The 60,948-nt window shown below is 34.2% G+C and overlaps 6 protein-coding genes across 6 annotated transcripts in view; 3 read left to right on the top strand and 3 right to left on the bottom strand.

Moving 5' to 3' along the window:
* Positions 1-731: 731 nt before the first annotated feature.
* Positions 732-5,684, bottom strand: LOC123655469 (exportin-1). Its single transcript, XM_045591254.1, has 3 exons — positions 2,718-5,684; positions 2,059-2,202; positions 732-1,701 (listed from the first exon to the last, which is right to left on the bottom strand). The coding sequence occupies exons 1-3, from the start codon at positions 5,607-5,609 to the stop codon at positions 1,555-1,557; spliced, it is 3,183 nt and encodes a 1,060-aa protein (XP_045447210.1). The 5' UTR covers positions 5,610-5,684; the 3' UTR covers positions 732-1,554.
* A 7,690-nt stretch (positions 5,685-13,374) lies between these two features.
* LOC123655628 (uncharacterized protein KIAA1143 homolog) lies at positions 13,375-14,325 on the top strand. Its single transcript, XM_045591389.1, has one exon. The coding sequence runs from the start codon at positions 13,833-13,835 to the stop codon at positions 14,238-14,240; it is 408 nt and encodes a 135-aa protein (XP_045447345.1). The 5' UTR covers positions 13,375-13,832; the 3' UTR covers positions 14,241-14,325.
* A 3,266-nt stretch (positions 14,326-17,591) lies between these two features.
* Positions 17,592-18,397, bottom strand: LOC123656093 (transforming growth factor beta regulator 1). The gene is made up of 2 exons (XM_045591817.1): positions 18,110-18,397; positions 17,592-18,030 (listed from the first exon to the last, which is right to left on the bottom strand). The coding sequence occupies exons 1-2, from the start codon at positions 18,194-18,196 to the stop codon at positions 17,812-17,814; spliced, it is 306 nt and encodes a 101-aa protein (XP_045447773.1). The 5' UTR covers positions 18,197-18,397; the 3' UTR covers positions 17,592-17,811.
* Positions 18,398-21,432: 3,035 nt separating this feature from the next.
* Positions 21,433-30,161, top strand: LOC123655777 (menin). The gene is made up of 5 exons (XM_045591530.1): positions 21,433-22,098; positions 22,262-22,487; positions 28,614-28,923; positions 29,055-29,204; positions 29,615-30,161. Exons 1-5 carry the CDS (start codon positions 21,541-21,543, stop codon positions 30,105-30,107), a joined length of 1,737 nt encoding a protein of 578 aa, XP_045447486.1. The 5' UTR covers positions 21,433-21,540; the 3' UTR covers positions 30,108-30,161.
* Positions 30,162-47,208: 17,047 nt separating this feature from the next.
* Positions 47,209-52,233, top strand: LOC123655901. Its single transcript, XM_045591647.1, has 4 exons — positions 47,209-47,383; positions 47,464-47,663; positions 48,074-49,319; positions 51,869-52,233. The coding sequence occupies exons 1-4, from the start codon at positions 47,310-47,312 to the stop codon at positions 52,038-52,040; spliced, it is 1,692 nt and encodes a 563-aa protein (XP_045447603.1). The 5' UTR covers positions 47,209-47,309; the 3' UTR covers positions 52,041-52,233.
* Positions 52,234-59,818: 7,585 nt separating this feature from the next.
* The window catches only part of LOC123655757 (loricrin-like), a 3,106-nt gene continuing 1,976 nt past the window's right edge, over positions 59,819-60,948 (bottom strand). The window contains exon 4 of the mRNA XM_045591510.1: positions 59,819-60,100. Coding sequence (XP_045447466.1) covers positions 59,862-60,100 — 239 coding nt within the window. The 3' untranslated portion in view covers positions 59,819-59,861. The remainder of the gene's footprint in view (positions 60,101-60,948) is intronic.

The raw sequence follows: 60,948 nt of genomic DNA, 5'->3' as shown, positions 1-60,948 counted from the left end.
TTATTAGATATAACTCGAAAAGTAGTTGTTAGATCTCAAATAAATTTAAATCGGACCAATTGACACACACCACCTTTCGATTAAAAAAAAATTTGTCGAAATCGGTCCACACGGTCAAAAGTTCTGATGTAACATACATTAAAAAAAAAATACTGTCGAATTGAGAACCTCCTCCTTTTTTTGGAAGTCGGTTAAAAAATACGAATACGAACCGAATACTTCAGTAATCTCGCTGCCGTTACTCTTGTTTTTCACTCAAATTGGTTAAGAAATTTAGTTATTTTATTCAAATTATTCATGGAGCTGCGTGCCGCAAGAAAGCACCGACCGCGGACCGTATCTGAATCCAAGGTTGTATAGTAAGGCGGCCAGAGCTTCTGAGCAGGTTCGAGGAGTAGGAGTAGGGTCGGCATCGCACTTACGATAACATCTGGTGTTCCAAGCATCCATAGGCTACGGTAACCGGTTACCATCCTGCTTTGCCCTACCCTCAATGCAATTATTTATTATATTGTCTTCTATTCTTGAATTTTATTAACAGTAAAAAATCAATACAACAAAATTACAAACCAGATAAGTTACTATACCTCGACCATTCATGTTACATTTCGTGCTTAGCTTTTTATTACTGTTGGACAGGAATAGTCTAAAATGTCTTGAATAGTGTGTAAAAAGGGATTTCGTTTTAACGTTGAATTCGAAATGGAATTACGTAAGACAAACACTTGAAATACAATTATCTGTTTATTTCAAACACAAATTGAAAGATTTCGACAATTAATCGGGCCCAAAACGCGTTCGGAAATCTCGAATGTTTGATTCCCAAACCATTATGAAGTTAGTTTCGACAACATTAAACAAAAAATTATAAAACGTTAACTAACAGCAATTCACTTATTTTTCCTAGAATCTACTCATAATACTCAGATTCTATATCGCACGTGTTGTACATCCGACACTGGAGCCATCACAGAGATTTCATTACCTACAATCCCATGTTATATTGGAAACAGAAATACATATTTCTGGAATTATTCTCTAGCAATGTAGATTGTTGCATGATTTTACCTATAAATAGAAAAGGCCATGTACTGTGTCTTATGCTCGTAAAATGTATCCTTTTTGAGGTTTTTGATGTAACCTTGCAACTTACATTCATCATCTTCCATTGTTTCAGGCGATCCTTTGTACACACTGACATAGCAAGGTATCATTTTAACAAGCACAAGATTTTTTGCCTTAATGATAACAGTCCACGCTAATGTGACAGCATTACGATTATAAATGCAAGGAGTGGACAGCAAAAAAAGCAATTTTTCTATTTTCAACAAACAGATATATATCTAATGAAATTAATTATTTAAAGTTAATTAAAATATAATATTTCTTATGTTACCTTAAATTTCAGTTATTATTAAAATTTTTGGTACACAATTGATTGAATTGATAATTTATGTTTGACTGTTGATTAAAGTTGCCTTAAGACATACATTCATTATTTCATATTTAGTGAACTGTTATCATTTTCAACCTTCCTTACTTAAACTATAATTATTAATCTTGCATTTCTTCGGGCAATTCGTGCGGATTAATAATGCCCGGCACGGATAGCTGTACCCTTCTCTTCTCTTCCTGAGCTTGACGAAGTGCGAATAATCGTTCTTCAAGATATAGATCACTATCATCTTCACCAGTATATTCCTATTAGGCGGAGATAAAAGTTTTAAAACATGATTAATTTTGCCAATGATGGGTTTTTTGTGACTTTAATATGTAAAAAATTTTTTTGTGAATTATTATTGTATTTTATATATTATATTATTATCAGATGTAAATATATTTTTTATATTAACATAAATGACTAAAGTAATTTTTTATTTTAATAATACTATTTTTGATGTATAACTTAATTGATATTTAATGATATATAAAATTAGTTACTATATATCGTAATATGTATATCGTAATGAACAAATCTATTTAATTTGCATGTTGAATAAGATATATAACATGCACTCTAATCAATTTTTTTACTAGTATTTTGTAAGGATAACTTACTCTTATTTGGACTAAGAAATCTCGTAGATGATCTTTGAAGGCAGGTATGTCTTGGTCCAAATTGAACAATCCTTGAACAGTAATCTTAACTTGATTATCTGTCAAATGTGGGAATGCTGTTTTTAGAAGATTTGCCACATATTCCTGAAAAGACAAAGTTTACATGTATATTCAACTGAGGTAATGCACAGCAGGAATTTCCTGCTCAAAATATGGAGCAGCCCAACTGGGGTACTACCTCGACATTACAGACAATCACATCTAAATAGTACTGTTTTCAAGCAGTATTGTGTTCCTGTTGGTGAGTAAGGTGACCAGAGCTCCTGGGGGAGGGGGCGGGTTGAGTCGGCAACGCGCTTGCGATGCTTCTGGTGTTGCAGGCGTATATAAGCTACAGTAATTTCTTACCATTAGGTATGCTTGTTTGCCGACCTTTTGATATACAAAAAAAAATCTTGTTTCAAGCCTGATTAATATAGGTTAGACACAAATTACAATATAACTCTTCCATTTTAAAATGCATATTAACAAAATTAGCACTATAATTAAAAACATATTTAAAAAAAATTAGCATCTTCATTAAAATGATTACAGTAAATGCATAAACACACTAAAGTGTGTTTATGCATTTACTGTATAAATAAGGATGGATTACTTACTTGGATATAAAGAACATTGTCTGGAGTACGTCCGAGAGGCACAGAAACTCGGCCAGTTTCTACCAAAGAGAATATATATGCTAAAATTGTAGCATGCATTGTAAGACCTGCACCGTGAGAGGTGTCTGTTACAACACTAAACACATGCTCCAATATGTCACATAAGTAAGTCTGGTAGAAACTTTGAGCAGCTTGAGGGTGTTGTTCTACATTTTGTAGTAATCTATACAAAATCTGTAGTCCCGTGTCTGCCACATTTCGCATTGTATGCTTAAATGCCCAAATTATGGAATCCAGCACTAATTTAAACTGTGCAGGAGGTATACTTAGGAATGCTTTAAAACAATGTGTATTAACTGCCTGTAGTAACAAGAAAAATTCAGTCCGGTGCTCTGGATATTCTTCAAAGTCTTTGTTAATCATTTCCAAAGTACATTCAAAAACTGCATCAAAAACTTTTGGAACTTCAGAAGTAATATGGCCTCCAAGTTTATTTACGATGGCTGCCATACAAGATAAAACTTCTGGTTCTCTCGCATCTGGGACTGCAGTTCTTTGATAGTCCAAAAGAACAGCATCAAGTAATGGAGGAATAAAGTTTTCCAAGACCATACTATTGTCAGTAGAGCGAGATACCCAACTTGCTATTAATTTTAAGGTCTCTTTTTTGATAATCCTCATATTCTTAATCAGTGGTTGTTTTGTGACAACCACCCCATTCAAAGCTATAGCTTGACTAATATTTTCTGACATTACCTTGTATACATTCAACATATCCAAATAAATTCTTCCCAGCTGCACAACATATGGATGACCCAATGCTCGACAAGCTCGACCATTCGTTTTAAGTATACTTACAAGTTGTTTGACAGCTTCAGGGTCTTTAAGGATATCAACATTATGAGAAGCTTGTGAAATAATGTCATCCCAGACCTGATTAGGAAGTAACATATATTTCTCAATCAGTTGCTCCTGTGCTACTTGATCAACTTGGGCACTAATCATATACCCAACAGCCTCATAAAAAGTGTGTACTTGTAGTGTTTGCAAATCACAAATAATGGAACTGATTGTACTCAGAATTTCTTCTATAAATGGACAAGCTTCACAAACTTGTGTGGTAACAAAGTGTCGTCGACACTTCAAGGCAATTTTTATAAATGTATCACAGGCCATATCTTGAACACCATCATGAGTTTCGTGCATGAATTCAAAAAGTTTATTTACAACTGTTTTCAAAAATTTCCAATGAGCTCTAAGAAAACGAGGGTACTGCCCAACAACATACATAATATTACTGGCAATAATAGCTTTATTGTCTTTGCCTTTTTTTTGTTCACACAAGCCCAAAAGATCCTTGATAACAATTACCAAAAAACGTTTTTCATCTTCTTCCATCATTGCTCCTGATATAGACCCAATAGCCCAACACAGTGTGTTAAGGTTTTTCCATGACCATTCTGTGCCATTAACTTGATTTTGAAGTTTCTCTGTCATTATTCTCTCAGTATCTTGATAATCCAAATGTGTCAAGTAAACTAGTGTCTCTCTCATATTCTTATACAAGTTGATAGAGTCAGTATCTTTCATAAATTCTCTTACGACTTCACCGTTTTCATTTTCAACAACCAAAACTTCTTCAGGTTTTGCCATTCGAGATATCATAATATAACGAACTGAACTAAGTACATCAGCGTACAGAGCTTTACGTCCAACACTTTTACCTAAGCTATATAATCCTGCGGAGTGTGCACACGGTGCAATCTTGTACAAATCAGCAGCAAGAGCATTCCAAAATTCTAAACAAATTTTAAAAATTTCTACCTCCTCTACTTCTGATATTAATACAAGGTATCGAAGGGCATTCATCAATGTGTTTGTAAGACCTCTTCTTTCAATTAATTGTCCATGTTCTTTTAGATATGTGCATAAAAATAATGCAAGGTTCTGAATGAAAACCTGTTCTTGATCTCGACCAGCAGCATAGGCTTCACGTATATTGGTAGTGAGAGGGAGCATGGCCTCCAATTGCTCCATAGTTTGCACAAGGAGTGCTACAAACTGTTCTTCATAATTACTTACTGTCACACCGGCTATTTCAGTTAAACAACTTAGTGTTACATTACGGAACATCGGGACATTTAAAAACTTAAATATAAGGGTACTTATCAATTTCATTTCAAATATATAACCCAATGGAATCCAATTTAAGAATCTTAATAGTGTATGCAAAGTGGCATCCACTAGAGGTGCATTTTGAGAATTTTCAAGAACAAATTGACAAAGTGTGAAAATTTGACTGAACTCAGAACACATAGTGTCCTTAAGATGCTTAGCTTTTGTTTGTGTGAGCTGGCCTGTACTGAAAACAAAAACTTCCTCACTAAGGAGCTTCAAGATGACCATGTTATTTTGGCAAAGGCTCTCATTGGTCTTAGATGCCCCAACAATGTCACCAATAAAAGTTTCCCAATTATGAGGCCACTCTCTCTTCAACACTTGTATAAGTATCATATTTAGTTTTTTTAAGTAAACTTTATTATTCTCCATTGTAACAGGATCTGAGGAGTTTTTAATAATAAGGCCAACAATATACTTCTTTATACCTTCACATTGATTCCTTGGTAAGACTTTCCACCGTGTCAGTATTACTTGTTCCAAGATTTGTAAAGCATAGTATTTAGTTTCCTGATTTTGGGAATATTCAAGAATTGTATCAACCCGAGTCCATGCGTCTGGATGTTCTTTCAATGCTGTTAGAATGTCTTGAGCGACACGTTGCTGATCTCCAACAGTTGAATATAGGCATCCAACGATATTATCAAGAAGATTTATGTCCAGTTTCTGGTTAAAATCGAGAAGTTTGGAGGCTTGTTGTTCTAAAGTTGCCATTCTGATTATTTTTTGTCACGTTTTCCCTTAATTAAAAACCAATCAAATGTATCTTATTTTTAATCATTCCTCATCACACGCTACTCTGAAATAAATTAAATCATAATTAGAAAGGTATACGCTCTAACCTCTTTCATAAGCAAACACTACGACACTAAGATAACAACACTTCATTTACAAATACAAATGTAATAAATAAAGTATCGAAATTTTAACATTGAAATTAAACTTACAAACCTCATGTTTAAAGTAAAATAATAAGATTGCACACACCCGTAAGATTAACAATGACATTTTCGCTAAATACAGTTCTACTAAAAATACAAGTACAATTTCATTTCATGTAAGGCATTGGTGAAAATGAACATTTTCCAAATACTTACCCGATTATATTAATTGCGGCGCAATCGGTCAAATGCACTTCCATACACACTAGCCCGTTGTTTTCGTCGTTTTCGTGATGCTTGAAAAAGCTAGTGTACATGTCGTTATGTCTATGCCAAAGAGTATACAATAACTTCGTAGTCTATGCTTTATACCTTAAGGTAGGGCTGTTGATATTTTTTAAAATATCGGATTCTCGATATATCGATATTTTTAAATATATCAATTAGAGATGAACGGATATCCAGTAACTATCCGGTATCCGGCCTATCCGGCCTTGTTTTCACTATCCAGCCGGATACCGGATAGTAATTCAGTATCATCATCATTGGCCTTAGTCCGTCTATTGCAGACGATTTAGACAGTGTCAGACGGACACTGTGTCGCCTAGGACACTCTTCGGGAAAACGCAGAGTTGCCTAAGCTCTGCGCTACCCTCTCGACCTCACTGGCTAGGCCCACAGGAACGACGAGTCGATACGTGTGGAGCCTGTTCGGCTGCAGGAGTCTTTCGCATTTTAGAGCTATGCCACGAATGCTTGACGGAGACCCCGTTCCGAGTTTCAAATGAAGTTTTCCTACTGCAGATACCTGATGATTTTGAGCCGGGTATATCCCTCGGTCGCCTTTTACGACCCCCATAGGAAGAAAGACAAATGTGTGTGTGTGTGTGTGTGTGTGTGTGTGTGTGTGTGCAATACCCCGAACAGCTAAGTTCCGCCGGATATTCGGCTATTCAGCCACATGGTTGGCCGAATATCCGGTATCCGGTATCTGGCCAAACTGCTATCCGTTTCATCACTGATATCAATATCGGAGTTTGATATATTGAAAAAAATATCGATATTTTTCAATTGGATTTCATCGGCTTTTTTGTTTTAAAAACAATCGTAAATTGGCTCAAAAATAGTTTACACAGTTAATAATTCAGTATATTTGTAAAACAAATAAAATTATAAGTGTATTAAAATGTAAGATTTTAAATCATTATTGTTTAATTTTAATAAAACAGCAATACGTACCAATATTCAGTAATAGTTTAAAAAATACTCGTTGTTTTATATGTATAATTGTTTGACTATTACGATTATTAGGCACTAAAAGATTGATTATAGAAGCAATTCGTTCAGATGCTATAGGTGTAGCAGAAGAAATCAAATATTTAACAGCTATTTCTGATAGCACAAGAGTGAAATGTTTACTATCAATCCAAAATTTTATCAACTCAGTATTTAATGACCTTGAAATATTCGGTTGATCTAAATACTGCTTCAATTCAGTAGACATTATATTGTGTTAAAAATTGTGACAAAAAATTCATTGCTATTAGACAAATTTTTCAAGAGCATATCTTCATGCTTGTCCCATAATGATGAAGTATTTTCTTTTTCTCTGCGTGGAGAAGTGCCTACGAAAATTATAGTTTTATTTAGGATAATTATTACTAATATTATAAATGTGAATGTATTTGTTTGTTACGCTTTCACGCGGAAACTACTTATCATCATGAAACTTTGTTATATTTTTGGAGGTATAAGAAGTAACATAGGATACTTTTTATTAAAAAATATATATATTTTACAAAAGATAAAATCTCTCTACTTATTTAATGGCTTCAGTTCGAGAGAAGCCACGGGTAAAAGCTAATATGTAAATAAATAAACTAAAAGGGGAAAAAAATAATGTAGTGTAAATAAAGTTCAGTAGATTAAGTTTATGATGTTCTAGTTTAAATAATTGACGAGAAAAAAAAAGTTACTTAAAAATACGAGTAAGCTTTAGACTACACGACGAAAGCGATACGAAACATAAGTCTTTCTCTCTTTCTACTTTCACTAACTTATGTGACACTTTTCGTAACACTCTCATAACGTATTTCCCAGTTTACTTCCCAAGACAAGCTTGCGTAAAAAAGTTTTACTTCAAAATATCGAGTGTCGATATTGAAATTTAAATATCGAATTATCGATATATCGTCCAAAAAAGTATTAGTAATAAATATCGATATTTCTAAATAATAATATCGTTATTTTGATATATCGATATTTTATCAACAGTCCTACTTAAAAGCTATCAAGCAAAGAGTATATAAGCTATCAAGCTAGTATAAAATAATAAGTACCTGAAGTACCTGAAGTACAAAGAAGAAGAAGAGAAAAAAGAAGAAGATTTTTTTGGAGAAGAAGTTTTTGGAAATTTTACTTAAATACGAATTACATACTGAATAAATATGAATAATATTTTTCACTGTCTTTTTACCGTCATAATTAAAAAATATATGAACTGGTTATTATCGAATCAACAGCCTAAAATTAAGAGTCAAGCTTCTTGCTATAAAAATGACGATACTTCCATATAACTTTTCATTCCCACCTTTCAACCCCTTAAACCCCTTTTTCGCATTAAAAGGGCCTATGTCCTTTTTCAGGCTTAAAAATGTCTGTGTACCAAATGTCATTTAAATCGGTTCAGTAGTTTTGGTCTGAAAACGCCACAGACAGATAGAATTGTTCGTTTAAAGGTATTAGATACATGAAGAATTCGATACTTGTCCACCTCTTCCACAAATCTGGAGGACCCGGAGGCGAGTCGGGAACTGGTGGCGGCAATACGGCCTAGCTTACTTGGCTGGGTGGAAATACGGCACGGTGCGGTGTCGTTCCACTTGGCGCAGATGCTGACGGGGCACGGCTGTTTCTGCCACTATCTGTGCCGAGTGCTGGGGCGGGAGCCGACGTCGGGACGTCATCACTGCGACGTCGTCGGCTACGAGGATACGGCAGAGACACGCGCATGGCCTGCCTAGCGTGGAGTGAAGAGTGAGTCATCGGGGCGGATCTCTCATTTCCGGCTTTGATTATAGCCATGTTCAACAGTGAGGAGAACTGGAACTCCGTTTCCTCCTTCTGCAGCGCTGTAATGCTGCGAAAAGAAGCGACGGAGTGGGAGCGGAAACAGGATCTCTTAGAAACTCGCTCCCGACTCGCCACGAAAAGCGAGGTCAGCGGCGCAGGGCCTACCTGGCCAACCTGCTGTCGTAACGCTGGACCAGTGGGCGATAGATTGGGGTATCTATCGCTCGCATTGCACGGTCCTGAGGAGGGAGGTGACCTTAGCATTTAGGGAGCCTTTCGGAGGTCGCTTATGCGACGGGCCTTAGTTTGGTCAAACGCCGGCGGGATCGCAGAAGTTCTCAACGTCCCCGTGATCCCGCCCTAGGTGAGAGGAGGAACACTCCTAGGGTTTTAGTCAATGCTAATCAGACGTAGCCGCGGCTCCCCGGGGCCGTGAGTGGCTGGGCGGGATTTCCTCTGGGTCAACAAAAAAAAGACCCATCATCATTTCTCATTTCAACTGTAACAAGGCAGACCTATGTCTTACGTATAATTTACATTTCTATTTTTCATCATCACTTCAGTCTATCGCAGTCCACCGCTGGACATAGACCTACGCAAATTCGCACCAAAAATGGTGTGAACTCATGTGTTGCCCATAGTCACCACGCTGGTATGCTTGTTGTTGTGGGTGGCTTTGTATTTTTATATATCATTAAAATGTGGTTCCGGTAGCAATTGTTGTATAAAAATAACATTTTAAAAAAATGAAAAAAAAGTGTGTGTATATTCTATTTTTTTGGAAGAGTCCTAAATAGTAAACAAATATGGCGTACTTCCGACCACAGATAATAGAGTAATATTGTAAATATAGTAAAGTGACATAAAGAGCAACTGAATGAACACTATTAATAAGCCATAGACGAAAGTAAAATTCATTTTATGTTCAAATATTTAACGCTACCATATTGCTAAAATTGTTTCAAAACCTAATAATATATTGAATATTTTTTCTAAGAATTAGTAGAGGTACAAAATTACGAAAAAAAAAATATTAATCGATCGATCATATCATCATCATCGAGCATAAAAGGCAACAAATTTATATTTCGTTTATGTAAAATGGTTGGTAAAAAAAACGTCAAAAATAATATTTATAACAAAATAGGGCCACCTGTGTCTGGAAAAAAAGTCGACCCTATTAGTGTTATTGTCACATTATTTGTATTCATAATAAATATAAAGCCTTGCGCCAGCGGCACACTCTATAAACATTTAAACAAAAGGATTGATAACACTGTTGCTCACGTAGCTCTCATTGAGTAATCCTAAGTCTCATACTAAAGTCCTACAAAATTTTCCTGTGAACTACAATAAACTTTTATGCCAATGCTATGTGCTTTTATATTATATGGGATAGCGTTAAAAATTTTCAGAGTGAAATTGATATTAAGAAACATTCATAATATAAAATAAAACCCTTACAATAAACACTTTACTATAAAATATTGACATTTATAATATTTTGTCAGCATTTTTTACGCTCAACACAAATAAAAAAAAAACAATATCTAAAACATAATAACAAATCGCTTCACGGTAACATTGTTTTATAACTTACTATCAAATTATGATTCGTGAAAATTTAAAATATAAGTAAAAAACAGGGCCCATTTTATCGCTCATGCCGTTCAATCTCTTATACTCATTCACCTCTAAAAATATTATGACCACATCCCTATTTGCGTCACAAAAAAAGATATTAAAATGTCATTTTCGAAAATATTAATTATCTGTACGCTCGAAATCGTATTTTAATAATTTTTATGTGTTTAAAATGATAAATTGATATTTGTTTTTAGTGAAATAAATAGTAAATGGAGTTTTACAAGTGTCCGTAAGCTAATATGTTGTGAAAGTGAGTGATAAATGCGGAAAAAACGTGAATTACGATTGACAGGGGTTTGTTTACCAAATAAGACTCTTCCAAAAAAACGGAATATACTTATGTACGCACGTAAGAAGCTATACTTCATTGGCTAGCTAACTCCACGTTGCTAACTTCTTCTTCGTTGACTAGCTAGTTAACTTCAGGCTATCGGTTTTTTTTTCGTAGCAGTGTGCGCGCGCATCGTGATAATTTACTCTCATAATAATTTACACTAAAAGAAGTATAACTTCAAAAAAAATCGGAACTAGGAAAAAACTCGCTACCGATATTAGCACTATTAATTATATACCAATATTACGACTATTTTACAACTATTGACGACCACTCTGGAGTAATGGTGTGTGTACCGAGTCGGCTGCGCCTAAACACCGAAGGGTTCAATTCCCGCTTGTAGTGGATATTTGTTTTATACAAATATTTATTCTCGGTTTGGTTGTTACTCCTTGTCCCTTCACCGAAAGAGCACGCTAAGTTGTCGGTCCCGGTTGTTATCATGTACACATGATAGCGATCGTTACTCATAGTAGGGAATATATCCGCCAACTCGCATTGGAGTAGCGTGGTGGATTAAGTTCTGATCCTTCTTCTACATGGGGAATAAGGCCTATGCTCAGCTGTGGGATATTACAGACTTTAAGTCATCACAACCAGTGTAGATATATTTTTTTATATAAAACTATTGTGATTTTGGCAGGATTTTTTTACATTTGACAGTCATTCGAAGATATTTCGTTGAAGGTCCAAAAAATCAACACTCTGAAGAAGTAACATATTATCCAAACACCAATTTTGAATGCAGCACAATATGGCGCTCGCTACTGTCAACCAATCTATATCTGTGGTCCTTTGTATGCTTTGTATGGTCCGAGTCTGTGGTCGAAATTTGGTCGAAATCTGATGTTTGTGACACTTAGGGATGGGCAAATGAAAAAAATATATCGATATATATCGTATCGATATTTTTAAAAAGTATCGATATATACTGAATAAAAAATATCGATATTTCGATATATCGATATTTTTACTACAAATTGAAAATTAATACATATTTGGCAAGTATATTAATTTTATTACATATTATTACAATGAAGACTTAAGTATTATGATAATAATGACGAATATATATATATTATTGTATCGGACGTAATCTAATAGTATAGGGATTTGCCATGTCTTTGGAAAACTAACCACGATCATTATCAAACAACACCCTATATAACAAAGATATGCGGTCGCAGGCTATGTCGCTTTTACATGAAAAATATAAAACTTTTTTACACCAGTGCTTCCTTTTTTTCTTTTGAACGCTACAAGTACTCAATACAGTCAAACCCAATGCTATTTTTTGGTGTTTGAATAATGTAGGAGCCATTTATAAAAACTGACGAATTTAGGCAAGGACAAAGAGAACACAAGTGAACGCGACAACGTATGCCGCGTAAATGATTTGCAGTGCTTTGTGGAGCAACATCCTCTGCGGCAGTAACTGCAAGCAGGCCCTGCTTGCAGTGCCACTGCCGATCGTATTGTATGTATGCATGCAGGGCCGATATTTTAATTGTTCACCCTGTCGCAGGGCCGCAGTGTCGTTCTGCCAGCCCGACACACGATCTCCCCACTCCGTAAACTGCAATCAGGGACATGTGTAGCTCGGTCGGGCCGATTTAGACCACCATTTTGTTTACGTCGGTACATTGCGACGTTTGTCTACTCTATTTGACCTGGGGTTTGTCTTGTCAGTGGTTGTCATTTAGCAATTAATCAGTTAGTTGGTGGTTAGTTGGTTTGGTTTTATTATATTATTTGTTTGGCTCTGTTTTCTTCAAGAAAAATGAGCCAGCGAGAAAAAGACGTGTGGAGGGACGTAATCTAATTGTATAGGGATTTGCCATGTCTTTGGAAAACTAACCACGATCATTATCATAATAAAGAAATGCGGTCGCAGGCTATGTCGCTTTTACATGAAAAATATAAAACTTTTTTACACCAGTGCTTCCTTTTTTTCTTTTGAACGCTACAAGTACTCAATAAGCCAAACCCAATGCTATTTTTTGGTGTTTGAATAATGTAGGAGCCATTTATAAAAACTGACGAATTTAGGCAAGGACAAAGAGAACACAAGTGAACACGACAACGTATGCCGCGTAAATGATTTGCAGTGCTTTGTGGAGCAACATCCTCTGCGGCAGTAACTGCAAGCAGGCCCTGCAGGCAGTGCTTTGAGTAGGCCCCTTTAAAGAAACTACCCATAGACATGTTTTTTGGTTGCGTTCACAAACTACAGAGGGATATAGACAGCACTAATACCAAAACTCGCAAATTCTCGCGCGCTGTTACAGTTATTCATTTACAGATAAAACGGACTATATGTTGAAATAAAAGTAGAATACATAATTCATTTAAAATATAATATAATTAAAAAAAAATATTTTCGCTTTTAAATAAAATATTTAAAAGCGAAAATATTGAATAATTTAAAAAATATATCGACTTCGATAGTCAAAAATAAATATCGATTATCGATATTTTGAAATTAAAAATATCGCCGATATTTATCGATATTTTTTTGAAAAAATATCGATATTTTGATATATCGATGTTTGGTGCCCTTCCCTAGTGACATTTCGTGATTGTGACAATAAAATACTATTACGTTCTACCTTTATAATTACTAAGAACTAATTAAGATTAAACACTCTGACTGGCAATTCCTATGGGAGTCCAATTATAAAAGAAGAAGAAGAAAACAACAACTAAAAGCCATTAAGCAAAGAACTGAACTGAACTATATTTACATACTCTTTGTTCATGACCGTGTGTTCATGCAAAACTGACAAAAGTGTTTTGATCAAACAGATTGTATTGAAACTACGATATACTTATTAAACAATATTGAAATGCTTGAACTTTAATTAATTTGTAAATACTTAATCGCGGTTATAGCTTATCATTCATTTTGAACAGCTTAAACATCATGAAATAAAAATTAAATTTTAAAATAATGTTTGTAAACACTTAATTAAAAATCATATTGTATTAAATATAGAGAACAAAATGAACAGAAAAAGAAATATCAGCTATATTAAACCAGAAGACCCACATTTTTTGAAAGTTCTCAAAAAGCAAGCAGGCTATGACGACGTTAATCACAAATTTGATAAACTTGAAAATTCCGAAGAAGATTTCGTAGAAGATGAAGAAAGTGAGTCACCACAAGTAGTGGTACTGAATAAAGGTGATCTTACTGCTCAGGAAGCAGAGGCTGAGAAAGAAAGAATTAAAAAAATCGAAGCCGAAACAAAAGCAGATCTCAGTCAAAGAGTAATTTTTAAGAAAAAATCAAAAACAAAAGAGAATGATAAAAGCAAACATTATGCTTCGAGTAATAAACTACCATCAAAAGCTAATAATCTAAAACTTTTGTCCTTTGGAGATGATAATTTAGAGGATGAAGATGAATAATAAATTGTGATCTACACTTACCGTTTAATTAAAGTAGGTACTTGTAAATATCCATAATTAATAAAAATAAATAAAATTTAACACATTCTGGTCTATAATTTCTTATAATAAGAACATATTTGATATTACTTTACTTTCATAATATATTAGGGACCAGTGCCGGATTAGCCACGTAGCAAGAGTAGAGTAGAGAGAATGCTACGGGCCCCGCGAATTGGGGGGCCCCGCGCTCCAATGCCTGTCTGACCCTAATTAAAAAAATATCAATTTAGATAGGAGCGTAAAATATCTCGCATGCCTTAAACGCGAAGCGTTTATGCTATGCTTTACTTCCAAGTCCAGTCGACAAGTTCAAAATGGTCGAAAATAGAGATAGTGCTTTTAAAATTATGCTCATTGAATCCGGAATAACGTCTAGAAAAATGTTCTAAAAGCGTGTATTAGCACAACAAAATTCAAAAGTTATAACCATTAAAAGAAGGAAAAATGGCCTTTCGTTTTTTTGCCAATATTTCATAAACTATTAAAATTTAAGAAATTTCAAAAAAGATTCTGAAAGAAGAGGAAATTTTTAATAAAAAATGATATGCTGATGAATGATGACGCTTAATGATGGCTTACATGCCGATAGCAGCGCCACCTACCGGGCCAATTGAGATAAAAACTACCATATCTTCCAAGTCAGACAAAATTACAGATGCTTACAAAACTTGATGTAAATTGGTTCAGTAGTTCTTTAAATTTGCCCATATTAAATCCAGAAAAGTTTATTTGTAACAGTTTTGTTTTATTTAATACCCTAAAATTGAGAACCTAAAGCATACCAAGGGCCCCTTGACAGTATTTGCTACAGGCCCCGCGCTGGCTTAATCCGGCACTGTTGGGGACTGATGCAACTTGCAACTTTTCTTAACTTATGTACTATTTGGCAGACAATCACAACAATTTCTAAATTTTTTACTATGTTCCCTAAAATATTTCATGGGAAAAAAATTTTGGTCAAATATTTTGATTAATATACAAAATTATTGATTATTCGTCCTGTAAAATCTCATAGCTGGGCTTCTTTCTCTATTTCGGAGATTTGGAGTTTAATCAACCAGCACCTTGCTGCTTCACTGTGGGTTGATGAATAATTTACATAATACGAGTAACAATCTCTACCAACAACACAGTCTGTGACTTAAACTGGGGCCAACAGCTTTACATGATCTCTGAGACTCGGTGGGGAGATCTACGTGATTCATATATTCTTCCTGATAATGGCGTCTTAAAATTATTAGTACGAATTCCATATAAAGTATTTTTTTCAGCTTTTATTTCTAACAAGTCTAGAGAAATTAAATTAATGTTATTTAATGATGTATATCTTCTACTATTAGCCTGTCCCGCTTTGGCACGGATATTTAACAAAAATTGGACCGATTTCAACAAATTTTGTTTTAATCGAAAGGTGGTGTGTGCCAATTGGTCCCATTTAAATTTATTTGAGATCTAACAACTACTTTTCGAGTTATATCTAATAATGCGTTTCTACTTGACGCTTTTTTCGTCGACCTACGTTGTATTATACCGCATAACTTTCTACTAGATGTACCGATTTTGATAATTATTTTTTTGTTGGAAAGAAGATATCCCTAGTTTGGTACCATGATAAGGAAACCAGGATCTGATGATAGGATCCCAGAGAAATCGAGGGAAACTCTCGAAAATACGCAATAACTTTTTACTGGGTATACCGATTTTGATAATTTTTGATTTAATCGAAAGCTGATGTTTATCATGTGGTCACATATAAATTTTATCGAGATCTGATAACTATTTTTTTGAGTAATCTTTGATAACGCGTAGTTACTTGACTATTTTCTCGTCGATCTACGTTGTATTACTCGTCGATGTAATTGAAGTCGGTTTTTTTTTTCGTTTGCGAGCAAACACAATTATCGTAAATAATGATGTATTGTGGAAAGTCATAGTACATTATTTTCTTCTAACATCAATAGTTTTGAAACTCTTCAGCCTGTAATATCCCACTACTGGGCATAGACCTCTTTCCCCATGTAGGAGAAGGATAAGAGCTTGATCCACCACGCTGCTCCAATGCGGGTTGGCGGATATATTCCCTACTAATGATCCGAATCGAGTAACGATCGCTATCAGCCGGCCTAGCATGCATACAACGAGATATCTCTTGACGAGAGAGAGAGATAATGTCTACATCGAGTATTTTCTCGATTACCCTAACATGCGCACTACGAGAGACAAAATTCTCTTCCGAAGACTTCGCCTTGTCGAGTAGAGAAACATTATCAACCATAATCACAACTGAATATCATTCTTATTTCTTATGTCGTAAAGTTGAATTTACAAGGTTATTGACCAATCGTGCCAAACCGGGATGAGCCAACGTTTGTATAATTTCAAACGAGTGACACATGTTTTATTTAACAATGTTCTCGGCCTTTTGGCTAAGATAAAAAGTGTATATCTAATTTAAAAAATCTAATATGGATAATAAAACGGCGTAAGTAAATGAATTTAATTATATATGTAAAACAATATGCTCGTGTTGTGCTTTATATCTTGTCGCACATTAGATATTTGTAATTCTATCACGCATTGTTTTTTTTTAATTTTTAAAATTTTTTGATTTTTTGAATTTTTTTTTTTTTGATTATTGATTTTACTTTTATTCTATTTAATTTTATTTTTACTTATTGATTTTTTTAATATAATTTTGTTTTGTTTTTTATTCTGAATGTTGTCTTGTCTTGTTGTACTAACCCAATATGGACTTATACTTTGGTCTGAAATAAAGTATTATTATTATTATTATTTAGAATAAGAAGCAACAGGACGCAAATACGTTTTTTGTGTCATTATATGGCACACTTCACTCGACTTTTCGCGTTTCCCGCTCTTCGTATACCGAAATTATATAATTATAATAGGGAAACGCCATGGTATACAAAAAATAGGCACCCGGTTTTATTTATTTTTTATTTATCGTCTTTCTCGTCGATAATATTGAAAACGAGAAGTTTCTCTTCCTAAAACGACAAAATTCGACAAAATTACGATGTCATGTTAGCTTCCGTAGAGATAAATATCACAGATCACTAAAATTTAATGATTATCTCTTCTATTGACGTAACGAGAAGAGTATCGCGTGCACGCATGTTAGCTACTGTAGACATAGAGAGATAATACGAAAAAAGGGGTAGACAAAATTTTGTCGTGGCGCGCATGCTAGGCCTGTCTAATAACAGTTGAATTGAGAACCACCTCTTCTTTACACATCAGGTAAAAATTATTGTTTTAAATGTGTTAGTTGCTAAGAAATTAAAGATATTTTCATATAAAAACAGATATAATACTATTATAGATACATCACTGAGCATCATTTATCTAAAATTGTTAGCTACTTCTATACATTTTCATTTTGAAAAGTTTACTTTTTTTCAGCATTATCTTTGTATTTTTATTCTCAATACAATGTTGCAATGTTGGTAATCACTTAGTAACAAATTATTTAAAGGTTTTAGATATATCTGTGCATTAGAAGAAAATATTACATATTCTTATTATTATCTTCCAGACTATTTCGTTTCTTTGCTTTTGTTTTTGAACCATTCGATACAGGCAGGGACTCGTAGGCGTAGAAAGAATGTCTTATATCCGTATCATTTTCATATTCGAGAAGTTTTCGAAGTAAAAATTTTCTTTCATCCTTAACAATTTGTATATTTTCTTGAATTTTAGCAACTTCATCGCATAACGCAGCATTCTCCTGTAATACAATTACGATTGAGATTAAAACTTATGGTTTCATAAATTAACATAACATACCAACAAATTAAAGGGCTTACTATAATTAAACTTTTAACTTGTAATTTCATAAAATGATATTTTTTACGATATTTTTTAGTTTGCTTTTCATTTTGACAATTGTTCATTACTATTCACAAAAGTATATACGCTTAATTTCAAGCAACAAAACTTGGTTTATCGTATATGTGCAAAATTACAATCAATTTAAAAAAACACATAATTTATTGACAAAATTTTGTAACCAAAGAGTTTTTAACAAAGAGTACATTATGGGCACAGACGGGGCACAGAGTACATTGTAATCAGTGTGACCAGGTTTCATTTAACGAATCTACTGCTTGTGGAGGTTAAAAACTACTAAATTCTACCAAAAGAGAACGAGAAAATACTATAAATCTATTACTACATTTCTTTGCTGTTGTGTTACAACGAAGAAACCTAATGTTGTTCTCTTGATTATAACGATAAAACAGTAAAATGAACAAAGAAAACACCATAAATTACATAAATCAATATTTATTGCTTGAAATTAAAATCTACAGAAATATAAGTATTTTTAAATTGTGATCGAGTTATGGTTTTTCTTCTTTATGTTGGGTAACATTGTCATAAAGCTGTTTGAGTCCATTAATTTTCTTTACAACTCATTCTAATTTTTATTGAAATTTTGTGTTTCACTCGGAATTAATAACTGTGGGAAGCCTCTACATTCCAAGGACAATAATATTCATTCATTAATAAAAGGCTCATATAAAATGCCTCTGGGAAGTACCACATATGTACAGTTAAATTAAAGTACAGTTATCTTTAGTATTTGCAGACTCGTTTTCCTTCTAATAAAATCATACATATTGTTGTTAAATTTCTTTATGTGCCTTTTTGTGCCTTCAAATGAGTAGCAATCAGTTACTTCGGATTTAACCGATTGCTACTCATTTGAAGATTTAATGTGTAAAGTCAATATTTTGATGCGTTTTCATAATATTTATAGCACAAAATAATCTTTCCACGGTGGCGCTGTAAGCACAAAATTTCTTCAGCAATTAGCACAATTCACACAAAGGTCTAACATTTGTGAATGCTTGAAATGTTTTAGAATATCCCGAAAATATGTTTTGGAGAATGTTGTACATGGTTAATTTTGTACAAGTTTTGTACATGATTTCCCCGTGTATTAAATATGAATGTCAATCATATAAGACTGGTTGGGTCTCGGGGAATTCCTTCAAATCCCGATAAGAGTAGATCCTGCCATCCTGCTACCATTGTGTATTATTATTTAGTGGTCATCAAAACATATTACATAGTGATAACGCTGAACGCTAATTGAAAAACAGTAAAAGTCTTCTCAATTCACATCAATCTGGCTTTCGTCCAGGCCATAGCACAAATTCGGCTCTTATCGACGTAACTGATGATATTCGCTTAGCCATGGAGAATAAATCGCTTACAATCCTTATACTTATTGATTTTAGTAATGCTTTCAATTCTATCGACTTCGATATCCTTCTTGGCGTACTAAAATCTATCAATACTTCTTTATCCGCGTTAGCGTGGTTTGAATCTTATCTTCGGAATCGTTCACAGCGTGTTCAAGTAAATACATCGTATTCCAACTGGTGTAACCTTACTGTGGGAGTTCCCCAAGGTGGCGTACTTTGCCCTCTTCTTTTTTCAGTTTTTATTGACTCGATCACTAAGGTCATATCTTCCAAATACCACTTATATGCTGATGATCTACAAATTTATCGCCATTGTAAGTTACATGATGTCGCGTCTGCTATTATCTCCATCAATGATGATCTAAGGCGTATTACTGAATGGGCTGATAGTTTCGGTCTTACTGTTAACCCGGGAAAGACTAAAGCATTAATCGTAGGTAGTAAACGCATTCGCTCTCGACTTGATATAGCTGAACTACCCCCTATTACCGTCGACGGCGTTCCTATTACTTTTTCCGACTCGGCTAAGAACTTAGGTGTTGTTTTTGACTCCAATCTTAACTGGGATGCTTATATCAATGAGATCAGTCGTAAGGTATACTTTTCGCTCCATTCTCTAAAAGCACTACAAAATTTTTTACCCTTCAAGACTAAAGTTTCTCTTGTGCAAACTCTCATACATCCGATCATTGATTACGCCGATGTCACTTGCTTAGATACCACCGAAGAATTGCTTAACAGACTTGAGCGACTACAAAATTTATGCTTGCGTTTCATTTTCGGCTTAAAAAAATATGATCATGTAAGTCACTTTCGTAAACAGCTTCAATGGCTACCTATCCGCCATCGTAAAAATTTTAGAATACTTTGTTTCCTTTTTAAGACTCTTTTTAATCCTCGTTCTCCTTCGTATCTACGGGACCGCTTTTCTTTCTCTCACGACGATGATTCTCCGTGCAGATCACTTAAACGTTCTCTTCTTCAGACCCACCGTACCGATTTTTATTCTTACTCCTTTACTGTACATTCCGTTAGACTTTGGAATTCCCTACCATATGAAATTCGCGATTGCAAAACACTATCGCTATTTAAGAAAAGAGTGAGAAAATTCTACCTTAATCAATCCTAGTCTAAAATCAATTTAATTAAGTGTCCTTATGCGTATTGGAATTTATTATCGTATGTATTATATTATGTATCGTATATGTGTATGCGTGTATGTATAAGTATCGTATTATTTGTGTATAAATTATTATGTATTTATATTATATTTTTATTATCTATATGTTTAGATTGTACACGCTAATTTTGCGACTGTTTTATAAGTTTCCTGTAGCAGGACTACTGGAAGAGATTCCATCATGGGATAAGTAGTGCCTTTGTACCAGCATTGTTTATAAGAGCTATTTCCTTTTGCTTTCCTAGTGTACATAAATTGTTAAATAAAATAAATAAATAAATAAAAATTGGGAATGAAACAGAAAACAGGGTTATCAAGGCTAAAACAGTAGGGTTATATCGCTTTTTACACACATTTGCTATATGGCACAAACACTATACAACAAGTTCAAGCCGTGAACAAGCTGTTTGAAAGCAACAATGTTGATCCTACAAAACTTTACAAATATTTGTGTGCATTGATTCAATTTACACTACGTCGTATTTTGAATCCAACTGTGAGAGTCGATATTTTTAGACAAAATAAAGAAAACTATTTGGAACCAAAACCATAGATGGGATATGCCTTTGAAACAAAATTACAGGAATAGCACGTTCAGCCTGAAGTGGAAAATAATTTACGTAAAAGTTGCTTGGATTACACACTGGAACTTGTAACGGAACTGTAAAAGTACTTGAGAACATATCTTTATTTTCGTATAATAATAATAATAATAATAATACTCGTTGGCAACACTACTGTGGACACCGGGCTCCTATGCTGGGCTCTGTGATTAATGTCAACATTTACCGGCATATGCTGATGTTTTTGTTTATTTCTTGAATTAATATTATTGAGAGTAAAAATCATGTCTATTTTATCAGAATACAAACATTTATTTCCTATAGACAGTATCCAAAAAGTTTGTGATCTATTCGAAGAGCAATTGCGTAGTAATAAAGAACCAGATTTGGCGTTGTTTTCAATCATCATTGGGGCCATCGAAAATAACTTAACTAACGTTAAAAATAGTGATAAAGATGCTAATTTAGCATTAAATAAGTTTGTGAAGATGAAATTTCCTACTGTTGAATGGGATGAAGTTAAAACACTTTACGAACGATTTGTATCATTAATGCGTAGTGGCGTTGATACAAAGTTACTTAGTGGAGATTTAGCTACTCGCGATCTCGTAAAAAGAGTCGCCGATGTTGTTTGGAATTCGTTAACACGAAGTTATTATAAGGACAGAGCACATCTCCAATCAATTTATAGTTTTTTAACAGGCAATAAGTTAGACTGCTTTGGAGTTGCTTTTGCTGTCACGGCAGGCTGTCAAGTATTGGGCAAAAATGATGTGCATCTTGCATTATCAGAAGATCATGCCTGGGTAGTATTCGGAAAAGATGGAGTTCACACTGCTGAAGTAAGCTATTACTGATTAAGAAAACATTTAAGAACAACTTTGTGAACATAACAAATATTATATTGGATAGAAGTTTGGTTTATTTGTCAAAATAAATCGTTTTCATTATCTTACAATTATAAAATTAAATATTAATTTTTTAAGTGAGATTTATTTTCATCAGGTAACTTGGCATGGCAAAGGTAACGAGGACAAGAGAGGTAGATCTGTTGGAGATGGAGTACTTGCGCGATCATGGTTATATGTAGCCGGGAAGCCAGTAATATGCACGAGAATAATGGAGCTGGCTGCATTAGTTTCCTCAATAAACCCAACCTTAACACCTACAATTGATGTCCATGAAGTAGCCCTTTTGCAACACAGACTACTTTGGCTACTTTATGAGAAAGGTAAAAAGTCAGTCATATATTTACTACTTAAACGATATATATATATATATATATATATATATATATTCCGTTTTTTTGAAAGAATTATTTGGTAAACAAACCCCTGTCAATCGTAATTCACGTTTTTTCCACTTTTATCACTCACTTTCACAACACATCAGCTTACAGATATTTGTTAAACTCCATTTACTATTTATTTCACTAAAAACAAATATCAATTTAACATTTTAAACACATAAAAACTACTAAAATACGAATTCCGAGATTACAGATAACTAATATATTTGAATATGACATTTCAATATATTTTTTTAAAAGGCAAATAAGGATGTGGTCATAATATTTTTAGAGATGAATGAGTATCAGTGAATAAATAGTATGAGCGATATTCTTTACCTATATTTTAAATTTTTACGAATTATAATTTGTCAAATAAAATGTGTAAAAAAAAAAAATAAAAATAAAAAGTAAAGCGATTTGTTTTTTGTTATTGTTTTTATTTTTTCATGTTGCGCACAAAAAAATGCTTACAAAATATTGCAAATGTCAATCTTTTATGGTAGTATTCATTGTAAAGGTTTTATTTTATATTATGAATATTTCTGAATATCAATTTCACCCTGAACATATTTAACGCTATCCCATATAATATTAAAGTATACCACATACACACACACACACATTTCAACCTATCGCAGTCCACTGCTGGACATTATTATTTATTATTATTATTAAACCTTTATTGCGGATATAGTTAACTATGTTTCTTACAATTCATGTTGATCGACAATATTACAAAAAGGGTACATGCTAACGTATATCTGCGTGTCTTTGGGACACAAAGGCCTCCTCCAACTCCTTCCACTTCTCTCGGGACAATGCAGCCCTCTGCCATAATGGGCCTGCAACCCTTCTGATCTCGTCTGACCATCGCTTCCTTTGTCTTCCTCTCTTTCTTCTGGTGTGAAATCGAGGGGTCCACAGGGACACATCCCTCGTCCATTTATCTCCAGTGTCTCTGAGCATGTGGCCTACCCACCTCCATTTTAGGGTTTTTTAATATGACATCTTCCACCTTTGTTGTTTTTCTTATATCCTCCGCCCCTTTGTGATCTCGTTTAGTGTAACCCATTATGCTTCGTTCCATAGCCCTCTGACAAGTAACGAGTTTTTGGCCTTGTTTTTGTGTTGTTGCCCATGTTTGGCACCCGTATGTGAGTATTGGTAGTATACAGATGTTGTATATTTTTCTTTTTATGGCCATGTTATAATACTGTTTGCCTTTCAACACTTCTTTCAAGGTCCAGAATCCCTTCCATGAGTTGGCAATCCGTCTTTCTATCTCAGAGTCCATTTGGTCGTTAAATGCAATAATTTGGCCCAAGTAAATATAGGAATTTACATATTCTATTTCTTCCTCCTCTATTTTGATGTTTATTCGGGATCTATTTGATATTATTTTGGTCTTTGTTTTATTCATTGTTAGTCCCACCTTTTTACTCTCTTGGGCCAGATCTCGGAGCATGGTCTGCAGATTTTCTGGGTTATCACATATGAGTACTATGTCATCAGCGAATCTTAGGTGGTTCAAGTACGTTCCACTGATGTTAATTCCAAAAAGGTCCCATTCTAGCTTTCTGAAGACCTCCTCTAATACAGACGAGAAAAGCTTTGGTGAGAGTGGGTCTCCCTGTCTCACGCCTCTGCGTATAGGGAACATCTTCCCTTCTGTTTCTAGCTTTATTCTTTCTATACTGTTTGAGTATACGTTTTTTATAAGCCTTATATATTTATTATCAACTCCTTGAGTTTTTAGAGCTTCCCATATGCAATGGTGTTCTACGGAGTCAAATGCCTTGTTATAATCCACAAATGCCATATACAGTGGACTGCTGGACATAGGCCTCCCCAAGTACGCGCCAGACATCCCGGTCTTCCGCAATCCTCATCCAGCCTACACTAGCAATCTTACGTAGATCGTCGGTCCAACGGGCCGGAGGACGGCCCACACTGCGTTTGCCAACACGCGGTCTCCACTCTAGGACGGGTCTAGACGGGTGTCTACTCCAACGGCCATCGGTCCTGCGATACAGATGACTAGCCCACTGCCACTTCAACTTGCCAATTCTATGGGTTATGTCGGTCACTTTCGTTCTCTCGCATATAGAATACGAACAAAGTATTGTGTTTTTAAAATTGGTCGGTTTAACAACGAAATTAGGCACTGCCTAAGAATAACCTGTCAAATTAAATTGTCTTGGATTCGATACCGTTTGTACTAATAATTATAATTTTTGACACGGTCGCGTAATCGCAACATTCCACAGATTAATTTCGTAATAGTAATAATTCGCTTTGAATTTTTCGTTTTTGAGTTCTTGTTATTAGTGAAAATATTAATACGTTAGTGATGAGTAAGTTTACTTGTGAAATATGTAACGGAGATGTATGTTTGATGAAAGTAAATAGTTCATCCAAATTCAACACGTTCGATTTTACTGATAAATTAAAAATATTCAGGTGTATCGATTTAACATATAAATAACAATGACGTTATAATTTTTCATTTATTAATAAATAAACAAGTACTTTCATTAAGCATACAATCGTAACTAATTAATAGTGTTATCAATGATTTCCCAATGATTTTCTATGTTTGACACAAACGAAATTATCAGAGTGCCGGCCTTATGAGGTCACAGTCTATCCAGTAACTGATTTGTTTGATAAATATCAGTTGGTTGCTGTAGGTATGTGTATTTGTATGCCTGCATTATCTATCTATATTTATCTATATCTATCTTCTATAATATATATAAACGCGAAAGGTCATTCATCACGAAATCTCCGAAACTATAACACCTACAAACTTGAAATTTGGCAGGTAGGCTGCTTATACGACGTAGACATCCGCTAAGAACGGATTTTACGAAACTCAACCCCTAAGGGGGTAAAATGGGGGTTGGAAGTTTGTATGAAAGTTCTATGTTTTTGGAGTAAGATGCTTGATATTTAAAATGTATGCTCTATAAATGATGAGAAACTGTTCAAATAATGTATATTTAGAAATCAACCCCCTTTTTAGGTTAAAACGGGGGATGTTAAGTTGACCCACTCATCACGAAATCTCCGAAACTATAACACATAGAAACTTGAAATTTGGCAGGTAGTTTTCTTATAGAGCGTAGACATTCGCTAAGAACGGATTTTACGAAACTCGACCCCTAAAGGGGTAAAACGGGGGTTGGAAGTTTGTATGAAAGTTCTATGTTTTTGAAGTAAGATGCTTGATATTTAAAATGTATGCTCTATAAATGACGAGGAGGTGTTCAAATAATGTATATTTAGAAATCAACTCCCTTTTGGGGTTAAAACGGGGGATGGTAGGTTGACTCACTCATCACGAAATCTCCGAAACTATAACACCTAGAAACTTGAAATTTGGCAGATAGGTTCCTTATAGAGCGTAAACATTCGTTAAGAACGGATTTTACGGAAATCGATCCCTAAAGGGGTAAAAGGGGGGTTGGAAGTTTATATGAAAGTCCTATGTTTTTGAAATCAGAGACTTGAAATTTAAAATGTGTGCTCTAAAGATAGTGAGGAGGTGTTCAAATAACGTATCTTTAGAAATCAACTCCCTTTTGGGGTTAAAACGGGGAATGGTAGGTTGACTCCCTCATTACGAAATCTCCGAAACTATAACAGCTACAAACTTGAAATTTGGCAGATAGGTTCCTTATAGAGCGTAGGCATCCGCTAAGAACGGATTTTACGAAACTCGACCCATAAGGGGGTAAAACGGGGGTTGGAAGTTTGTATGAAAGTTCTATGTTTTTGGAGTAAGATGCTTGATATTTAAAATGTATGCTCTATAAATGATGAGAAACTGTTCAAATAATGTATATTTAGAAATCAACCCCCTTTTTAGGTTAAAACGGGGGATGTTAAGTTGACCCACTCATCACGAAATCTCCGAAACTATAACACATAGAAACTTGAAATTTGGCAGGTAGTTTTCTTATAGAGCGTAGACATTCGCTAAGAACGGATTTTACGAAACTCGACCCCTAAAGGGGTAAAACGGGGGTTGGAAGTTTGTATGAAAGTTCTATGATTTTGAAGTAAGATGCTTGATATTTAAAATGTATGCTCTATAAATGACGAGGAGGTGTTCAAATAATGTATATTTAGAAATCAACTCCCTTTTGGGGTTAAAACGGGGGATGGTAGGTTGACTCACTCATCACAAAATCTCCGAAACTATAACAGCTACAAACTTGAAATTTGGCAAGTAGGTTCCTTATAGGGCGTAAACATCCGTTGAGAACGGATTTTACGAAAATCGACCCTTAAGGGGATAAAACGGGGATTGGGAGTTTGTACGAAAGTACTATGTTATTAAGGTAAGAGATTTGAAATTTAAAATGTATGCTCTATAGATGGTGAGGAAGTGTCCAAAAAATACATCGTAATCTATATATATAAAAGAGAAAGGTCACTGACTCACTCATCACGAGAACTCAAAAACCGCTGGACCATCACGTGGTTTTTAATCCATCCAGGATGGACAAAGATGAAATTTGGTACCTACCAACCTACCAGGTAGATTATAGTAAGTAGAAGTCCGCTAAGAACGGATTTTGCGATATTCCACCGCTAAGATGGTTTAATTGGGGATTATAATTTGTACGAAACATAAACAGCAGCTATAAGTTCGCCTGATAGGTTATTTATACTGCAGCCTGAAAATAAAGCTAAAAATGTGGTGTATAGAGAGGTTTTATAAAAATAACTATTAAATTATACTAATCTGTGCCTTTTCAAAAGTTACTCAGTGTGATAAGCATTTCAATTGACTGAAATAAAAAAATAGTTTGCGTTAAACATCTTAATAGTAATGCATATCTTCATAACCACGCGAACGTAGTCGCGGGCAACAGTTAGTGTATTATAAAACAAAGTCCCCAAAAGTGTATGTGATCGATTCACTCAAAATCTACTGAACGGATTTTCATGTAGTTTCACCATTGGAGAGAGGGTTCCACCATTGGCAAGAGGAAGGTTTACGGAACGGCTAAGCCGATTTTGATAAGAGATTCACTGGAAGTTTGCCGGGAAAACTTTGTGACACACTAATTTCAACGCGGGCGAAGCCGCGGGCACAGCTAGTCATAAGTATAAATGCACTTTATGTGTCCAATAATTTACTTGTCTGTTCTTGAAATTATCTAAAAGCCTTTATTCCCAACAAAATTGAAATAAATTAGGAAAAAATTGCGAGAAAGTAGGTGCAGTGTGGCTGTTCATATTTTTTTTGACTGTCTACCCTGTCTAAAAACTTTATGCACGCCACTGGTACTACCTACCTTTTTTGAAGTCGGTTAAAAAAACATCAAAATCATCACAGCGTGATCAATGAACGACCCGAAAAAAAGCTGTGAATTATTATGAATTTTGTTATGTCTTGTCTTGTATAAAATTGAGCACCACTAAATACAGATCTATGTCATTCGTAAATAATGCTTTAGCTAACAAATTCTTTTAATATTAAATTTAAATTTATTTTCTGGCAACTGAACATCGTTTGTGGAATTTTCCTAAAAATGGAAATACCACTCACCTAGAAAGCAAATATTTACTTTGCGCAATCACTTCGAAAATTCATTAATCTTATTTATGTATTCTTCAATCGATACTTGGGGTTACAATTTTATAATTGATCTTCGTGTTTACACAGCTTTAGTTACTTTTTATGTCTAAATAATTGATATTTTTGTTCACGAATCAACCTGTAACATTCACTGTATCCACTGTATCTTCATAGTATAGGCTTTCTACGTGTAGGAGAAGGGTCGGAGCTTAATCTACCAAGCTGCTCCAGTGCGGGTTGGCGGATATTTTTATTAATATTGTTAAAATATACAGTGATACAATATCATTTTATTAAAATATCTCGAAGGTAGACTTGAACGGAAATTCCCGTAGAGGAATCTGAAGGGAGATTTGAGCTCCTAGAGCGTAAATGCCACGAAAAGTCCTTTGCAAAATAAACACATTTTTTCAATATTCTTCGACGGCGTAAATGGAGCTGTTGCTAAAGTAATGAAAATTTTGCAATTTCAGGTCATTTAGACGCATATCCCATGGCTTTGGGAAATTTGGGTGATCTAGATGAATATATGAGAAAGTTCATTACAAAAGAAGCCGAACCAGAAATTCCCATTTTAAAAGATGAAATTGGTATTGTTAAATCCTGTAGTATTGCGAGGCCAGATTCAGCGTCCTTATATGCTCAGTCGATTCGTTCCTCTAGAACTTATTATGAAGATCGCCATGTATATCCATATACTTTTCAAGGCGGCTATTACCATAGGCACAAAATGTATAAAGAAGCATTTCATGCATGGGCCAGTGCTGGTGACGTCATTAGACAGTAAGAAAAATATATAGTAGTAATCTAAAAATAGTTCATGTCTAGTCATTGCTTTTAATGTTTTTTAATTTATTAACACAAACAAATTAAACTTTTAAATAAATCTATTATTATAATATATTTTGTCTTAGCTACAACTACTCAAGAGATGATGAGGAAATCTATAAAGAGTTTTCTGAGATCGCCAATGAGCTAATACCGCAATTAATGAAAGCAGAGAGTTCAGGACATTCTGCCAGATCCATTCTAAAAGACCCAGAATGTTTTGCATCTCTTTTAAGGTTTGTTTAAAATATTATGTAATAACTATTAGTCAATAAATTGGGTGTCGTTTAAAGGACACTATAAGCTCAAAATTACGAATTATTTGTCCATGTTGAGTGTTAAAACTGTTTGTTTGCGTCAAATACTTATCAATTCTCAAGACCTTATTAATAAGTTAAGGCCTTTAACGTCAAGACCAGTGTAGGAATATAGACTTTGCCTCGAAAATAATTATTTTTGGATGTATAGTTAAAGGAAACGGGAAGATTGACATTAATGTGGGTTATTGCACCGCCTCGGACCGAAAAAATTGACGCCTAGCAAAGTGGTCACGGGCCAGCTATTCTACCTATAAATTTTAATTTGTAAATGTTTTTCTTTTATTATTTAATTATTTCTTTAAATAAAGTACTATTGCCGGTTTCAGGTTTTACGACGGCATTTGTAAATGGGAAGAAGGTAGTCAGACTCCCATTCTACATATAGGCTGGGCAAAACCACTTGTGAGTACGATTTCTAAATTCGACTCAGAAGTCCGAGCGCAAGTTAATATTGTATGCAGTCCTGACAACGGTGAGCTCATTGGTGCATCGGAAAACACTGTGGAGAACGAATCCTCAGAAAACGACAAACAGAAGGATATCTGGAACAACAATGCTGATATCCCGCCAATGTCTGTGAGAGAACAGTTGACCGCAGCGGTTAATAGTCGACCTCGTGTCACGTTGTACAGCCACAAAATGGCAGCTCTAAAGCCATTATTGTTAGCCGAAAGATTAAATACTCACGCTTTGCAATTGCAATTAACGGCTCAAAGTCAACTGCAGAGGCCTCACATCCCAGTTAAGAGACGGGACGATGAAGATCACAATCCTTCAACACCAACGGCGCGAGCAAAACGAGCTCGCCGAGAACGATAAGCACTCTCTCAAAACATTATGTTTGTATATATATATTGTAGATGTATTTATTAACTATAATTTAGTATACAGTATTATAAGTAAACTATTTTTAAAATTTGCTAGAAGCTTTAAATTGAAATGTGTATTAAAATAAATAAAGAATTAATTTTATTATACTTAATTTGCTGTGGACAAGTTAGCATTATTTTAAACTTAATTTAGACTTCCTAAGTACATACAGTTGAGATTAACGTTGAGTTGAAAAAAAAGTATGTAATAAATATTAATGAGATTCAGGCACTTCCTTTTGAAGTTGTTTTCGTAGTATACATAAAGTATTTAAGGTTTCATCTTTTACATTTGATCGTAATTTGTTGCACGCTAAAACACAAGGAATTCGTATACTACGTACAGTATACAAATTACATTGTAAAACATTACATAGGGAATCCCCGGAGCTTCTTGACAACTGATTCGTTATTGCCTGATAAATAACTTCTATTGAAGGGTAAACAATAAAAACAAAACTATTCGACCAATAAATAAAGTCAATCGACCTCAAGGTACAATTGTAGTATTTTCGCGTAGTATCCTTGCTTTACGATACTACATACTACAAGTAATGAAATAATGGTACAAATAGTATAATTATACTACAAATTCCGACACTGTTCGTGTCTTACATATTGTTATGCGAATTCAGGCTAGAAAAAATAAAATCTTGCAAATCGGATTGCGGATTGTATTCCCTAACTTTGGGTAATGTTGTTTATTTATTCATTCTTCATTGTATTAATTAATATAATGTTAATGTCATAGTAATTTAAGAAATAAGTATGTGTATAGAATTACGGGGCGACATCGTAAGACGTTGAAATGCCCCCTACAATTAAATCTTTATTATTTATTAAGCTTTGTATGTTGAATAAATATAACAAAGGATACTAATGTAAGTGCTGAAATTAATTATTTTCTTACATTTCAATTTGAAACCTCTTTTATTATTTTATATATGTCTGTTATTGTTATTCGAGTTTAATCTTTAATATTATACTTATTAGGTTTATGTAAACAGTGATCGTTATTTTATTGTTAGAAATATTAAGATTTAATAAGCTTGTGATGCGTTGTATTAGCTATCTGTAACAACTGTCTCAGCTTAAACAGCGAAGAGGCTTGATGTACCTTTGTTAGGCGCAAAATAGTATTATATTTTCTGTCAGGTACCTTGTTAAAATACGTCGGTATTATCTATATATTAATACGTGAAAGAAAATCTTAGTACATCTTTTTACGAAAAATGCGTGGACGGAGGAGTCTGAAATTTCGCACACTTAAGAGTTTATATAGAGAAAGAGTGCAGAATGCTAATATATTTTTAAAATTATGTATAAAAAATACATTAAATCAATAATTAAAAAAAACATTACATACACTACCATGTATTTGACACGCATGCACACACACGCATATATATTCTTTTGTTTATTATTATAGAAGTATAGTCTAACAACAGAAGCTTTCAAACGTAATTTAAATTAATTGTTATCGATTTTCGAACACTGGGCAACCACTAGTAGTCATTAATTTACACTTTATCTTAAATATCACCAAAAAATGTTTATTTTTCTTCAATTTAGGACCATAAAAATGTTAAATTTGTAATTTCGACGCCCACGGGGAATAAAGTGGTACCTAATAGAGAAAAGTAAATTTTACAGGACGAGCAATAAACAGTTTTTCTGTTATATCACGTGTCCTAAACGGGCTATAATATTGTATAATACATCATCATTTTTAGCGATTTTTACGTAACATATAGCCATAAAAATAAATTAAATATCACGTGTACTTTTAAAGTCACTGGCAAAAATGTGTAATACTGATTTTTATATTAAGTGTAGGTATACTAAGTAACAGCTCATAACTATTTTATTTCCGTGAAGTTGTAATGTAATGAAAACCATTTGCGCATGCATTGCGATACAAAAAAAAAAAAAATAGTATCACACGAATCATTTCGAATTCGTAATAAAATTTGTAAATCATGTTTACGTTCTCGAAATCGAAAATTTAGCCAATGATAAAGAACTAATGTACTTTTACCGATCAACGCTTACCGAACAGTGCGGTATCGTGTGTTAGTTATCCATTTTTTTTTACGTTAGGTATAACGGCTTACCAGCTTATTGAGACAGATGTTCGTTCCATATTATATGACTTACGATATTATTATGGGTTATAATTGTGATATGATTTCCGGAAAATAAAAATATAAATTGTTATAACTTCATGGATTTTTAGAATCTTTAAAAAAATCAGAAGATGTATTACGACCTATAGATGACGAAATGTAAAAACATTAAAACAGTGGTAATAACACTTTACGACTTTATTCCCCGGGGGCGTCGATTTATTCTTAAGTACAAATAATGAGGCTTCCTTTTAAGTAATTAAATGAAATGTCAGGATTCTCATATATGTAGATATATACGGAATGTGAGTGCGTGCGGGCGCGTGATTGGTATATTATTGTAGTATAAATTTTGTACTGTATTTTTTCTAGAAACTTCGTTTTTTTGACAATAGAGCAATTATTTTGTTCTTATTTGTTAAAAGACTTAATTACTTTTCTATTTGATGTTATCAGTATAATATTTGCCTGTATAATTAAGAGTATATATATATATATATATAAATTATTAATTTAGAGTATGCTAATGCGTTGAAGTCAATAATATATATGTATATTCGAAAAACAGTTTTATTTTAGCAATTTACGCTCTAAAAGATTTGTATGTTGTATAAATGTCAAATCCGACGAATCTTTTATGAAATGTGTTTAATGCAAAAGTCCACTTATAAGGTGTACGCATGTATGTTACGTAATTTTATGTTTTACCGTACAAACGTGAACTTTGAACAAACAGGAAAACTCACTTGAATTTTTCCTACTAACTACCATATTAACAGTAAGGATCAAGTATTATTTTTATACTTATTTTGTATTATTTTTATGTCGTTTGTCCGGATTGACTGTTATTATATACCTCAATCATTTATTTTTCAATTATTCTTATAACTATGAATAAAAAAGAACTTTATTTCTATGAATTGTGTAGAGAATAATCTGTTTATTTTCTTTAATAGTTCTGTGACTATATTTTGCGTTATGTGGTAAAAAATAATTATAACAAATTATTTGCTGATAACATTTTGTTCGGTTAAGAATCAATAAATGACTATTATAATATGACTTGTTGTAATGTAAATATTTTGTAATTTTTAAAGGGTACTTAGTATAGTTGTGTTATTTATTCATTGTATAAAATGTTAGTTTTATTTTAAATATATGTATTTCAGTAAATTTTTATCACTAAAATGCTATATTATAACAATTTAATGTCCTCTTCTATATGAATTTTGTAAATGTTTCCTTTTTAGAATAATATTTTGATTAATAAGGTTTTAATCTTATTGTTTAAATTATTTTATGTTTGGTACTAAGTTATATTTATCGGTTTTCTGTATATAGAACATATTTAATATCGTACTTATTTGTTTATTTCGTAAATAATATGAATTGTATTTTGACGGCTAAAAATATTATTTATTGTTTTCACAAAAAATTATGACATAATGAAGAAATTTCATGATTTTTGTGATGAAACTTTACAATAACCAAAACGTGGTTATTATTTAGGTATATAATAAATTAAATACAGCAATGATTCAGAATTTGAGAGTTTTCGTGTATTCTATCTAACACGGAAATACTCCCCTCTAAATATCCTGTAACGTCATTTGACCCGACAGACATCGTCATAATTATCACAATTATATGGATATAACGATTATCATAGAATTAGCTCAGACACGTAGGTCAACTTGTATGGCCTACAGCCCCGATCGACTAGAAAATTAAATGTTGCAAATAAGATCATACATTTCAGAAGAATCCATACTTCTAATTGATGAGGCAATTTCTAGGTTCTCAAGATAAACGAAAAAAATTGATTGTTCAAAATGACCAGTCAAATATCATCGTGTGTGCAACGAAGTTTTTCTAACACTACTTACAATGTCCTATAAATTTTATTCACTGACTCACTCACTCACTTCAGCCTATTGCAGCCCACTGTTGGACATAGGCCTCCTCAAGTTCGCGCCAGATAACTCGGTTTTCCGCAATCCTCATCCAGCCTACGCCGGCAATCTTACTGAGATCTTCGGTCCAACCGGCCGGAGGACGTCCCACACTGCGTTTGCCAAGACGGGGTCTCCACTCCAGGACACGTCCTCCGTCGTTGGAGCAGTCCAACCGCCATCGGTCCTGCGACACAGATGACCAGCCCACTGCCACTTCAACTTGCTAATTCTGTGGGTTATGTCGGTTACTTTCGTTATCTCGTAGATAGCCTCATTTCTAATTCCATCTTTGAGAGAAACCCCAAGCATAGCCCGTTACATTGCATGTTGAGCGACTTTAAACTTGTGGACCAGTCTCTTCGTCAGTGTCAACGTCTCGGCGCCATATGTTAACACAGGCAGGGCGCATTGCTCGAAAACGCAAGCATCTCGGAATCTTCGAACTGAAGACTCGGCGAAGTCCGCCAAACGCCGCCCAGCCCAACCGGATCCTCCTATCGGACTCCTTCTCGAAGTTGTTGCGGTCTAGTTGGATGGTATGGCATAGGTAAACATAATCCTGCAAAAATTTCGAGAAAGGTACCATTGACCGATACCGGTCTCGGTATGACTTGGTTGTTAAACATAACTTTCGTCGGGAGGACTCGTTTAGGCTGGCCAGCATTTGGCCCAGCTCATTCAACGTCTCTGCAAAGATGACGATATCGTCATCGAAACGAAGGTGAGAGATGTATCCGCCGTTGACGTTGATGCCTCGTTCCCCACAATCTAAGGTCTTAAAAACATCCTCCAGCGCAGTGGTAAACAGTTTCGGTGATATTACATCTCCCTGTCTTACCCCACGCCGGAGAAAAATGGGTCCTGTTCTCTGGTCTTGGATATGAACGGTCATCGTCGCCGCATCGTAGATATATCTACGTACCTCGATATATCGACAGTCGATATGACAACTCCGCAGAGAGTCCAGGACAGTCCGGGTTACGACAGAGTCGATGGCTTTCTCGTAGTCCACAAATGTGTATTCTTCTGTCTTTCGTATAATGTGCCGAACAGCATGAATGTGGTCCACGATACTGTAGCCAATTCGAAACCCAGCCTGCTCCGGTGGTTGGAATTCGTCGAGTCTGCTGGTAAGACGATTCGTAACGACCCTCGAAAACAGCTTACAGACGTGGCTCAGAAGTAAGATCGGTCTGTGATTCTTTAACAGAGACTTGTCGCCTCTCTTATAGAACAGCACCACCACACTCCTGGACCACGGTGGTATGGTGGTATCCCGGTGGATGACGGCGTTAAAGAGTCTCGCCAAGGCTTTTAGCTTTTAACTCCGTCATCCCCCGAGGCCCTCCCGTTTTTAAGCTGCCCGAGCGCCGCACTAATCTCATCTCCTTCGATGTCCGGGATGTCCTCCAAATAATGGCGCAACAGTGGTGCATGTGGATCTTCGGTGTCCCAAGTCTCAGGCTTGCGTGCGCTCGACGAGTACAGCTGTCTATAAAATTTCTCGACCTCTTCTCGGATCTGAGGGCAAACGTTTTTGGCATCCGCTGTTTTAAGCTTCACAAGAAGGCTTCTTTCTTCCCAATGGTGTTGGAAAACTTTGGACCCCCTATTCAGCTCAATCAGAGTAGCAATCTCTTTTGTGTTGTATATATTTGAGCAGCGGAGGCCTCGGCGTACAAGTTTCCGTATCCTCTTGGAAAGAGCCCTTTGTTCTGGCGAAGCAGCGGGCAAGTCGCGCATCTGCCGCATCGGAACCAAGGCTTCGGGAGATAGTTTTGACTGCTTCGTTGACTTCGTTGGCGGAAAATGTCTGCGACCTAGTGTACACACTGTCTTCACCACGTTGTCTGTCATCTCGTCCACGTCGCGAGTAGATTCCAGCGAATGGAATTGGTTTTGAAGTTCCAGTTGGAACTGCTCGGAGCCACATAGCATTGGGGGCACGTGTAGGTCAGAGAGTAGATTTCATCAAGCGGGCCTTTCCGGAGGCATATATTCAGAGTGTCCCGTAATAGCAGGTGGTCGCTGTCGGTGTTATACCTATTAACCACAGACATCTCTGAATACTTACCTTTTATCCGTTATGATGAAATTTAATCTAAATTTTATTCATATTTCACATTTTAATAATTTTATATTTTCGTTCCATTTTTAAACGACTTCCAAAAAAGGAGGAGGTTCTCTTCGACTGTATTTTTTTTATATGTATGTTACATCAGAACTTTTGACCGGGTGGACCAATTTCGACAATTTTTTTTTTAATCGAAAGATGGTGTGTGTCAATTGGTCCCATTTAAATTTATTTGTGATCTAACAACTACTTTTCGAGTTATATCTAATAATGCGTTTTTACTTGACGCTTTTTTCGTCGACCTACGTTGTATTATACCGCATAACTTTCTACTGGTACTGGATGTACCGATTTTGATAATTCTTTTTTTGTTGGAAAGGGGATATCTCTAGTTTAGTACCATGATAAGGAAACCAGGATCTGATGATGGGATCCCAGAGAAATCGAGGGAAACTCGAAAATCTGCAATAACTTTTTACTGGGTGTACCGATTTTGATAATTTTTAATTTAATCGAAAGCTGATGTTTATTATGGGGTCACATATAAATTTTATCGAGATCGGATTACTACTTTTTGAGTAATCTTTGATATCGCGTAGTTACTTGACTATTTTTTCATCGATCTACGTTATATTACTCGTCGATGAAATTGAAGTCGGTTTTTTTTTCGTTTGCGAGCAAACACAATTATGTTTAATAGTCTATACAAAATGTTACTTCTCCAATTTTTCATATGACATCAAGTAGAATTACTATTGGTGATTACATTTTGTTGATTTTCCAATATTTACATTCCGATTAATATTTAAATTAGTTATACTGAAATATTTTACACTATGTTTTGAAGCGTAACAGTTATATACGGGGGTAGATGAGACTATTTTATTTATAGTCTTCTTATACGTTTTGAACCCTTGAATGCACAAAGTAAAATTAACACCTGGTTATAAATTTTAGCCATATTAAAAGTATTTTTATAACATAAGATTTACTGTACTATTTATTATTTAACTGTTCTTTATATTTTTCAGTCTTCTCTTTTAAAATAAAAATCTTATCAGGTCACACTTACAATTATTAGCCTATATTTCTAGGTCCCGTACAAATATTCTGTACCTACTTGCACTGACCACGAAATTGCCACCGATAATAGATAAGCATTTTGTAAATATAGGTTCATATTTAAAGCAATTTGGCAATAGTAAATAAATAAGAATATCTCCATAAATATTCGTAAAATGACATAGAATAATTAAATAAATATAGTTTTTAGGAGAATATATCTATGTACCTAAACGTATAAAATAAATGTGACATATTTTTTTAAATAGTCCGCAAGTACTTAAACTTTCTATCAAAGTTAAATATCGTAAAAATAGGCGTTTGTAATTTTAAAAATTGAAATTATATATACAAATATTAAGAACATAAAAATTTAAATGAGAACAAAGTACTTACTTATAAATTTTAGTTCGATTTATTTCCAAATTCATATTAAAGACATTTTAGTAAGTTAATCTGCCGTAAATCTTATTATCGAGAGAACTAAGCGTTATGTACAAACTAGCGTTAAACGGCTAATTAATGTCTTATAAGGTACTAGAAAACTATCGATAATAATTCTATTTTCAAGACAAACTGTCCGTAGAAAAAACATTGGTAGATGTGTAAACATAGCGTAAGTGAAAACAGATCTGTCTATCATTTGTTTTAGTAATATTATAGATCAGAATTTAGCTATAATTTTCTTTGTAATGTGATAAACTGCATTTAATAAAACTATTCACATAATGCTTGTTTTATTTCACGTACTTTATATATACAGGGTTACAGGAAAAGTCGACCTAGATCCGTTAAGGGCGTGTAGTACACACCATTTCTGAATGATTTCACTATGGAACCCCCCATCCTAAACTTAACCGTTTTCGAGATATTCGAGTTTTAATTTTTTTTATGAAAATGCCCAATTTTTCGGCTATTGAATTGAATATTTTGAATTTTTTTGACTCTTATGATTATTTTTTTGGTTTTTTACATGAAGAATGAGATGCTTAATGACCTCAATGACTAAAATTGCACGTAAGTTAACTAAATAGGTCGTTGTAGACGATCGAAACTTAAGAAAATAAGTACAAAATATAAAAAAATATTTTTCTTTTCTGGATATCTCAAAAAATTATTATGGCACTTGCTCTGCAGATGTGCTTAAGAACATCTACATTTTATCAGCTATCCAACGAAGTATAACACTCTAGGTTATTTACTAACCTCAAAGGTGAAACTTAGTTTCTAAGGCTACATGGCAGTCAGAATAAATAGCGCTTATTTAATTAATTTGACTTAAGTTCAGCATCATCATCATTACAAGATCGTCGGTGATTGTAGTAAGCTAAATGAAACAATAAATCAGTTCAAAATAACATTTATTCACCTAATGTTTTTGAAGTTCATGTTCCACGTGTCCACCTCTATTTCGCACACATTTTCTCATTCTTTCACGTAGTCCACTTTTCACTACACCAATGGTTAATGTCCTTCTTATGTCGTCTTATGAGAACTTCCACTGACGATATGGGGTTGGGCTCACTGTAAACGAGGCTCTTCATGTGCCCCCATACATAAAAATCCATGGGGGTCAGATCGGGACATCTGGCTGGCCAGGGTAAAGGCCCACCTCGTCCAATCCATTTGTTAGGATAGTTAGTGTCCAACCATTCCCTAACGCTTCTTCTGAAATGAGCAGGGCAGCCATCATGTTGAAACCACATGTCCCGCAGTAATTTTAATGGGAGATCATCTAGAAGGTCACCTAAGTCACCTCTTAAGAAATTTTCATAAGTATCACCATTCAGATCTTGTTTTTGCACATTATTTTTCTCACTCTCACCTGCATAAATCTTAAGTTGTCTCGCTCACACGCACCGGATTAACTTGAAGGACAATAGCCGACCTACGTTAGACCTACTACCTGAACCTTTTGAACTATATTTTTTTCTATGAGTTTAAATACAACCCTAGGTTGTTATACCTCATTGGATAGCTGATAAAATGTAGATGTTCTTAAGCACATCTGCAGAGCAAGTGCCATAATAATTTTTTGAGATATCCAGAAAAGAAAAATATTTTTTTTATAATAAAATATTAATATTTGTACTTATTTTCTTAAGTTTCGATCGTCTACAACGACCTATTTAGTTAACTTACGTGCAATTTTAGTCATTGAGGTCATTAAGCATCTCATTCTTCATGTAAAAAACCAAAAAAAATAATCATAAGAGTCAAAAAAATTCAAAATATTCAATTCAATAGCCGAAAAATTGGGCATTTTCATAAAAAAAATTAAAACTCGAATATCTCGAAAACGGTTAAGTTTAGGATGGGGGGTTCCATAGTGAAATCATTCAGAAATGGTGTGTACTACACGCCCTTAACGGATCTAGGTCGACTTTTCCTGTAACCCTGTATATAATAGCTGTGCCCGCGTTCTAATCAGTGTCATAAAGTTTTCCCGGCAAACTTTCAGTGAAACTCTCATCAAAATCGGCTTAGCCGTTCCGTAAACCTTCCTCTTGAATTGCATGAAAATCCGTTCAGTAGATTTTGAGGGAATCGATCACATACACTTTTGGGGACTTTGTTTTATAATACACTAACTGTTGCCCGCGACTACGTCCGCGTGGTTATGAAGATATGTATTACTATCAAGATGTTTAACGCAAATTATTTTTTATATCAGTCACTTGAAATGCTTATCACACTGAGTAACTTTTTAAAAGGCACAACTTAGTATAATTTAATAGTTATTTTTATAAAACCTCTCTATAGGTACACCACATTTTTAGTTTTATTTTCAGGCTGCAGTATAAATAACCTATCAGGCGAACTTATAGCTGCTCTATATGTTTCATACAAATTATCAACCCCAATTAAACCCCCGTAGCGGTGGTATATCGCAAAATCCGATCTTAGCGGACGTCTACTATAATCTACCTCCCTGCTAAATTTCATCTTTGCCCATCCTGGATGGATGGACCATCCAGCGGTTTTTGAATTCTCATGATGATTGAGTCAGTGACCTTTCTCTTTTATATATAAAGGACTTTCATACAAACTTTTAATCCCCGTTTTATCCCCTTATGGGTCGAGTTTCGTAAAATCCGTTCTTAGCGGATGTCTACGCTCTATAAGGAATCTACCTGCCAAATTTCAAGTTTGCAGGTGTTATAGTTTCGGAGATTTCGTGATGAGTGACCTTTCGCTTTTATATATGTATATAATATAATATATATATATATATATATATATATATATATATATATATATGAGAAGGTTTCTTAATAGTGTGACTTCAGCAATACGACGTCACTATCTTCAATATAATAATTTTCGTGCTGTATGTCGTGATAATTCGTTTCGGAATATAATTGTGTTTGCAAACGAAAACAAAAAACACACATCAACAGGTAATACAACATAGGTAGATTAAAAAACAGTCAAGTCAACAGACATCAAAGGTTACTCAAAAAGCACTCATCATATCTCGATTAAATTAAAATGGGAGAATATGACAAGCACCAGCTATCGAATAAAAAAGGAATTATCGAATTCGGTAAATCCCAGTAAAAAGTTATGAGGTATATAATACACCGTAGGTCGACCAAAAAATAGTTAAGTAAATACGAATTATTATTTAAACAAATATTACGATTGCTCAAAAAATACTAGTAACTAGTTTTATCACATTAAACGGGACCACATAACACGCACTACCTTTGTTTTTCAAAACTTGTTTTATTTATTTATATTAATATTTTTTTACATATTTTTTTATTAATTATATTTTCAGCTCATTTTCGCGATCTTTACGTGTATAAGCTTGACTGTCTTTGTACTATTCTTTTAATATGTATTTCAATATGTACACAGGTAATTATTAGTTTCAGACTTAGTAATACACTTCGAAATTATAAACAACTAATGAAACAGTAGAATAAGCATAACTAAGAGGCTTAAAAAATTGCATTTCAACGCTGTAAAACCACAAGTAATACGTGCAATGAAATTAATAAAAAAGCTAGTATTTATAAATTTGTTTTACATCGGTATAGTACAAGATAGGTACTTAATGAAGAAATAAGATTGTCAGATAGTTACCGTATCTACTAAACTTCGTTTTTAATTTTTCCCAAGCCTGTTCATTTCTCCCTAATTCGCCCTATCTTGGTTTCAGTTCAGCCTAATTTAAGTATGAATGGGAACAATCTATATTTGGTTAAAAAAAATGTACAATAATATATTTTATATACCGTAAAACATGGCAACTTTGCCCTTGAGCGTTGACTTTGCCCAGTTGGGTATTTTTTGGAAAACTCGACACATAGCTAATTTGTCTGTAGTTTGAAGTATTTTTATGTCTGTGATAGAAACTTAATTATTTTTCTGACAACATTAAGTGATGTAATATCACCGATGTCACTTCAGTTGCCTGTAAGAACTTGTAAAAGTTGGTAGTGTTTTTTCGCGGGCAAAAACTAGTACAAAAACTTTGCCAAAAAGTAATAGTTGCAGTTACAGCAGGTAAATATTTTTTTTGCCACCGTTAGTATATATGAAATGATTAATATACATTAAAATAACACACAATAAATCTTATAAAATCATAAAATACGTTGGTAGGCAAAATCACATGCACGATTTTGAAGCATTGTTGACGACATTGCCCACCAATTTTTTTTCTGTAGGGTTGTCTCCTGTAATTTATTTTTAAAGAACATGGAACAAAATGTACCCACCTCGTAGCAAATTTAAATTGATACCATTAGAAAGGTCTTTAAAAATATATTTTTTTGTTGTATCGGAGCAATTTTGTAACTTGCGGGGGAAAAAAGATATTCGATTTAGAAAATACCGATAATCCTTAGTAAAATCCCCACGCAGATTTGACGTTTGTGCGATTTTATCCGTTAGGTACTTCGAACTATTATGCGCTAGCATCGGTGTGTCCTTGTTAGCATTTAGTATGTGCGTGCAGGCATCGAAACCCAAAAGACGTTGCTTTCGCCATCAGTACGATAGAATCTACAGTTCGAGCCCGATCATCCACTTCCTGCGCATGGAAGGATTCACCGGTTCCCGAATCTCAGCAGAACAGGACCGGACCCTGTACCTGTCTTTCACTCAAAAGGAGAAGAAGGCGTTGATGAGTCGGGGGTATGGTGCCGGGTAGGGGTCGAGAATCATGACAATCCACGAGGCGCAGGGACAGACGAGTAAAAAAGTCATTGTTGTCTAGATGAGGGCGGAGAGGCTCCGAATCCATGACAGTGACTCACAGGCGGTGGTTGCGGTAACTAGACACACAAACAGTCTATTACACCGACGACAAGGGTGACGCGATCTGTCACTTCGTCAAAAAGGTGGTGGTGGCAAACCGAAAACAGATCCTCGAGCACAGCCTCAAAACGGCGATCCATAATAGGGATACTTGCGTTATTGAGGATGTACTCGCGAAGCTGGCAGCGGATGCGGTTTAAGAAAAGTGAGTGGAGACGCTGTCAATGCGGTAAAGCGACATTAATAATACATTATATAGAAATAGAAGTTAGTAAATAGGCATATTTCCTATACATTCATGGCTTTTATTTTCTATTAAATCATAAAATTTAACAAAATTTTTGTACTACATGAAAAAGTCGTCAAGACTTGTGTTTGAGACTGTTCTTTTAATTATGTTAACGTTAAGCCAAAATCAATGTATAGGACTATAGATACTAAATTACAGTGTCTTAAAATAATGTCGCAAAATATGAAAGCACATCTCGAATGTATTTTGTGTGAAAAATCAATAAAACTACTATTTCTTTCAAATTTTTCGCTGTGACTGTCTTGGCACATTGAAAATTATTTTGTGATCGTATGTAAAGTTAGTTAATTATAAATATAAATCTTTATTACCATGACACTATTCAATTGTACTTATCTATCGGCATCTGCAAATGCCAAATACGGAATATCTGATTCGTATCTTGTAAAGTATTTTTTTTTTAAATCATAACTTACCTATATTATTTACCTATGTGACATTTTCATCAATAAAACATTCCACATTAAAAATTTTTGCAATTTAAAAAATGTTTAAAATTTAAAAAGTGTATGTTGCATTTATTCAATGGTGACAGCCCTTGGACATTGATCATTATATAGGAAAAATGTTCTAGAAGGCTTTTTGACTTTGCCCACTCAATTTTGAATAACAACAAATATGTTTATTGATCTCATAATTTGATACTTTACTACATTGCCCTGTATTTATATTTAGCTATTTTTAAAAAAATGATACGGCTTGTAATTTTAGAAATATTTCAAGTTGGCAAAGTTGCCAAGAACCTATGATTTTTTGCCCAACACTTATAATTGTATTTTTTACCAACACGCATACATTTTTAAGGATATTTTAAGTAATAAATATCGAAACATGAACATATAGTATTTTGTGGTACAAACACAATATTAAATACATTTGCGTTTTCCAAAATAACTCAACTAATGCAAAAATATTTTGATTTTTAGGGCAAAGTTGCCATGTTTTACGGTATATATTCTTTTGTTATAGTAGTAAAATATTTATAAGCAGTTTCAAAAGGGAAATAGTTCGTTATTGTTTATATTTTCTATGATAATTTAGAAAATTCTTACGAACTTCGAAATCGTGCCTCGTTTTACAGCATTTAGAAGAACTAGAAGTGTTAATAAATTTGTTATTATCTATGATATCCCGTTAGAGTTGATTGGCACAGACAAGATGAAAAATTTATGATACTCTTTGCTAGCTAGCTACATATATTTAAACGATATATATACTCAGTATATTCAATGTACTCTGTGTATATACTAACTCCTCTTGGACCTCGGACTAAGAATCAATCTGCAGCGTGACCAGATTTAGTAGATTTCTCCTTTTTTGGTAGATTTTGAGGTACCGGTAACAGTATCTATAGTCTGTTTTTTTTCGCTACGGACTAAATTGACATAAGCGGTGTTGCTAGTTTTTTGCGAATCATTAATAGTGATATGCCACTACCGTAACTTTACGTAATTTACAATCGAGTATCGTTTTTCAGCAATAATTACAAAAACGTATCTTTAAAACTTTAGAATGTGGCGACAACCGTAATGTACCTATAGGCATATCTATATATGTACCTGTATGGCTAATGTATAGATATGATAATGAAACACATTTATTTTTTTAATATTTATTAATCTTAGTAATCACATGCAAATTAAGGCTATGCCTTAGATTAAGAACTACAGAATTATGGGGTTTTGGGGGATGGAGGGTAGAGAGTGGAGGGAGAGTTACACTAGGTAACACTGCCATCATTCGGAAACCAATGGTTATGGAGATATCATGGAGATCTATCTATCTCAGTCTATGCTGTCTTTGTCGTTTATGTCAGTTCGTATCGTATTTCAACAGTTTTTAAAACACATTCGTTTTTCTTCGGCGTTTCGGTTGGAGATTCTGTTCTCTTTTCGGGGTATACATATTTGTACGCGTTCATTATCATGTTTTTTTCACTTTCGATGAAAGAAATATTCTTATGTCTTTTTCTTGGCGAAAAGTTTTCTTCATCGCGTTTACGCGACAAAGTTGAGGGCTGAGCATCCAACACAATAAAAATAAACAACGTAACAAAAAAATGTGTTCATGTACTTGTGTACACAGTTAAGAAGTGAAACTTCTTTATGACCTTATTTTTCGAAAAATGATCTACTATATTCAACTTTACAGAAATTGGATATTAAAGTTAAATTAGATAAAATTTAACAAAAGGCTTTTATTATCATAGACATGAATACAAATAATACAATTATTTCATTTTATATTATCACTACTAAGATTATAACAGCATTTCATTAATTGTAATAGAATTATTACTATCATGTTATCGTTATTATATATTTTTGTTATTAATAGCTTATGGTAACTGAAATATGAAATATATTGTTTACATTCCACAAGATTCAGTAACCAAGTAAAAACTCCATTCGAATCAACCGTGGTAGATTGAAAGATAAGAAAAAGATGGTGCGTAACGGAAAAATGTGACGCGTAACCGAAAAATGTGACGCGTAACCTAGCGAAGTTTCACTTCAACAAACAAAACAAACAAACTCAAGGAAAAGGAAACAAATAACACGTGAAATCGCATACTACAACGGGCGCATTCAAACACTTCAGAGGTTGAAGGACGAATGCCATGTATTCAAAATAGCGCCATGTTTTCGTTTTTTTATGGCATTAGCTACAGTCTATCAACCAATTTCTAACTTGTTATTGCGTATTCTTTAACAAAAAAGAAATAATTTTGTATTTACTCCGTATAATGAGTAATTAAAATTGAAAAAAAAAAAATTATCTGTGATGCTCCATAGTTACCATGATTTTTTAAAAGATTCGTCAAATAATAATAATAAAATTATGTGGGAAAAGTAAAAAGTTACGATTCATAAAACCGGTATCGTAAGTACAACGCTATTACTAAAAATCTGGTATCATTATTTCGAAAATTGACATTTGCATGTGTCAATTTAGTCCGTAGCGAAAAAAAACAGGGTATAGTAGGTAAAATTTTTTGGTATATTTTGGTTAGAATTCACGCTTTTCAACTATTCTGCTACTTTTTTTTCTTCATATGGCAAACCTCTCGAAAAAATGCGGGTAATCTTCTTTTCATCGAATGGATTGTAACTATCGCTTTCTACTATTGTTATTCGAGAGGGAAAGCTGTTGGAGGAATCCCACATGTATTAAAAAAAACTGATTAGGTAGGTTTGTCATTCATTTTTATTATTTTCGTAACCGTTCGTGCCAGTGATGTTTAAGTTACCGATTTACCGGTAGAACCCCCGATTTAATGGGTGAATAAATACCGATAAAATGATTTTAGGTTATAATTTTTCGAATTACTCCATTTTAGCACATGAAACTTATATTATACGAGTTTTGAGGTTGTAACACTTTTTGTACCTAAATTTAACTGTACATAAATGGTACTTCCTGGATTCTTGGTCTTTGGAATGTAGGGGCTTCCCACAGTTATCAATTCTCAGTGAAACACAAAAATGCAATAAAAAATAGAATAGATTAAAGATGTTAAGAAATGGTCCATTAATTTGATTCGAAAATATTTTCAAATAAAATTAATGGACTCAGCTTTATTACAATGTTACTCAATATAAATAAGAATAATTATAACTCGATCACAATTTAAAAATACCTATATTTCTGTAAATTTTAATTTTACATTGGCGCAACGGTTACAGCCATGGATTGTGTTTGTTGCGCTGGTGGTTGCGGGTTCGATCTCCGCACATGACAAACATTTGTATTGGCCATACAGGTGTTTTCCGTGGTCTGGGTGTTTGTGCAGTCTATGTGAGACTCCCCACCGTGCCTCGGAGAGCACGTTAAGCGTCGGTCCCGGTTGTTATCATGTACACCTGATAGCGGTCGTTACTCATAGTAGGGAATATATCTGTCAACCCGCATTGGAGCAGCGTGGTGGATTAAGCTTTGATCCTTCTCCTACATGGGGAAAGAGGCCTATGTCTAGTAGTGGGATAGTACAGGCTGAAGCAGTAACATTGATTTATCTAATTTATGGTATTTTCTTTGTTCATCTTATTGCTTCATCGTTATAATCAAGAGAACAAATATGCTTCGTTATTGTTACACAACAGCGAAGACATGTAATAGATTTTTAGTATTTTCTCATTCTTTTTTTTTCATTCTCTTTTTTCTCATTCTACCGAATTTAGTAGTTTTTAACCTCCACTAGCAGTAGATTCGTTAAATGAAATCTGGTCACACTGCTAATCTTGCTCTTTGGTTAGTTTGTTGACTGTTTAAGTTTCGTTTCATTATTTCTTTATAATAATAATACATGAGTTTACAAAGTATTTTGAGGAAGTTTTAAAATGGTAGTTTTATTATGAATAACTTCAATACAGATCTTGCTGTTGAACTTATTAAAACGTTAGTGGATAGAAATCGGTGTGTCACTTGGTATGATGAAAATATTATTTGTTTTTTTACATGTTTTATTGATAGAATATAAATACATATAACGTTTATTCTTTCTACAGTGATCTACTAAATGAACCAATTGTGAGATATCCTTGTGGGCACACTGCCTGCAAAACTTGCTCCGAAACTGCTGAAGATTGTTTACTTTGCCTTTCACCACCCACTGTTTCGACTAATTCTGTTGATACACCTTCAAGTGAACGCGTCAAAAATGCTTCACATCTTTTATGCACATTTCAAGAATTATTTAATTTAGATGGTAATTTTACATTAGTATAGCTATATTAGATAACTAGCTGAACATAGGACTTTGTCTACAATTGAAATAAAAGATCTAGCTAGTTCTATCAAGCCCATAAGATAAATTATGAACTAGTGAAACTTAAAAAGTATGAATTAATGAATTGTAACTTAATACACAATTTGAATTTCTTGCATCCTTTCAAAGTGGCCTTGCTAAACAATTGTGTCCAGTTTTATTCAAATTCATGTGTTAGTTTTTGTGTGTTGTGGCCTAAATACTTTTTTAGCTGCCATATTGATTATAAAGTGCATTTGAAAATATTTTTCATAAAATTTTCAATGGAAAATTAGATCTATTACATTATTAATATAAGCTAAATTAAGCTTACTTTATTTTTTTCTAAAAGTACTATTATTCTTTTACAGTTTACAGAAGACATAGACTATCTGAGCAATTAAAGTTAGAAAAACAACTGTTTCCAAAATGTATTCAGGCACCTACAAAATATTGTAATAAAAGGAAAAGCATAAAAGATTTAAAAGATAAAGAAAATTCAAGAGTTTCATTTATAGCTGGTGAAAATATTTCTCATGTTTCAAAAATGGACAATTCTATAAATTACGTTCAGCAATGGTTAAAAACGAATGAATCTATATCAAGGAAGTCTAATAATAAATTACCTCGTAAACCATTAGGTGACTTAAATGTGAATGAACAAAGTTTTACTAAACATAGCTTAGTTTCCAAAGTCAATAATAATCGAAACTCTTATCATAAGAGAAAACATATTAAAATTATTGATAGTGATATCAAACAGAGGCTTTTACCTAAAAAGAGAAAAACTGATTCATACCGAGAACTTAGATCTTCAAAAGACAACATAAAATTTAATTTTAATAAGAAGAGTAAGTGTGAAAATGATGAAAGTGGTATTTTTGTGGATGAGGAAATAATCATTATAGATAGTAGTCTAACAGAATGTAAAGATAAGGATGAATTGGCTCTAATAGCTGTTAGAAAGGCTGAAGAATCTACCTCCAGTGATTTTATAAGTTTCGATGAATCAAATGATAAAGTTATTTCTAAAATAATTGATACATCAAACCCTGAGATAGAGACTAATTCATACAAAGTACCATTTTATAAGAAAAGTTTACTCCATAAAATTTGCAATGAATGCAAAGTAGACAAAAATAACATAGAAAACGTTGACAATAAAAACAACCTCTCAGTTATAATTGATAGTGACAAATATGTTACAACTATTAAGGTTTCTCAGTGTCCTGTAACCAATGTTGAAGTAGTAAATAAACAATCGGTTCAAATACAAACTGATGCACATATTACGGAAACTAATGAAGTTGATATGGATGAGATTAATACTAATTTTGGAAACAATACTGAAGCTCAAAGAAGCAGTCTAAAAGTTTTGTCATTATTACACGAAAAGGACATAAAAAGCGCTGATATGTCTAAGGAGGGTGCTAAAATCTCAAAACTAGATAAAAATGAAGAAAATAATTTGAAAAATTCTAAAGATGTGTCTAATATTATACCTTTAGCAAGAGATAAATGTCTTGTAATAGAGGAATCAGATACAGATAGTGATATTAATGAAATAGAAAGTACAATTGAAGTTACTGCTGAGGTCCACAGAGAGGAAACTTGCTTGTAAGATGTTTATTATTTCAGTCCACTTTTATTTTGTAATCGTTTATGTATAGGTTACTATCAAAATTAATCCATCAGCTTTTTGCCGGTGATTTTGCCAATGGCAAGTGCTGAAGAGAAATTAAAAAAACTGGAGACAAAATTCTATATCAAAATCAAGTATTTTATTTAACAATTATTTTATTAAGTCATCACTAACAAAACGTCGCCATATTTATCGTATTGCTTCACTGTCACAGGTTTTATTGAAATTGTTTATTAACACGTTGAGCGCTAAACAGAAATACATTTTCCCGTTGAGGCCGTGTTGGTCAGTGATGGTCGATAACTAGACTTTCCGTTAGGGCCGCGTCGGTCAGTGCTGACCACGTTAAATGAGAGTTTTTGATCCATTCATACAGGCCGTAGGGCAGTACTGTCAAACTTAACCCATTTTCATTGTCAAAAATAGCCCTCGAGTTACTCCCAATTTCATAGTTTTTGAAAAATGTAAAGAACTTAGGAAAAATACGATTACCAAAAAGTGAAAATTTGTGTGGTGTACAGTCTGCAGAAAAATAAGATCCTCATTTGAGAAGAGGGAATACTGACGGAACTGTTCCGCCGTATTCTTGGATATTTAACAGGCCTGAGGAGGCAAGGGGCTGCTGTGAAAATAAAATCATCGTTGCCTTACCTTTTCGTTGGTGTACTAAAATCATACCTTCAAGATAGGACATTTCAGGTGAGAGAGAATGTTGCCACATCCAAATTCTACGCAATATCTGCAGGTGTACCACAAGACGCCGTCCTAAGACTAGTTTTGTACACGATATATACGTCAGACTTACCACAGGGCTCAGACGTTATTGTCGCAACCTTCTCGGACGATACAGCTATATTGGCGTCGAGTGAAAGTCCCGATCAAGGCGTCGTCTATACTCCAGAACTCTTAAAGAGATAGAAGAATTAAACCAGAAAGTTAACCAGATGGAGAATGTCTGCTAGCGCCACTAAATTTTACAATTACATTATACTAAATTTCACAGGGTACCATCACGCTTCGCAAAAACTGTCCACCGTGCACCCTGATTGTCACGCAGCTCCCACAACATGACACTGCCAGGTATCTAGGTATGCACGTTAGCCGAAGGTTCGCCTGGAAGAAACTAACAAGAAGAGATTCGATCAACCCAAAGTTTAAGAATCTCCATTGGCTTGTACGTCCAAACTCAAAGCTGAGCATCGACAACAAGCTGTTCAAGTTGGTCGATGTAACGGCGTCTCATTTCAAGACACGCGCGTCAAATGCGTAATTGCGGGCGAAATAAAAAACTCAGAAGGCGCAGATATAAATTAAAATCAAAAATATCTTTATTTAAATAGGCTTCAAAAGCACCTTTGAATCGTCGATCTGACACCGTGACCCGGGATGACGATGACGACCCGGGATGACGGGACCCCTTTTAACGGAAAGTCGATTTTTCGTCTCTAGGAGCCGCATTGATGACAGCTGCCCGACGCTTAATATCTCCATAAATAATGATTAGAGGTCACTTTTGTTTTAATAAAAACATACACTTCGAGATTTATTAGTATCTAATTAAAAAAAAAAAACATTGGTCTGAATTTGAATAGAACTAAGTTTTGCCTTGGTCTTAAGTAAAAGTACGCTGTTGGTCAGCAAAGACCACGCTGTCATTCAACGTGTTATAATGTAAGTTTAGTTAAAAAGTTACTGTCTTCAAAGACTAGCTACGTAAATGCAAAAATGGCTACTCGTATCTTAAAATATTTTGTACATTACACAACTAGTTGTGCACCACGGTTTCACCAGAAAGAACTTACTAAAATATTATATTTTTAGGAGAAACAAACTTATTTATTTAAAAAAAAGACAGAAAACCGAACACTTAACTTCTATTCATTACTCATTTTTACAAATATAACAATTATCACGAAAATTAACCTTAACCACTAACTTAATCGAAAATAATGACCGAGAATTACAATTTAAATTAACCAAGCAAACAACCGTTACTTTGAATATAAAAATGATCAACGCACTCGTCATGAAACAACGACCTATCGTTCCGAAAGCCGAGAAGCAAAAGAGCCCTCTGAACGGGTAGGGACTGCTTTTATTGACGTTGTTGCATGACGTTACAAAACGTATTAGCGGGTAGGGAACTATTTTTATTAACACTGTTGCACGACGTCACGAAACGTATTAAAATAATCGAGATTATGCTAACAATATAGTTTATCTTATAGCATTCCTTGGTAAATGGACTATCGAGTCAGTCAGTTCAGCCTATTGCAGTCCATTGGACATAGACCTCCCCAAGTTCGCGCCAGACATCTCGGTTTTCCGCTATCTTCAACCAGCCTACACCGAACATATACTATCTAACACAACAAGAATTTTTCATTTCGAACCAGTAGTTTCTGAGATTAAACAAATAAACCCTTCAGGTTTATAATATTAGTATAGATATTACAAGCTAAGAGAAAAAAAAACCAGCAGTTGCACTTTATCTTTATTATACTTAAATTATATATTTTTTTAGTGATTTTGGTGTTTTGTCTGCACTTGAGCCCAATGAGTATGAAACAAGGATGAAGAGGAATACTTTGAGAGGACATACTCCACTGAGCACTGACTCGTCTGACAAAGAAAATTATGATCCAAACAGAATGAAAAAACAGAAACTTTGTAAAAAAAATTGCAGCAAAAAATAATCCCAGGGTAGGACTATTCTACGTTAACAATATGTTTAAGTTATTTTATTTGTTGCAAAATGTTTTTATTTATTTTTATATTTTAATTCAATTAAAAATGATCTTTTACTTTGTCTTTTGTATGTTGGATACCTTTGAATTTTACATTGAAATAAAGAGGTTAGTGAGTAAATTCATAAAAAATTTTAGCTAATTTTGTTATGGCATGTCAAATATTTATTTATTAAAGGAAATAGAATTCTTATTTAATGGGATTAAAAGAAAAAAAAAAAAATTAAACATTACAATGATATCTAAACTCAATATTTTCTTAGAAATGAAAGGATTTTTGGAAATTCTATTCCTATTACAAAACGTCATACTAGCTACATACATTTTGAAGATTTTAGTTTTATCACATTTGTTTTTAGTGTTCCGTACCTCGAAAGGAAAAAACGGAACCCTTTGTTGAACGGTTGAAACGGATCACTTTGTTGTCCGTTGTCCTGTTTAAAGATAAAGATATGTCACTTACTTGTCTATACTAGTGGAGTCAATTCAACTACAACTGCAAACGAACAGCATGAACTTTGCGAAATGATGACAGACATGTTTATTACCAATTTGCCACAAGTTAGCGTTGTCGTCGAAAAAAAAAGTCGAGTTTTTGAGCTGATAAAATTACATACGCCTCAAGAGAAAATTTTAAAAATGGACCAGCTTATCCGTAATCACGGACATGAGGTGTACATTGGGTATGTGTGATTTAACCCAATAAAGTTAGCATGGGCAAAAGTCGAGAGATATGAGGGAGCATAACGTTAACTCTGATTTGTCGCTGAAAAGATTGAGAGAAGTAACGGAGATGGCTATAAACCAGGTGACAGAGAAAAATTGGTCTGGATACAACGATCACGTCATAATTTTGGGAGAGCACTACTGGAAAAAAAAAGATGGATTAATTGAAGTCAGCGTCGCCGAAGATAGTGATAACGATTCTGCTCTGTCAGTTGCCCTTGCATCTGATAGTGACTATAATTCGTGTTTAGGGTTTTTGCATTTTATGAATTGCTTTCCTATTTTTGTAATAAATCATTAACAAGTATTGGGTGCATTTATTTCATAAGTTGCATAATTATTTACTTAGAGCTTGTCGTGAATACAATGAGCATTTTGAGAATTTTGATTTATTTCATTTATCTTTAGCTGAATTTAAAAAGCAATTATCGAATTTCATTAAAACAATTTAATGTGGAATAAATTTTATATTGATGATTTTTGCTTTTTTTTTTGAGTTTTTGATGTTGATTAATTTATTATAGCGTATCATTACTTTGGAGTACTTTTATGAAATATTAATTGGTGGGAACTGCTGTTGTGTGTGTTTTATTATGTATATCTGTTTGTTTCCCAAATATTAAATAAATAAATAAATTTGCAATAAATATGGGATAGAAATTATGGTTGACCAAATGAGATTATCGATATCGACATTACTATAGGTCACAGAACTATGGCATTCCTCAGGATGGACGTGAACTGGCACACCTACATGTTTTCTAAGTTAAAAATAAATACTCGCCGATGTGACGGATATTGACGACACGTTAACTATTGTCAACAAAGACTGGTGGTTCGATTCCCTTTCATAGCACACGTTTGTATTGTCATGCTTTGAGCGTTTGGCTTTTCATTGTTTAATGTTTTGTTCTAGACTCCTAGCCCCAACACAATAAATCCTACTGAGTACTGTTGAGGCATGTTTTTAATTATCGACACCCGTGTTTTAGCGATAACTATCGAACCGGACCGGATTACCGGAAGCAAGCATTGGACATAATCATTTATTTCTGTGTTAATTATTAGGCTTATATATATAACAAAAACGTTTTGCGTTGTAAATTGTGTTAAGGTGATCATTTTCGATATTCTACTTGTAAATCACACCTCATAATCACATCATGAATCACGCCGCGTTGGCGCAACGATCAAAGCACTGGTTTGTGGCTGTTGCAATTGCGGTTGCGGGTTCGATCCCCGCACATAACACACATTTGTATTGGCCATACAGATGTTTGCCGTGATCTGGATGTTGTACAGTCCTTGCGGGTTTCTTCAGTCCCCACCGTGTCTCGAAGAGCACGTTAAGTCGTCGGTCCCGGTTGTTATCATGTGCACCTGATAGCGAACGTTACTCATAAGTAGGGAATATATCTGCCAATCCGCATTGGAGCAGCTTAGTGGATTACGCTCTTATCCTTCTCCTACATGGGGAAAGAGGCCTATGCCCAGCAGTAGGATATTACAGGCTGAAGCGCAAAATCACACTCTCTTGTAAGTATTAAGTTTCGCCGTTGATTCTGATGTCAAGACGAAGGTAAAAACTTCGGAAAGTTATATTTTCATAACGACTTTCTTAACTTGGACTCCACGTTACACCGAATTAACCTCCTGGGGTTCAAAGTGATAATAGTAGGACAAAATCAGTTTGCAGTGAAGGCCCAAGTATAAAAACAGAGACTTGGAGTAATGGCCCACTGTGATAATACTAGAACAAAATATTTACCGACACCTGGTATGTTTAAATTACGCGCCATGTCATGTTTTCGCTGTCGGTTAGTTTGTGGATATATTAGGCATTATGGCAGCACTCCATAAAGGGATCGGGAAGGGGTATCTTCCGTCTTCTGTCACCAAACGTCGTGGCAATGACGCATGTAACGAGAAGAGGTTACTTTAACTTGTAAATATCTTTACAATCTTTATCTAATACTTACTATATTTTTTATTGTTTTAGAGATAAAGAGTTAAATTATGCGTAACAATTGTTAGTTTACCGTAATGACGACATTTTCGACATGTGTTTTTGATGATAATTTTTTTTGTACTAGTACTAGTACGCCGGGCGGATATAATATAAATTGCTTTTTTTTAATGGTGTTGCATCTCGTTCATAATATTAAGGTTCATAATATTCGTGTGATATAGAAAAAAAGAACGGGATAATTATTTTTGTACCTAATAGTTTAATTTGTAATAGTATTAGGTCATCAGGCACATACATTTTCTTTTTTACAGCGCTAAAAGATTGTCAAGTAGGGGAACACCGGGCAAGACGGGGTGGTGGGCAAGATGGGGCATCAGGCCTTTTAGGTGATTTGAATTGATCAATTACATTCGTTCTGCCATCTCTCTACTGGCTGCCATGACAGCTCTTAGTCACACGAGTACTAAGACTGTGGCTAGTCATTTGTTTTAGTTATCGTCGAAAAGTAGATTTCGTTTGTTCGTTTTAAAATTTCTTATATATACGTTTCGTAGTGCATGAAACTTGTATTTGGTGAATTTTAAGCGGCACCTCGGTAAGTCCTATCTACAGTACACTGCAGTACCAGGTAATAACTTCTTTTGTTATGAAACATTATTCAATTTTCTTTTGTTTGAATATTAATTTTAAAACGAATCAACGGGCAAGACGGGGTATCAGATACCTTATCTTGCCCGACACTGTTTTGATTATTCAATTTTTTTTAAATATTGTTTTAGGGTGGTTTATTTAAAAAAAGTCATATATGTTTATAAAAGTAACTCAAAAAGAGGAAAATGGTCAGGGGAAGCAATAAAAAAGGCGATAGAAGTTGTTTTGAAGCGAGAAATGGGATATATGTTGGCTGCAAAATCTTTCTTAGTCTACATTGGAATGAAAAGTAAAAAAGGCTCGTGAAAACCAAATAAAATGGTGAATATAAAGGTACCTTTGGGTACCAGTTCCTCGCTAAAAAAAGAGGATGAGCTGGTAGATTATTTACTAGACATGGAAAGCAGGTTTTTTTAACTGTAGTTACTGTGGCAGCGCCTCTTAAAACAACAGCAACGAGCACTGCAGTTGTTGTTACAGATCCTGCTACTTCAACATTAGTGACAACTAGTACAACTGAAGTTAACACAGATTTAAATTTGAGTCCTTCCCCAAGATGTTCCTATTGGCCTAATTTGGTGCAAGATAATGCAGTAACTTCACCTTGCCACCTTCACGTCAGCCCAAAGCAACTAATGCCTTTTCCAGTGACCAAGAAGACATTAAGAGTGACCAAAAGATGCGGTAAAACTGCTATCATAACCTCTTTATAGGGATAAACAGAAGTTATTAGAATTAAGTTACAAGAATTTATTTTAAAAAAATATGAGAGAAAAGTTAAAAAAGAGAAACTGAAATCAGACAGTGAAAAAAAGGAGCAAAAACAGAAAAAGGAAGAGAAACAAAAACTATTTCAAGAGTAAAGCCACAAAAAATTTAATCCAAAGAAACCTATTAGACAATCGTCTTCTGAAGAGAGTGATGTTGAAACCGAAAACACTGCATGCCTATATTGTACAGGCTACATTTTGACTCCAAGAAAGGTTGGATTGCTTATCCTTCTTGTGGTAAATGGTCACATTATGGCTGTGCAGGGGTGGATGATAATGATGCCGAAGCAACATTCATTTGCGAGTTCTGCACTCCTGAATAGTCAAGAGAATGCTATACCCCATCTTGCCCATTAGGCCCACCCCATCTTACCCGACCTATCGGGCATGACGGGGTGATATGTCATATTCTACATTTTGTTATATTATTAACAATACTGCGGTGCTGTGTTCCTGATTTAAATTTAATATGTAAGATTGATAACTACAAGCCTGATTAAGAATAAATATGATTATGAAACCATGAACCCCTATGATTTCTGGAGCTTTAAACCTTAAGTACCCCATCTTGCCCGGTGTTCCCCTATTATAGTTACAAATATCTATAATATAAAAATGAGTCGCTGAATGTGTTGCTAAGCGCAAAACTCGAGAACGGTTGAACCGATTTCGCTAATTCTTTTTTTAAAATATTCCTTGAAGTACGAGGATGGTTCTTACGGAGACAAAAATTCTAAAAAAAAATTTAAATTTCCTGAAAAAGTCTAAAAACAACACTTTTCTATACTCCCATACAAAAGATTTGTGATAATACTTAAAAGTCAATTTGAACTTTAATACCATACGATAAAGTTTGTGTTAGGCGATACGAAGTTCGCCGGGTCAGCTAGTTGTTAATAAAATTGAACGTTTTTTATACGCATTATCAAAGATTACTCCTAAAGTTGTAATCAGATCTCGATGAAATTTAAATGTGACCACATGATAAACATCGGCTTTCGATTAAATTAAAAATCATCAAAATCGGTACACACTGTAAAAAGTTATTGCGGATTTTCGAGAGTTTCCCTCGATTTCTCTGGGATCAGATCCTGATTTCCTTATCATGGTACCAAACTAGAGATATCTCCTTTTCAATGAAACAAGAATTATCAAAATCGGTTCATAAACGACGGAGTTATCCCCGAACATAAAAAAATAAATATATATACGGTCGAAGTGAGTAACCTTCTCCTTTTTTGAAGTCAGTTAAAAAATAGACTAATTATGTTAAATAGCAGTATTGTTATTGTGCTATTTTTTTTTGTTTAGATTCCTATTCGCTGTGGGGTTTTTGATATTTTTTTTTTTGTAAAAGAAGGCTAATAATGAAACATAAATGGTTTAAATAACATTGTTGAGTTAATTTAAATTTCATTTTTTTCTTTTTTAAATGTGATTATTAAGTTATTTTTGTGAAAGATAACTAATTATTGCAACTTCTATGCAGCTAAAGGTTTATTTTGTTGATCTGTACTAGTTTTAAGTGTTTAAATACTAAGTTTTCATAACATTTCTAAGTCTGTTCAGTTGGCTTTAAAGTTAATGTAACAACCCAATGTGATAAATAAAGAACAAAAGATTTTGGTATTTTTTCTTTTTGTCTGACAAGCTTAAATCAATACTATAATAGCCCTAAAATATGACACCTGTAAATATTGGGATTAACCAGATACAAACAATTTTTGGTCTGGGCGTTCAGTACTTTATTAATTAGTTCTAATATTAAGACATTGGGCCATCCTCGGAAGTCCCCTCTATTAAACTGGGCCGCAGGAGGTTAAGGCTATATTATTCGTTTTTAAACTATATTATTATAGTATTTTCGAAAATATAAACGTGGGTAAAATTAGGCCGTCCGTCGTCCTAATGTATAAAACATCTAATTTTAACAAATCTAAGCTTGATGTTGACTCAATAGGTACTGTTTTTGACCGACGTCATAAACAACGCACAAAATTGAAAAGATTAAAATATTAAAATGTGACATGAATGTCTATGTGTGACATTAAAATCTATATTTTTTTTTTCAGGATTTGCAAAAATCACAAATCTGACATTTACCTATTACATTTTAAATTTTTTTATACAACTAGGTTGACAAACAAGCATACGGCTCACGTGATGGTCTAAGATTACCATAGCTTTTATAGGCTCTTGCAACACCAGAAGCATTGCAAACGCGTTGCCGACCCTATCCCCGTCAACCAGGAGCTCTAGCTACCTTATTCACCACAGGAACACAACACTGCTTGAGAGCTGTATTATTTAACTATACACCGGCGCCGCGCGGCATCCTATCGTATAGATGAAAAAAAAAATAAATACAGTCGAATTGAGAACCTCCTCCTTTTTTGGAAGTCGGTTAAAAAACAATAAAACGGTCATGCGATGCGCGGTACATGATGCGCAGTGTCCAATTGTCCCCCCGCGCAACAGCGGCTTAAGAGTTACGGCAGCGGGCGCCTATAGCGATGAATAAAATCGTAATAATATCGTGTATTTATTATTAACCGACTTCCAAAAAAGGAGGAGGTTCTCAATTCGAATGTATATATATATATATATATATATTTTTAATGTATGTTACATCAGAACTTTTGACCAGGTGGACCGATTTCGTCAAATTTTGTTTTAATCGAAAGGTGGTGTGTGTCAATTGGTCCCATTTAAATTTATTTGAGATCTAACGACTACTTTTCGAGTTATATCTCGACACCAGCAATTTATACTAAGCTAACTCTTAAAAGTGAACTTTACAATAGAAGCTTGTAAAAGGAAAAAACGTGATACCTTTTATATTAATTAAGAAACATTTTTGAAATTTGGTATCTTTAATAGTTAATTTATTCATTGCAATTTCACATTTTTTTTTTTATTACATATAAAAACACATTTTATCAAGTTCGCATTAAAAAAACACAGTTATCGAAAAGTTGAATTGGCGTAGTATAAATTGTTGGTGTCGATCTAATAATGCGTTTTTACTTGACGCTTTTTTCGTCGACCTACGTTGTATTATACCACATAACTTTCTACTAGATGTACCGATTTTGATAATTCTTTTTTTGTTGGAAAGAAGATATCCCTAGTTTGGTACCATGATAAGGAAACTAGGATCTGATGATGAGATCTCAGAGAAATCGAGGGAGACTCTCGAAAATCCGCAATAACTTTTTACTGGGTGTACCGATTTTGATAATTTTTGATTTATTCGAAAGCTGATGTTTATCATGTGGTTACATATAAAGTTTATCGAGATCTGATTACCACTTTTTGAGTAATCTTTGATAACGCGTAGTTACTTGACTATTTTTTCGTTGATCTACGTTGTTTTACTTGTCGATGTAATTGAAGTCGGTTTTTTTTTCGTTTGCGAGCAAACACAATTTTATGTTTGTGTCTTTTAAGGGTGTGCAATAAAGAATATTATTATTATATTTCTGTATGTTTTCTGTTTCTCTATTCTGTTATTAGAAACTTATTTTACTACTCAGATTTATGTTGATGCAAATTTTTGAGAACGATTAAATCGTTACCCCTTTTACAAAAGGAAGAAATGAAAGATTTTATTAGTTTGAGGTATTGGTATATTGTCATTTGTAGCTAAAGGGATCACCACCAGCCGGAGCCGCCACCTCCACCGCTGGACCAGCCGCTGCTACCGCCACCCAGTTTCCAGCCACCGCCTCCACCACCGCTGGACCAGCCGGAGCTACCACCGCCAAGTTTCCAGCCACCGCCGCCGCCTCCGCTAGACCAGCCGCTGCTACCACCGCCCAGTTTCCAGCCACCGCCGCTGCCTCCGCTTGACCAGCCGCTGCTACCACCGTGGCCTCCTCCGAAACCGCCGCCTGCATAACAAACAAAATTAGAAGTTGGTAATACTGAACTTGTGTGTCAGTAACTAGATATGAATTATTATTAATCACAAAATAAGATATAACAAAAAGGACCTGTTTACCAGTTGTGTATAGAGTTTATCCAGCAAATAAGTTACGATTAGACTTTTACAGCAGGAAGTAGAACATTAGGACCTGTTTCACCTCAATTGATCAACAACAGCTTTTAGATTATTTTTACGAATAGAAATATCTCATAAATACGGTGGAATTCGGTGCTGGAAAAGAATAATACATAAATAGGTACTTTTATCTGTTGGATATCATCATCCGTCAAATCGACACCAACAATTTATACTACGCCAATTCAACTTTTCGATAACTGTGTTTTTTTAATGCGAACTTGATAAAATGTGTTTTTATATGTAATAAAAAAAAATGTGAAATTGCAATGAATAAATTAACTATTAAAGATACCAAATTTCAAAAATGTTTCTTAATTAATATAAAAGGTATCACGTTTTTTCCTTTTACAAGCTTCTATTGTAAAGTTCACTTTTAAGAGTTAGCTTAGTATAAATTGCTGGAGTCGAAATAGCGTTATCCACAATTGATGAAACAGGCCCTGAAGAAACGATCTCCAGATATAAACTGTTATGTGACCTTATAAGTGCCGTTAAATTATACCTGTAACGCTCGTCGTTCTGTAGGTAATGATTGCAAAATTAATTTTGTTGTGGTGCATCTAGTGAATGGATGACCCTCTTGTTTGGTCTTTTGACCTCTTGAATGGAAGGTATGGCAATGGACGACGAGATTAACGTTTTAAATTTTATTAACATTTTCCTTTCAAATGCTAG

Source organism: Melitaea cinxia, chromosome 8 (assembly GCF_905220565.1).
Source record: "Melitaea cinxia chromosome 8, ilMelCinx1.1, whole genome shotgun sequence".
Taxonomy (NCBI): Eukaryota; Metazoa; Arthropoda; class Insecta; order Lepidoptera; family Nymphalidae; genus Melitaea; species Melitaea cinxia.
Note: the sequence above shows the minus strand (reverse complement) of the source record. Positions and strands in the feature narration are given on the sequence as shown.

What these genes read in the sequence shown, in the direction of transcription:
- LOC123655469 (XM_045591254.1), bottom strand. Translation starts at nt 5,609, where the DNA reads ATGGCAACTTTAGAACAACAAGCCTCCAAACTTCTCGATTTTAACCAG. An exon ending in ACAATGTTCTTTATATCCAA is followed by an intron (nt 2,203 to 2,717) that starts GTAAGTAATCCA and finishes TTGTCTTTTCAG; the next exon opens with GAATATGTGGCAAATCTTCT. An exon ending in ATTTCTTAGTCCAAATAAGA is followed by an intron (nt 1,702 to 2,058) that starts GTAAGTTATCCT and finishes TCCGCCTAATAG; the next exon opens with GAATATACTGGTGAAGATGA.
- LOC123655628 (XM_045591389.1), top strand. Translation starts at nt 13,833, where the DNA reads ATGAACAGAAAAAGAAATATCAGCTATATTAAACCAGAAGACCCACAT.
- LOC123656093 (XM_045591817.1), bottom strand. Translation starts at nt 18,196, where the DNA reads ATGAACAATTGTCAAAATGAAAAGCAAACTAAAAAATATCGTAAAAAA. An exon ending in AAGTTAAAAGTTTAATTATA is followed by an intron (nt 18,031 to 18,109) that starts GTAAGCCCTTTA and finishes ATTGTATTACAG; the next exon opens with GAGAATGCTGCGTTATGCGA.
- LOC123655777 (XM_045591530.1), top strand. Translation starts at nt 21,541, where the DNA reads ATGTCTATTTTATCAGAATACAAACATTTATTTCCTATAGACAGTATC. An exon ending in ATGGAGTTCACACTGCTGAA is followed by an intron (nt 22,099 to 22,261) that starts GTAAGCTATTAC and finishes TATTTTCATCAG; the next exon opens with GTAACTTGGCATGGCAAAGG. An exon ending in TTGGCTACTTTATGAGAAAG is followed by an intron (nt 22,488 to 28,613) that starts GTAAAAAGTCAG and finishes TTGCAATTTCAG; the next exon opens with GTCATTTAGACGCATATCCC.
- LOC123655901 (XM_045591647.1), top strand. Translation starts at nt 47,310, where the DNA reads ATGAATAACTTCAATACAGATCTTGCTGTTGAACTTATTAAAACGTTA. An exon ending in AGAAATCGGTGTGTCACTTG is followed by an intron (nt 47,384 to 47,463) that starts GTATGATGAAAA and finishes TTCTTTCTACAG; the next exon opens with TGATCTACTAAATGAACCAA. An exon ending in AGAATTATTTAATTTAGATG is followed by an intron (nt 47,664 to 48,073) that starts GTAATTTTACAT and finishes ATTCTTTTACAG; the next exon opens with TTTACAGAAGACATAGACTA.